Genomic DNA, 72,089 nt, shown 5'->3' on the forward strand with positions numbered 1-72,089 from the left:
TCTTGTTTTGAAAGTTTACAGCACTATTTAATGTAAAAAAAACTATTTAAAATACTTAAAATAATCTGTGTTTCAATATATTTACTAAAACATTGTATTTCTGTTTTTAAATGATGTGTTCCTGACAAGTCTTTGCCATTAAAGCTCTTGCTTATGCGTTTTTATAATATACTGTTTGTTAAAACAAAGTGGGTTCACAAACTGCTGATGTTAAATTGTTGTATGTTTAGATAAATCTCATCTCTTTTTCATTTTTTAAATGATCTATGAAATATAATTTGTGGTAGTAATTCGAAACGGTATCGGAGTCGTATGCGCCATTGATGGTTTTGTCGTGGACTTTGGTGTAGTTTTTTAAAAAAGCTTCGGAATCTGCGATGCTGTTTTAACCGATAATAATCGCCTGTGCTTGATTCTCCTTCGGGTCGTAGTTGTCGGTTTTAGTGTCGTCTTTGTTGTAGTTAATGTTGTCTTCGGTGGTGAAGTTATGGTTGATGTTGTGGTTGTTCTTTCATTTGTCGGTATTCGTTGTGTGGCCAATGTAGTCGTTGACTCTTTGGTAGGTGTTAAAGGAATCGATGAACTGGTGACAAATGGTTCACAAACGTAGTTGCATTTGACATGACAGGGTGAACCAAGATGTTGATTTTGCTTCGTCGTGGTAGTTGTTGGTTTTGTTACTATCCTTGTGTCAATTGTTGTTGATTTCGTTTGTGGTAAAGAAGCAGTTGATTTTGTAGTTTGTTGATCGTCTGTCGAAGTAAGTTGTGTGATCAGTGTAGTCTTTGACTCTATTCTAGTTGTTGGAGGTATAATTGAACTAGTGAAAAATGGTTCACAAACGATGCCGCACATCTTTATCTCGATGTCAGAGTTTGGTGGAAGATTACACGTCTGTAAACATACTGGCAAAGGGTGGTTCGATGGACAGCAAACGAAACGAAGCCGTTGTGTCAACGTATGTTGTGAACCTGAACACTTTGTACAGTCCCAAGGTAGCCAGCTACTCATGTTGCAGAAAAGCACAACTTCATCAAGGTGACCATATTTTATATGACAGGGCATTCCATGTAGTTGGGCTTGCTTTGGTATGGCAGTTGTTGGTTTCGTTGTCGCCCTTGTCATAGTTGCTGTTGTCAACGATGGTGGAGTAGTTGTGGATTTGGTTGTTGTTTGATATTTTGTTGAAGTTTGCTGCGTGGTCCGTGAAGTCGTTGACTCTATTGTTGTTTTTGAAGACATCGTTGAACTATTGAAAAATGGTTCACAAACGAAGCCGCACATCTTTGTCTCGCTGTCAGCGTTTGGTGGAAGACCACAATCTTGTAACAAGCTTTCAAAGGATGATTGGCTGGACAGCAAACTGCTCGGAGGCGTCTTGTCAAAGTATGCTGTGAACCTGAACACTTTGCACAATCCCAAGGTAGCCAGCTACTCACTTGGCAGTAAGGCACAACTTCATGAAGAGAACCATAATTTATATTGCAGGGCACTCCAGCTTGCACTTGGCTTTGTTGCAGAAGAAAGAGCCACAGTATAAATTTCATGTTCGATCGTTTGTTGCGTTAAAATTATATATTAACCACTTGCTGGTAACTCTTGTATTTCAACCCTAATTGTGACACTACAAGTGAGTTTGTCTTTAACAAAGAGACATCTTAAAGAGAGGTTGAAAGATTAGGCACGATCATTTTGATTCCTTTCAACCAAATTAAAGCCAAAGACGTGATGTTTTATTAATATTCAGGATTATCTTTTTAGGATTTTCTACGGTTGGATATTGACATTCTGTCTGATAAATGGTCAAACTGTAACAATCAGGCTTAAGTTTGTCCTTTGCTTTGTTTGTAGAATTTTAAAATAGGACTCGACTGAACTTTGTCCTGTTTATTTTTTTATTTCAATTTTCCTAGTTTAACGTAGCTTATTTAAAACAATACTCAAATGAGATAGATATAGATTAGAAAGAATAATACAAAATCGGAATAAATGAAATCATAACTAGAAAAATAAACGAAATATTTAACAAGGAAATAAAATAAATATTCAATCTATCATTTAACCAATTACTCAAATATGAACTGAACAAACAAAATAAAAAAAAAACGTTAATTAACTATCAGTTTAATGAAATTATACACATATCAATGATTAAAAATTGAAACAAAACAAACAAATACATTAAAGAAAACATAAAAAAGAAATGAATGAATGGATGGATGAATGGATTACACATTAAAAAGATAAATAAAATACTTATCGAATACACTTAATACGTCATTTGTGAGGTTGTGTACGCACATTTGAGGATTGAAATACCTTATAGATGATAATTCAGTAAACCACTAACTGTGTTTCAAAATCAAGTATTTGGATCTCTGCACTGTTTTTTTTTTTTATACGAGTGAATTGGATACTTGTGTTTAATATAAGAATCCATTTTGTCGCTTTTGGACTGTTAACAACTGGCAAATGACTTAATGGAATCACTGAGACATGTCTGAGAACAAGGATAAGACTGTGAGGTTTCTTTATACAACCTTAAGGTTAAATTATTTGACCAAAGTAACACAAGAAAGGTACTAAACAAACTTTTTTTCTTTATGCTACAGTCTGGCGGTAATAGAAAATAAGGGTTCCTACCATTTCAAAAATTATCAGTTAAATATTGGGTCGCATTAAAACGAAATCAGATTAAATCATTGATCATAAAGTTTGCTTTAACGCATGTGTTTGAATAAACGTGTTGCCAAACAAGTGCATTTGCAATTTGTAATATATGGAAACCAACAGTCAGAACATTCAGAGCATATCTACATCTAAAGTCGCATTTATAAATAATAAAGTTGTTTCTTTACAGAGTTTAAATATGCCATGTAAAATATATTTATAGTCCAATTTATGGCAAAATGGATTGAAGATAAATTTTGAATGTTCTCAAATTTGATTTCATTATCAAATATTCCAGAAAACCTGCATTTAACACCGTAGTTAAAGCATACTGAATTGCTTGATACATCTGGCTCTTGATTGACACTTGCTTTTAACGGAAGCAAACTTCCGCTCGTTGTTCATTTAAAATAAAAGATAAATCAAATATCATTTATTTTTTTAAGACATAAACCATTAGTCATGTTTATCGAAGTAAAAGCATTTTTCACTTTGTAATTAATCGAAACCAATTGTTAAATAAAACAAAACAAAAACACATGTAGTTTCGAAGACCCATACGATGCTCATATGGCATATTCTCCACCAGTCCACAATGTTTTATGCTTGATTTAATATTATCAAATTTAAACAGCAAAAATGCATACCAGATTTTGAAAGTAAACTTTGACAGGTGTTAATGCCAATATTTCTTAAAACACAGTTAACGGGTAGAGATCTAGATACAGCTTCAAAAAGGTTTCTGTTATTGAGAGAGTTTTAACATTTGAGTACTTCACTGTTGAATGATGCTCCAGGGTTACTAGATTAAGTCATCCCAGCACCCGGGCCAACTTTACCATACTAAAGATACAGTACGGTTATTAGTTCTCCATGCGGTATAAAAAACTATATTTCGTAAACGTTGCTTCTCTATCGGTCCATATAGTTCATTTAAATTCAAAAATTAAAATAACTGAAAACAAGAAGGCTATTGAACAATTCGTTTATTTCATTTATCAAGATGATATCATGCACACTCGAAAATCGGCCAGATGTGATCGACAATAACCCACCACGTAGGCCTACGTTGTGCGATAAGATCTTTTGATAATGAGTTTTGTATGATAAAGCATTTATTTATATTTATAGTTCATACTTAAACCATTTACAAGCGTGCTTACCCTGCAATAAAGTAAGCAAAATGTATAAAATCTAAGTCACCCAGTTGTTCGCATTCATAGGAATCATTCCAAGGTGCTGCGAAACTATTTCCTATGAAATAATACTAATTAATACTAGGCCAATATAACATGCTTACCAAGATATTCCTGTTTTCAAACGATGTCTTTCGAAATAAAATACAAAATAAGTTTTATACCTGTAGCAAGTATAGGCAGTTCAAACATCATGACTCTAAAATGCGCTGACGTTTCAAACGAGAGGGCCAAGATTGCCCTGTATCGCTTACCTGAGTAAAACTTTGTGCTGTAGACTTGTTGATAATGATTAGGCAATAACAGGGATTTGGCATCTTTGATGTATTATGCCCATTCACATTCTCACCAAATTTTGTGATGATTGGACAAATGCTTAAAAAGTTATTGATAGGACAAGAGCAATTTAAGGTATTTTTTAAGAAAAGCGCAATCTCTCTCTGGTAACTACAACAATTTTGCTAATTATCAAAAATGTTCATACAAAATCTGACCAATTTAAACCAAGGGTTTCATAAGTAACTGATCGGACTATATACTACTACTATATACTACATGGTGCCTGTATCCCCTTCCATACACCAATAGGTGGAACTAGTGTATGTCCAAGTGTTTTTTAAACAAGCGTGTAAAAACATGACACATATGATTCTTTTTAAAAGATACAATGGGCAATAACTCTTACAATAATTAGTTTGGATTAATATAACTCGTCTAAAAATATCACAATTTACTGTGAATAAGTTCATAAAGTTTGAAGTTGGTAACTTCAATGATTTTAAAACCATAAAATAACAATTAAATAAAACACATGACCCATATTCGAAATTGACTTAAAAATTATCAAAACAAACTTTTGACAAATTTATAGGAAATTTGGGCTGTAACCTCTAGATTGTTAACAAGGGTTTTCTATATTTGGGCTCTGTGACCTAGTGTTTGACCCCAGATGACCAATGTTCGAATTTGAGCTAGAAATCAACAAACAACCTTTCTGACAAATTTCCAGGATACTTGGGCTTAAAATGTTAACTCTAGAGTGTTATGACCTAGTTTGTTTACCTCAGATGACCCATACTAAAACTTGAGTCAACGAAACAACCTTTCTGGCAAATTTTCATAATGTTTGGACTGAAAAGTAACCTCTAGAGTGTAAACAAGATTTTTCTTTTTTTGGGTCATGTGACCTAGTTTTTCATCCCATATGACCCATATTCGAACTCGCCCGAATGAGTACTGGGACAAACATCCTGACTAAATTTCGTGACAATTGTGGCAAAAATGTAACCACTTAAGTGTTAACAAACTTGGTGTTGACGAACGACAGACGACGGACGGCGGACGACGGATATCCATCAATTCTTATAGCTCACCCTCAGCCTACGGCTAATGTGAGCTAAAAAAAAAGCTTCAGAACCTTATACAATGTTGAACATAGTTAAAAACAACAAGGTCATACTTCGGATTAAGGAAACAAAAGCCGGGAAACATCTTGTACAAATCTTGCAACTCATCTGTAAATTGTTGCACAATTGACATACGTGTTGTCGTACTGTCACAGAGTATGCGGATCGAAGCGGATCCATGCGACAATTATTCTCATAACATTGTTATGGTATGCCCTGTTACGAGTAACCTTGAGTTTAAGCATTTATTTAAAATGCTGTTAAATTGGGATAATTACTGTGGGAGCCATATACTATTTTCGATTAAATTAAATAAACGTTATTGTTTTTACATTGTATTTGAAGATTAAATCGTTAATGCCTCTCCATATATCGCACTTAGTGGCAGTTATTTTCATACTGATAATGACGCAATATATCACGTCATATCGTATACACTTATATCTAATCGTACTTAATCGTTCAAATTATTCAACAACTCAATAACTATACCGATGCCGTTCAGTTTTATATCAACCTTAACGCACATCAAGTAAATGGACCCATATAGTACAGACTTCTATCAACTCATACACATATAAAGTAGCTGGACCCATATGGTACATTTTCTTATAAACTCATAAAACAGAAAATGAACCAATTTCGTACAATCTCTTATAAACTCATTCAAACAAATAGTTACTGAGTTCATATCATAAATATTTTAATCTCCAGTAAACTCATGATATCACGCTAAAACTGGACCCATACGTATGTGAAAAACGACAGAAACAAGCTCAGTACCAAAACGTGTAAACATAAACCCGGCTTAATGGCACTGGGTAAACGCCAAAGACATAGAACACACACAAAATATTACAAACAAAAACATGGAAGAACAGCACAAAACTCCACAAACATTTCTAACAATGTCCTATAACCTTATGCAAGAACGCAGGAACTTGACCCATATCGAATAATCCCCTATAATCTCAAACAAACACGCAGATATTGGCCAAATATCGTACAATCTTATGTAAACTCATGCAAACACGCATAAACTGGACCAGTAGGTTACAATCTTCTGCAAAGGCATACAAACACGCAGAAACTGGACATATACTGTACAATCTCCTATACACCCACCAATCATGGACCAATATGGTACAATATCCTATAAACTCATGCCAGCACGCAATTGAACCCATATCGTACACTAGCTCTTAAACTCATTCAAACACGCATTAACCGGACATATACCGTACATTCTCCTATAAACTCATACAAGTGCGCAATAACGGGACATACATATTCGTTTGTCAATTTACCATTTTGCACGCTAGATAACATTGTTTTCTAGTCCTTCACTACCCACAACACCAGATATTGAGAGAAAGCTCAACCTGTCAACTTAACATGAAATAACGTTTGATAAAAGTCCGTATAGGTATCCTATAGGGTGATGGCATTTTTTAAATATATTTTTCAATGCGTCAGCAATTTTTTGACGCTTTTTCGACTTGGGCATTTGTGGCCTCGTAACTATTATTTAAAGACGTATTCTTTACAGATAATATTTATTATCTTTATCTAAATCATATGTTTGTTTTTTTGTTTCTTTTAATAGATAATTTAAAATAAGTTAAACATGATAATGCTTTCAAAATGTTGCATTAACTTATAGGCTATTGTGTGCGCTTTAAAGATTGTATTTAACACCACCCATTTATACGGTATGACAAAAGTGTTCGCATTTATCTCGAGTATTTCTGTGGCTATTTCTAGTGAGTTCCTTAAAGATGTGTAATGTGACTTGTTAGGAGAACTATCTCCAACGTATTATATGGAAAAAAATAATGTCATGATTTATATATTTTCCATCATTTATATGTATTTAATTAATAGAAACACATCTGCCATTTCCATCGAAATAATCTAAACGTAAGATTAATGAATATAAAAAATAACTATTATTTATCGTTGTGTTTTAATGTGTTATTGATTTGTTACTAAGTTCAAATTGATTCCAGTGAAGTGTATTATTGAATAAATGATTCCAAAGAGTAAAGTACTTATACTTAACTGCTAAATTAATATTACTACGCGATCTACATGCAGCGCAGACAAATGCAAAGCAATCTTATATTGTAACCGTCCACTTACATCGAGCTGTTTTTCGATGAAAAATGGCATAGATGTTCAGATTTTTGTTTAATTATGAATTTTCGCTAAATACGTAATCCACGAAGAGTCTTAAACCTATTACCATATGTATTTAAACAATACATTATTTAATGTTAGGAAATTTGAACATAATACCAATGATGTAAACAAATCAGAACAACCTTGGGATATATAATGCTAAAACATCAGGTCTATTATATATAATCACGATACAGAATGAGATCCTTCAAAGTACGGATTACCAGTAGTTCTCGCCATCCATGGACGCTATGTTTCTGCTTTTATGTGTTTTATAGTAGGTTCAAGATAAAAGGTAACACGTAATTTAAGAACGACAACTGTTTTCAGGTGAGAATTTCATAACATCTAGCTTCACACCTGGGGGGGGGGGGGGGGGGCAGAGTATAAATTGTTGTGCAGAAAAGCAATTACTTGTGTAATCTGTGTACAATTGTATCAGTAATATTTAAACAACGTCTGCATCATTATATTACAACGAAGACCGTTAGTTTCGATTAAAATGGATGACTTTTCAAACTTTAAAGAAAATGTTAAACATCTGTGCTCGCAATTACAATGAGTTCATCCATCGACTCGAAACATGCAGTGGATAATGAAATCCAACATAAGAAATCAACAATATGTACGTATGTTATGATACATATGATACACTTATAGTTTAATATAATGGCTAGTAAAGATGCGGTTGAAACTTGCGAGAGGTTTTATTTTCCCAGACTCATTTTTAGTTCGGATGTTTGAAATATTTTTTTATCCAAACGTGCATTATGACTTTGACGGATCAATGCCCATGAAACATAAATAAAATATAATCAAATTTTACGGTTAGATCTTTATACCGATGAGAAATCAAAACACGAACATAAAACAACAATGATTGTGATATATGACTCGCTTAAACAAGAATAAAAGGAGGTCAATAGAAATATGATTGGAATAAATGCTTAATCATGGCGTGATTATCTGTTGATTTTCATGAAATCAAACCTTGATCAGTAATATGCACAGGGGTATAGATGTCCGCCTCTTACCATATCGGTTATCTCTTTGATCCCTATTAGGGGTACTTTGTACCTTTCACAGATGACACACGTACTGGTTTTCTCAAAGGAAACTGATTAGAAGGTGATTTATATCAGCCTACACATGTCTTGATAATCAAGCTAAATAAATTAGTATATATGAACTTAACAATGATGCTAACACTATCCATTTATCAACACCAAAGTGACCTGATCCGATTTCTAGAGCCGACTGAGAGTGCGATTAAATAAGAGGTTTTTTTACCTAGTATTTCCCTATTTCAAATTGTATTTTAACAAGTATTGATAAAACTAAACAACGGTTAACATAAAAAAATGATATCAGACAATGCATGATTTTGGTTTTCACGCTTAAGATATTGTTGGTTCAATATTAATACTCTCATTATTACACGGTCTGTAAACATGGATGTCAACAAGCAGGTTGGGTCTGTTTGCCATTTGTCTGTTTTGTTACACAAATGAGATGTACACGCCAGAATCAGGTAATAGCACAGTGTCATGTAGTATGAACCAATATCCTAGCCCCGAGACATGTTTTAGGGACGAACATAGCTAACGGTTCGCACTACCCATCACAAACCATGTTTGCCTCAATTTTCATGCTGTTGGTCGCCGCAAATATTGGGCGTCGGAGCTTGTGAGTTAGACGTAATCCAAGGGTTTACAAACATTCGCAAAACAATACCCATCTTGAATTGGAATCGATTTTCATAAAGTTGTCATAAGTTACTTACCATGGAAGTAAAACTTGAAAAGAAATATATCAACCAAATATCAACGCTAATTATAATCGCAAATGAATTCTTGAAGCAGTACATATCTGAAATATATTATTCTAACGTATTTATTTGTGCTGGCGTCATATCATAACAAGTATCAGCAAGTATCAGGTTACCGACAACTTGATTATATTCCTTCATATCCTGAAGTATTTTAGATTTTCGCATGAAATAAAACTATCAATTCAAGTGATTCACGACCCCTAACATCATATACATCATAGAAGTACTTCTTGTGTACTTAACACTAAACAACATTAGAAATACGTTTCTTAATAGAAAAAAATGAAGTAAGTTGAATATAACCACGATGTATTCGATAAAGTTACGCAAATTCTGCATAGGAAAACAAAACTTGCGATGAAAACATAGACATATAGACCGAATAGCATGGTAAGCCTGTTTTCTAAACCACAAGCAATTGACTTGCGATATTTAACCATGCACATTCGCAGTCATATGAGTCGTCAATTCCGAAATGATGTTTTTTTCCTTACATACATGTAAGGAAAAAACACCAATTCGGAAATGATGTTCAAATGATGTCAGAAAACGAACAGGTAAGGCATATGATAAAAATGGATGTTGGTACTGAATCTTTATCCGAGAGTAAGTAATCGACTCTTGTAGATTATGTATAGATTCTGATGTTATTCGGCTACACATGTTCGTGTCAAACTTAACCTTCCGGATCAAAAAGTACTAAAAACCTATTAAGTATCACCGAGGGCTATATACTATTAAATGCTTTATTGTCTGATTTTACATTGTGAAATCACGCGTAAACGAGAGCGAGATTTGGAGGTGAGATTTGACCCTCAGGGGGGTATCCATCTTTGTTTACACTCGATGTGACAGCTAATGCGAATCGTTACGCTCAAATGAACTATTCTTTTTCTCAAAATTCTTTAAGCAATATTGTTTTGTAGTGGATAAGAGTATTAACATAGGTTTCATGCGGTGCACTTTTTGTTTTTTCCTCCAAAATGGGGAAAAAGGACTTTTGTTGTGCAGAAGGTTGTAGTCATGAACGATCTCGCGGGGCAACATGCAGTTTCTTTAGAATTCCAGAAGAACCAAAGTTAAGGACCCTTTGGCTAAATAAAATTTCAAGAGTAGAAAAAGTGAACAAAATGGAAAGATTGTCACAAAGTTATGGACACCGAGCAAATCTTCTAAATTATGCAGCTGTCATTTTGAGGAACCACCATAGGCCAAGTTCAGGAAGAAAAGGTTCCAAATTCCATCCATCTTTTCCCATCGTCCTGCCAGCAGTAAGCCCAGTAGAAAAGCTCCTAAGGAGAGACAAGTCAGTAACCAGAATGTGAAAAGAGCCCTGTACACAACAGTACCGATTGTAAGTCATATGTATTGTGATTGAAATGTAAATATGAAGATTAATAATCATCATTTTCTGTCTTAAAGCTGCACACTCACAGATGTACTGTTTTGAAACAAAGTGTTCTAATTGTTTTGGAATTGAGCCAATGTTGGTGCAAATGTCTGGACAAGATGATATGAGACTGCTGACAAAAGATCTGATCAGCTATGTTTTCATATTTACGACCGTAAATCGATGTTTCAAGGGTACCACATCAAAGCACTTAGAAAAAATAATTGACTGAATGATACTTGAACGTTTCATCTCTGTTGCAGTGCACTCCTGAAAGAATTCCGTGTGAGCAGGGTCCTGTCATAGATGATGCAGGCATTGTGGACCGGGATTCCTGTGCAGATGTGGTAGTGCCAGACACAGCAGATATAATCACAGAGGTTAATTCTTACAAAATTAAGCTAAAAAAAAACCATTGTACTAGACACAAATACTGAAGAAATACAACCTTAGGCGTAACTGCCTAAGTATTTATTTCAAATTATATACAAGTAGTCTAAGGCACAAAATATAGGTGGATGCAAAAAATAATGAAACACAAATAAAAAAAGATATCATTGATATCCAATGAGTTATACATAATAATACATTAAAAGAATAAATATGCAGCAATCTATAATGTGCCCCTTAAAGAGCAGTACTCAGTATTGTACTTAACATGCACTGCATTCATGACATGTAAATGATTTGTTCACTTTAAACTCTAAACATATACTGATCAAATGAACAGTTGTACTACACTTTGATGGTTTAAATCTTGGTCAGTGACAAATTTAAAGCTGAACCATATACATTTACATATTCCATGAAAATTATAAAAGTATTATCTTGAATTACCTTGCTATTATTGAAAATGTTTCAGGCAGTGCAGTTGGCGGGTCATGACTACCTCAACACTGAGGAAGATAAGGAGTCCTTCAAGCTACTAGAAAGCAATAAAGACTTGGCCGGTGTCATCCAAGAAAGAGAAAGACTACAGACATGTGAATATGACCTGAAAAAACTGAAGGCTTTTGGACAAGTATTAGAGGTGAATGAATTGAGAAACAATGACAAGCTGTTCCGCTATTGCACAGGACTTAAAGTTGAGGTCTTTGATTCACTGTACAAATAGTTGGAGCCAAAAGCAAAAGTTCTTAAGTACCCACAAGGCGAAAGGACAAAAGCATACAAAAATCATGCCGAAAACTACAAGCGAAAGCCAGGAAAAGCCAGACAAACATCCCTTGAGCAAGAGATGTTCTTCACTCTAGTTAAATTAAAACTTGGTTTGCAGACTATGGACTGTTCAATGCGGTTTGGCATGTCCACTGCAAGATGCAGTGTTATTTTCACTGCATGGGTGACATTATTATCTCAGGAACTAGAAAAAAATATGCAAGATGCCACCAACCACAGAATGTGACAACATGTACAACGCGAAGTGTTTTAATGAGTTCAAGAACTTGAGAGTAATTGTAGACTGTACAGAACTGTTCTCTGAAACCCCTTCATCTGTTGGTGCTCACAAACGATTTCATTCAAACACCACTCAACTGTTAAGTTCCTTGTAGACATGAATACATATATGAGTGCTATAACGTACATTTCTGTGATGCATGGTGGTAGATCAAGGGACAAGTTCATAACTGTAGGGGCTGATGACCTACTTTTTAGCTTAAATCCAGGAGAAAAGGTTATGGCAGACCGTGGCTTCACTATCCAGGATTGCCTTCCCTCAGGTGTTAAACTGGTAATACCGTCATTTAAACATAAGGACAAATCACAGTTTAAAAAGGATGAACTACATAAGAACAAGAAGATCTCTGAAGCCCGGGTTCATATCGAAAAAGCAATTCGAAGAATTAAACAATTCAATATCCTCAGACAAGAAGTGAAACTGTCTCAGGTGGATGTGTTTGATCCCATTTTCAAGGCTTGTGGGCATCTGGTTAATTTCCAGGACCCTTTCTTGAAAGTTAAAGATGAGAGATACGGATTATGTTTATAATGTTTATAATACTTTTGATAGAATGGTTGAAGTCATCAGGCGATGTTCTTTACTTTAGATCCAATCTGAAATAGTGTTCCAAGTGCTATATGTATGGTGTAAATGCTCAAATTACTACATTTTGTATGTTGGAAATGCTCAAAGTACTATATTTTGTATGTTTGAATGCTCAAAGAACTATATGTATGCTGTTAATGCTCAGCTTTTTTGTCAGACTTTTAAAAGTGTACCATGTCACACATTAATCTCATCAAATATTGTAAAAAAAAAAAGTAATCACTTGCTTGAGATTCAGTTTGAAACAGTGCTTAAAGTACTATGCCATTTATTATTTGATATGTGCTGTTCTATTGTTACTTATAGTGAACCATGCCAAATATTGATCTCACATGCAATTGATGCAATAGTCATATTTTTGTAAATGACTTTCTAATGTGGAAAATGTTGATCATTTCAAACCTTTTTTCATAAACCGGTAAGACTACATGTAATTATATATGGTCAATAATTCCACCACCAGTACCAAAAAGTGCAATTGTTTGGACTGTGACTACATGCACATGTGATAAGATATATTAATTCACATCAGTTACATTTTAATGGTTGATATTAACTTCAACAATTAGAGGCATATTTATGTTTACTTTTGTTTTAATATTTCAAATTTTATTAATATCCCTGTATAATTCCATCCACGTTGATTGTCCTAGGTCTTTATCAATATGCACACATATGCCTTAATTGCAGACCATAATGCATTATTGATAAACTGATGAACCTTTTTGCTGTTTCATACACCATTAAATTTCAAAAATATTTGTTTTTCTTGTACATTAGATCCATTTGAAGGCCAGGTACATTGTAGTTTATTTATTTACTGAAGTTTTTAATACATGTGTTGAAATGAGTTTATGACTTTAACTAATATGAGTGATTATGACTTTTGCCGTGGCACATTTCCATAGACATTGGTAAAATACCAAGTTCTACCAGTCCTAGTTCAAATGTCCATAAGATTTCCCAATAAAAACTGTAAGTGTAAGATGGTGGCCTTTGACCCCTCAATATTGTGACTATTACTTGTGCAATAGTCAAATGGTAAATGTTTGCAATATAATTATGGCTTCTACAAAGTTTATGAATTATTTTATTAATAGTCAAGACAAAAATAAAATGGAAATATAATGACAAGTGTGAAACAAAATTGAAGCACATTTTTCAGAATGAAACTGTCAGTCTCTGTACACTACTACACTTAAAAACGTATGTCATCTTATAATGTCATCCATTTCTTAAATGAAAAGATGTGGTCACTATTGCAATCACATGACAATGTCACAGTTGCAAACACATGGAGGGCAGTACCAAGTTGGTTCCATATCCAGTTCTGGATCTGTAGAGAAATTTACACATTTCCAATGGAACCATTTCCCACACTTGCATGGGCATTCACAGTTTATGCTGGCTTCATTGTCATTGCATACAATTTCTTCCAGGATCTGGCCACATTTGCCACAGGGAAAGCGCCTAGTGCGTTCACTGATTGCTGACTGGACATTGTTGCGGCCTGCTTGAATGTCACATAGTGGATTTTTGGTTGCCATTTTCACATACACATAATCTATGCAAAAATCCAATAGGGCATCCGCCATGTTTTGCCAATACGGATCATCAAACTCAACCTTTATCACCACAATGTTAGTCCCATCAAATACAACTAAGTCGCACTTGTGTATTCCAGTGACGCCAATCTGTCCCTGGATTTGGTCATAGTATGTATTTCCTGTGGTCTTTAATTTTAGGATTCCATTTTCATCTTTAGTGATGAAGTCTAAACTGTCTATCTTCCTAGACTTGTCCACGAATGTGAAGGGGCATTTGATTTCCACCAGCCGTTTGCCATGGCAAGCACATTTAAAAATCCTGTCTGGCGAGGCTCCCAGATACTCAAATGACTTGCAAATGTGAAGTCCACATGTGCAACAGTTAACATGGTCTGTTGTCATCTTGTCTACATATAGAGATGCTGCATGTGGCTCTTGTCTGTTCCCATACCTCGTTGCCTTGTTACCTTTGAAGTTGGACCCATTAATCAGCATGTCCACAAGATTATCTGTCGCACTGTTTTCGCCTTTCTTCAGCACTTTTTTCGAGTGACTAATTAAAAGCAGTTATTATTCCTTGCCTATACCTAAGCCAGTGTGCTGATTCTTTTTGCTTTCCCGTAATGACCTCGATTGATTTTTTTCCTTATTTGTATATGTCACCAGATCACTAGTTGATGCCAGTTTTAGTTTGTCTTTAAGTGTTATTGGGATGTTTTCAGTCTTGACTGAAATGTCTCTAGTTGGTACCAACACAGGATTGTCATCAGATACAACGCCTGGTAGAAATGTGGGACCTTTCGGTATAGCACGTCTATCTCCATCATTTGCTTTGTACTTCTGTGTTATGGCTGGTGCTACTGCTTGCACCCAGGGAAGATTAGGGCATTGCAAGCTCAATGTGTGATGCAGAAGTGTGAGACTGTCAAAGTCTACTGTGCGAACTGCGGGAAGAAGAGGTTCATAGTCTGTTACATTGAACTTTTTTCCTGTCTAAATTTTCCTGGGACATTATTTTTAAAAACAACGTCTTTAATTGGTTTGGGATCAATTTTAGGTCCTTTGGGAACAGTCCACCGATACAGTTTTTCTGTAAGTCCTTCATTATCTGGTAGATCGCGAGGTCCTCTTGCCACAAAATCTTCAACACCGAAGAGCTGACCAGCTATGTGACTGCATGTCTCACCCAATCCAGCAATACATGTACAAGCTGCTCCCACAGGTGCACCATTGTCATTCAATACAACTGTCACAGAGTTATTGTGTACCACTAGTATCCCCAGATGGATTCGCAAGGCACTGAACCGCACAGAAGTGGTCAATATTGTCTAAACCATTGAACATATAACCACTGATGTGGCCTGATTCCCATAAGTCATATGCTCTCAAGGCCTTGTAGGAACGGAGTGTCTCGTCGGTGTACTTCTCGAACGCTCCAGCGGTGACTGTTGCTGCGATGTCATGAAAGGCTGACATATACCTCTTAATACTCTCCAGAGTCACATGCGGGACTCGACGAATGTCCTTAACCCATCCTTCGCGTAAGGACTGGATCTCTTTCATGGTGTGTAAGAAATAATCACTGTCACCTCCATCAGCTAGCTTATAATAAAGCTAGCTGTTGTTCTATCAATTAATCATAAATTGTCAAACAATCTACTTATGAAAAGTATGCATCATTCAACAATTACAAATCAAACAATGCCTGATTGACAGTAAACAGATGGACGCTGGATCAATGTTACAATAATAATATACTATGCCATGTGCACAGAATTCTGGTCAAAACTGGAATTGTACCTAAACAACAAAGTTCACACTTAATCAGGCTGCCTCAGAAACTTCTACAGAAATTGGCCATGATTAGTTACTAAAATAGTTTGATGAATATGAATGACAAACATAATTTCGATACATATTCGAATAATTCGGTTGACTTCGTAAGAAAAATTCCCCACCCACTTTTTCAGTAAGCGGATAGTTTGTTTACAAATATAACGCAATATAAACTAAATATATAAATATATGATGCTTAAAATATGAACTAAGGTGCTTACATTTAATTCCTTTTCATCGTTTTCTCGTTTTCTTTTCTTTGACATGTTGTATTGGTTTTGTTTTTCACTTGCAAATTCGATTGTTTACCTAAGCGTGTAATGGGGAATATGCGCGCGCACCCCCTGACGTAGGTACGTCGAGGTAATGAGAAAAGTGTAAAAAGGGTCAATAAAAGCTGTTTATTTCGGGTTGTGGTTTAAGCGTATGAGCAATATCAATCGTGATTATTTGTAATTACGGGGAAATTATAAATTGAACCCGAATGCGTCATATCATTTATCTAGATTGTTTTAATCTAAATTCAGATCTTTCATGATGCTTCCCATGTTAAGTATCACTCTTTAGTTAGAATTATAAAGAGGAGTGAATGAAAATGTCGGCGAAACATACATTAAACTTAGAAAAGTCACCGGTCTTGTTACATTGGAAGCGAACTTTAGTTTGGTCCACATTTAAACTTTACTTTATCCTAAAAAATGAAGACCTTGTATGAATAATTTGAAAAGAGCTGAAAATGTCGGATTTCTGTCACCGGAATAAGTATATTGAGGAATCAAGTTGACCTTAAGAATAAGACGATATGTCAGATACATTGCTGCCTGTATGCATAGCATGTTTTATTTTCTAATAATTAACATATCGTGACCTTGGACAAGTAGTGGATGACTTGGATTAACTCTCATGAATATGTCTTACGAAAAACGAAGACATAACGGCAATGAACAAATGGTTGAAACTTAGGTTTTAGTTATTTAATTTTTGCTCAATAATCCTGTGCACAGTTATTGACAAACACGTGCATTCTGAAGTAATGTTTTTCGCCATGTCCTGATAAAACATATGAATATGAACACATCATATATTATACATGAAAAAGTTATTGATATATTTAGTCTAAGGAAAACGCATACTATATTTCCTGTTTAACACGTTTAAAGGTTTTGGCTAAGTTCAATTTTGTTAATACCATTATGTTTTATGAGTTTCTGAAATATGATTGCATGATGAACTGAACAGTATATGCATTTTATGTATAGAATGAACTGATTGATTTAATTTAACGAAGTTATATGTTTACATCTAAAGCATAAACATTAATTTTAATAATTCAATACATTGTGTAGTTTCTGTTTATTATAGTAATCGTTTTATCTGTGTGCATACTCATATAGTTTTATTTCAAAAATTACAGTTCAGTTTAAGAACGTTTTTTATTGATTGGAATAAAACACACAATTATCGAGAGGGAAGTTTAAGAATCGCAACTTTCTCGTCACCTCTATGATACACTTTTGAACAAATTCAACATCAACATAATCAATAAGCCTAGGTTGAAAACAGAGTAATACCTATGCTGGTTTGTGTCGATACATATGACTAAAGGTAGGATGACGATTTGCAGTGAAAGTAGGATGCCGATTTGAAGTGATAGTAGAATTCGTATGCCGTTTGAAATTCTATAGCATTTTCTTCGTTGCTTTAATTGGATAATTATTATGGTCTGGTCAAGTGAATTATACAAAAGATCTCATTTATGGCGACATGGACAAATTCTCAACATACTACATCATATCGAAAAGTTAATACTTAATTACAAATTAAACACAAAGCCCAATTCTTTCAATTCAAATCAGTCATAAATTGTAAAACAAAACATCGATATGGGTTAAAATGAACCGTTTTAATTAAACCGAGCTTGCCTTTTTATACCCATAATGTAAATCGTTCATCCTTCCGAAGGTTTTTTTCCAGAATGCATTTTTCTCCTGAAATGGTCCCTTAGCGGAACTGGTTTGTAGTTGACATTGATGTATTGAACTCGGATTGTATAAATTTAATCCCAGCTCATCTGTTTTCTGTTTTGTAATTTACTGTTATTTTTATGGATTTGTTTCTTAATTAAGAACCTAATACTAGTCAGAGAGCACATTTTAAAGACAGCTAAACACATTTGGCTAGGCTAGCTGTCGGATAGGCTTTGTTGTTGTGCTGAAGACGTTCCTTTTTTGGAAATTTATTTGAAACAGTATGATAGAAGACCTTTGGGCCTTATTTCGTTTTTAGACGTACGCATCGAACAGTCCCATACTCAATAGAATCAAATGATGTGCTTTGAAAATCCTGTTAAATAGTTTGTGACATTTAATAAGACCTAAGTAGGGTTTGAAATTAGATTTAAAATTTCAAAACCGATATATATATATATATATATATATATATATATATATATATATATATATATATATATATATTGCAAGCAATTACTAAAAAGTATGTTTGCTTTGACGAGTTGTAATATAATTCAACACAGCTGTGAATTTAGCTGTTTAGAAGCGCAACAGTACAGGAAAGTACACTCGCGACTGACACGAGCAGTATACTAGAAGGAAAATCGTCAGACGTTGTGTTAGGTTTATTACGCATAAATCAGATGGCGACTGTCTAATTACCCCCCAGTCAATATCTGGACGCACGTATCCCCATCAAGTATGATACAAAATCATAACAAAATGCTATGTATGGACAAAACAGGACTCGGTTTAATGGATGGATCTTGATAAAAAGCTGTATACAGATCTGTTATAATCCAGACGTCCTTTACTACTACTAAGTGACTTTCCTTCTTCAATTATTTACTTTGGCTGGGAACAAAAATATAATACAGCCGTCACATTAAGTCGTATTGTGTATGTTATCAAGCTTTGAATACTTGTCAACTTTAGTCGCTAAGAACATTGAATAAATTATGAACTTGTTGACTGGATGCATGTCGTTCCAAATCAGTATTTAAAAACAAACAATTGTCTCAGAATCATGGCGATTATCCGCTAATTCGTCTGCCTAATTGGATAATGTAGTCATCGGAAGATGGCATTAAAACAAAACATTGCTTGTCTTAGAATTACCGTTGGGTTTTTGAAATTAAATTACCAGGTTGCGGAAATCGTCATTAGATAGTGGGCAAGGTTAATTTTACGTAATTTCGACAACTAAAAGTCAATTGCACAGGTTGATAAAATAAATGTTTGCCTTTTTGTCCGACGTTTGCCTTTTAAACAGGGTGTTAACTTAAATGTTGGTATACGGGGCCTGTATAACTGTCCAATACATATTATAAAACAAAGTTGGCCTACTGATTAATGTCTAGATTTAACAGTTTAGAAACATCATGATTTGTCTGTGTGGTATTTTACATAAAATTATGATACATATTATACAAAGTTTGGTGGAGACTGGATAGAAAATGCTCAAACTAATTTCAACCACTTGGTAATAAGAGGGCCATAAGCCAGGTTTGGTAAGGAATGTTTACGTAAAGCCGAGGTGAACGAGTGGACAACTGCATGTACGCCGCTTGTATCACACGCCACCATAGGTGAAGTTGTTCTGTAGTTCATACACTGGTATGCTTTATGCTAATTTTCGATTGTGACAAAAACTGTTGGCTCATAAGATCACTCTCGAGTCCGTTTCATGGGCAGATAACAGTTTTATGTCCTGTTTTGAGGCGCCATGAGAACGCCACCCCTTGAAGGGATCGAACCCGTAACCTTAGGGGAGAGAGGCGTTCACACTATATTATAAATAATGTTATCATAGGTATTTTTTGATGTCGTAATTCAGAGTGCATATTAATTAGATCAAATAGTTACCAATATGTTCTTAATACGAATAGATATGCGGTATTTATGATTTTCTTTTCCTCTAAACTTCCGAGCAGAGGATCTTTAGTAACTAAATATTATGTCTCAGACAATGCAAAGCTGTTTCTGGTTTAGCGGTCTTCCGACATCTAATATAATTATGATACTAAGAATTATGGTTTACGGGGAGAGATTCCGTTTGGCATAAACATTGATAATCTAATAACATCAATGATTATGGGAATTAAGGATGCTTGTATTTCTATTTGTGTTGCAAACAAACATCATTAACCGCTGATGGGGGCAAAATTCATCAATGTGTCGCATAGCAACTCGCTGAAAAGACGCAAAACAATTTCAGAAATGCTTGACTTAATGTTATTCGTGCCGTTCCTTTTTCTTCTTTGCTCTATCATTATATGGTAATAAAGTTTTCCCGTTTAAAGTACTTATCGGGTGTGATGTTAAACTCAAACTTAGTTGTTTGTTACTTGGTCGGTTGAGAAATAAAATGGTCAAGTTCTTTTTATAGTGTTTGCTATTACACTACCTTACTAGTGAGCTTGGTTGTCAATTTAGCTTAGTGAGTGTAAAATCAAAGTCACATATGCATTAATAGTTAAAAAAGTAGATCCTTTTGCAATATGACGTTATAAATACATACTACAAATAGCTTCTTTCAATTGTTGAATGGCAGCAGTCAACATGACAAAGTTAATTAATGATTATACATTATAACAAAATCGCCTCAGATGGTGGTTGGACCTCAGATAACACATTGGTCCATATAATCATTTGGTTGACTGTAATCTTACAAACAGAAAGCATTAAACATACACAAATAACATTCGCATCAGAATAAAGAATATCAGGAAATGATGGAGCTACCAAGAGTTTATTCATAAAGTTTTGTATCCAATATTATACCATACAATCTTTTTTACACAAGTTTCGTTACATAATCAATGACGATACAAATAAGCAGCCGATATAAAAATAGAAATAAAAATCATTTAAATATGTGACACACCGGTGTTAAAAAGCATGTCTTAATGTGACTACTAACCATCCGCCGAAATATTTTCATTTCTGCTGCATAACATCGCAATCCCATTTTAAAATCAAATTTCATGGTTGCCTCCGCACACTTTGCTTTGTGCAGCATCCGGTATTTCTATTATTATAACAGAAACAAATATATCATGATTATTTAGATAACATTCAAAGTGCAGATGTAATGCGCTTTACATTTGATGACATGATAACCAACGTTTTTTTTTTTTTTAAATTTCAAAGATAATGCACACGGAGTATCTGATTGGTATTGTATAACGTTTGTTTTTCTTAAGAACATATAGCATTCCATTAGACATATGTTTATTGTCTTATCCATTACAAGCCAGACTGCAGTTGAAATGTTAATGTTTTCAAATTTCATTTGTTTATCAGGCCTTCGAAATCATGCATTAAACAACCTATTTTTAAGACCTTTTTATTGCTCGATAAAATATCTCAATGATATTACATGCAAATGAGAGATATCATGCATGTTTGTAAGCAGATGTGCACATTATTGTTTTATCCACGGTAACGCTGAAGATAAAACGGCACTGCTCGTGTGTTTCATGTCTATTAAGAGAAACATGCATTGGACAGTCAGATGAAGGGCATCTGCGTATTTGTTCTGGCATCACGCGTACCATGTTTTTAACGCATATTTTGATAGGATTTTAAGATTAAGTCAATGATTATAGGTTTTGCACGCCCCCGAAGTCAATAACGAATAAAACTGTACTCGACGTTTTTCATCGATCGACAAAGCAGTAAATAAATACAAAATTGATATTTTAATAATGATAAAGATTTCTGCCTATATCAAGTAAATGTCAAGTAAGTGGATTTTTTACTGTTTAATTAAAATAAATCTTCTTTTCCCATTGAAAGTAGAAGAAAGAGTTGTTCTTCGTATATGCTGATGCATGTGGTTCTGATTGTATTAAAAGACAATGCTAGCTAAAAGAGAAACATTATTAGTCAAACAGCATTTGAAGCCGCAAGAACATGCAGACACAAAGAGAGTAAAACATGATCGACAAAAAATAAAAGATATTAAATTTTCTTGATTTCAGTGTAAAATTGTATTAAAAAATATAGATTTTCTATGATCACGAGTGAAATAAAATACGATCTTATACTAAAATCAACAAACTTTCTTTTTCTTTCTGCTTTCTTTCGGAGTTTTATTGATATTTTAATCGATGTTTCTAAATACCGTGTTTATGCTACACTGCTACCCGTGGGATGCCCTCACGCAAAGATTTGATAGCTGATTACGTTGCTGTTATTTCTATTTCCGGCGCGTGGAAAAATAGTTCTCAAAGATTTGTTACAGTTTATTATTGACTTTTTTCAATTTAAACATGTAATATGATCATTCACCTGTGAACTTTTACAAATGCATTTATGTTCCAAATAATAACAGGTAATGCCGAAAGTATTTGTTTTAAATTGAACAGGGCATAAATACATGACAAAAATCACGCTGGTTCCCAATTGCTGTATGCAAATGCGAAATGAACGAACGTGTAAACAAAAACAAAAGTAAATAAACAAAAGATGTAATATAGTTTTAGAGTTTGTTTTATGATAAATGGGTATTCAGTTATCACTCACTGTCAGATATCAGTCTGAGTTGCTTGAAGACGGGTCGTTTTTCGAAATAAAAAGTAAAGACCACGCATGGTTGTTGGCAATGTTTGACAAGTTGGTAATATAAGCTACATAAAGTTTAAATATATATTTGGAAGATGATATCACATTTCATTGATATAATTCCATATTTCATCGAAAAGCATGAAAGAAACACGTATGATCATAGGTTGAAAATGATTAATTAAAATATGAGTAATTTTAAAACAAGTCTAAACAAATAATTGCAGGATTGTATATAGTTCAAACAAGAACAGTATTTCCATCCCCCATATAAATCAACCTAGTAATATAAATATTCTTTAATTATAGGTTTTTATACAGCGAACTTATTCCAAGGATTGGACAATTGGTTTTATTTGTCATAACTTGACTTTGATGGATTGAAAATGGCCAGCTTTTGGGTTGTTCATTTTGTTGATATTTATCAGATTTCACATAGGTTTTGTCTAACTGAAGACATTGTTATTGTTTTATTTTTTCTTGTATTCGGTATACACATGAAAAATGTATTTTAAAGGTATGCAGTCAGAAACATTTTTATTTCTTTAACAGGCTAAGCATGGGGATTCTTAATAAACGTATTTTGATGTAAAAATTTGATAAAATTAAAAATCAAAACAATCATAAAAAGGTTGAAAACAGGGTGATAGCAATTAATTAATAATTGTGTCAATACATACCATATGGCAAAAGGCAGGATGACAATTTACAGTGAAAGTAGGATGCCGATTTGAAGTGATTGTAGATTTCGTATGCCGTTTGAAATTTAATGGCAATTTCTTCAAGTAAATTATACAGAAAATCTCATTTATGGCAACATGCCCCTCAACATACTACAGCATCTAGAAAAGTAAATACTTAAATGTAGGATAGTGGTTTTGTAAATACAAAAAAAAATATTACTAATGAAACACAAAATCCATTTCTTTAAATTCAAAACAGTTAAAAATTGTAAAACAAGACATCGATATGCGTGAAAATGAACAGTTTTAATCAAGCCGAGCTTGCTTTCTAATAACCATAATGTAAATAGTTCAACCGTCCTAGGGTCTTTTTTCCAGAACGCATTTCTCTCCTTGAACGATCCCTTAGCGGTATTGGTTGGTAGTTGACATTGATGTATTGAACTCGGATTGTATTAATTTAATCCCAGCTCATTTGTTTTCTGTTCAGTCATTTAATGTTATTTTCATGGATTTGTTTCTTAATTAAGAAACTAATACTAGTTAGAGAGCACATTTAAAGCACAATATAACATATTTTGCTAGGGATATATATGTCGGAGAACCTTTGTTGTTGTGCTGAAGACGTTCCTTTTTCTGGAAATGTATTTGTGACGGTATAATAGACGACCTTTACACCATATTTCGTTGTAGATGTATGCATATGCATTAAGTAACTTACTTGAAAGCGTTTTTCAAAGGTTGTGTTTTGTAAATCCTGTTATATACTTTGTGCCATTTAATAAGCCCTAAGTAGGGTTTGAGATTAGATTCATAATTTCAAAACCGGTATATATTGCCAGAAATTACTGAAAGGAACGGTTGCTTTGACGCATTTTAATATAATTTAACACAGCTGTGAATTTGTTGTTTAGAAGCGCAACAGTACAGGGTAAGTATACTCGCGACTGACTCTAGCAGTATAGAAGGAAAATCGTAAGACGTTGTGTTATGTTAATTACGTAAAATCAGATGGCGACTATCTAACTTGCTTCCCCTGTCAATATCTGGACGATCGTATTCCCATCAAGTATGAAACACTATCATAACATATGTGATGTTTGGACAAAAAAGGATTTGGTTAAATGGATGGATCTTGATAAAAAGCTGTATACTGATCTATTATAATCCAGACGTCCTTTATTGCTTCTAAGTGGCTTTCCCTACTTTAATTTGTTACTTAGGCTGGAAACAAGAAAGTACAGCTGTCACATTAAGTAGTAGTGTGTATAGAATGAAGCTCCAAATAATTGTCAAATCAACATGTTTTTTCTGTCGCTAAGAATATTGAATAAATTATGAACTCTTTGACTGGATGCATGTCGTTCCAGAATATTATTTAGAAGAAACAATTTTCTCAACATAATGGCGACTATTCGCTAATTCTGCATAATTGGACAAATTTGGTTTTATCCACTTGGTAATAAATGAGACATGAGGCAAGTGTGGTAAGGAATGTATACGGAATACCGAGGTGAGTGAGCGGACAACTGTATGTACGCCGCCTGCATTAGCGTCCACCATATGTGATCCAAAATTGATTCCCTAGTTCATACTCTGGTATGTTATATGCTCATTTATTCTAGCAATATTGTGGGAAGATGTCAAAGCTTATAAGGGCACTCTTGTGTCAGTTTCCTGACCAGTACCGTTTCCTTTTTGAGAGGCCATGAAAAGGTACCCCTGGTGGGGTCCCACAACTTCTTAGGTGAGAGGAGTTCGCACACTATAATTAATCATGTAATTATATGTATTACTTTGATGTCATAATGCAGAAAGCATATTTATTATATCATAGAATTTTAAATATCTAGTTATGAATTAATAATACCGTACTCCACATGTTTCATTCCCTCTGATACTCCTATCATAATGTCTATAGTCTCTAAATATGATGTCTCAGACAGTGCAAAGCCGCTTCTGATTTAGCAATCTCCCTACATCTATTATAATAATGATATTCGGAATAATATTTTATGGGGAGAAATTCCCTTCGGCATAAACATTGATAATCTAATAACATCAAAGATAATGGGAATTACGGATGCTTGTATTGCTATTTATGTTGCAAACAAACATCATTAACCGCTGATGGAAGTAAAATTTACCAATGTTTCGCATAGCAACATGTTGAAAATACGCAACAAAATTGCAGAAATGCCAGACTTAATGTTATGCTTGCAGTCCCTTTTCTCTTCTTTCCTCCCTTATTATATTGTAACAAAGTTTTCACGTTTAACATTTGTGAGCTTTTGTACCCAGGCAATGTTCTGTTTCTCATCATCTGCTCCGCTGATGCTGAAAGTTCTTATCGTGTGTGCTGTTAAACTTGAGTTGTTTGCAACTCGTGCTTGGTTGAGAAATTAAATGGTCAACCTATCTTATATTGTGTGCTATTAACACTACCTTACTAGTTGCCAACTTTTGCTTGTTGGTCAACATAGCTTAATCAGTGTAAATTCAAAGTCAGTTAACAGTTAATAAAAAGAATATATCTTTTTACAATATGTCGTCATAAATTAAAATCATAATACAAAAAGCTTCTGTCAAGAGGGTAACGGCAGCAGTCAACATTAAAAATTTAATAAATGTTAATTAATCATTACGAAATCGCTTCAGATGTTTGGTGGACCTCGGATAACATTTCGGTCCATATAATTCTTCGGGGGCTGATTGACCTGTCCTAAATTACCGTATGCCAAACAGCGGGGTGTCATATTTCTCGAATATAATTAAAGAAACACAAATATAAGGGAATGTTGCTTCAGCATGATGTAGGACGATGACGACTCATTGTCGTTTGAATTGCAATTAAATGAACATACCAGTTTATAGATAGTCGGAAATGTGAGATACTATTTGACGAGTTTGCAAATAGTCATGGAAATACGAGGCATCCTGACAAACATCCAAGGCAATTATCTTGGCTTGTTTTGCTTTCGGTCCAGCAGAGTAGTAAAGAACTGCTGACCATGTTGACAATGTTAGATAAATTTGACTTTCGTATCTAGGAAACATGTATTCTGTTGAAATTACCTTAAGAGTTTATTTCACTAACAAGTTAAGTGTCTATCACACAATTAAGCACTTTCTTACTTAATTAAGTGCAGTTTTCTTAAGTTATGTTGTGCCGAAAGCACATTAGTTCTTGTCAGATACATTTGCATTTAAATATAAAAAGTTATAGCACATATATAGATCGGACGTAAGGGTAAAAAATAAACATAAATCACGTGACATATTTTGCTTCTTAAGAAATTGTGTTTACAAAATTGTTTGAAATATACTAGTTTGCCAAATAAAGCCGTTAAATGATAATGATGCTAGAAAAACATAAGTTATATAGGCTGTCTTAAAGTATTGTCTACCTCGATTTTGTATAATAAAAGTACACAAAAACGTATTATGTCGATGAAACATTCATCAATTTCTGATTTGTTGAGAAAAAAACAAAAACGTACACATTCTTGCAATATTGAAATGTACATAAATGTCTTTTATTGGTATATCTGCGACAGACATCGACATTAAACTGATCTTACAGAGAAAATCCGACTTTTATAGAATAACATTTGAACATAGAACAATCCAATAAACATACATTTATAATACGAAGGAGATAACAGGGACAATTTCAAAGAACTTCGGTCTGGTTTAAATGCCAGAATGACAGTAATCTCACATACTGAAATCAATCAACATAGACAAATAGCATTCGCATAAGAATATAAAATATCTGGAAAATATAGAGTTATCAATAAGCGATACTAATAGTTTATTCATAATTGTGAGGTAGCCAATTTGACTACAAACAGTTTCCACACGCTTTGTTCCATGCCACAAGTCAAATAAGAAAACAAACAGTCGAGCAGCTAACAATAAAACAAAACACTTTCCTTTCTATTAGTACCACACCGGTGGTTTAAAGTAGGTCTTAGTGTGAAAACTGACCATCAGCCAAACATTTATTTAAAACGCACAAATTAATTAATGACCGTTTGTGTCATTGTATAGTGTAATAATTCCATGTTTTGTTAATATAAACAAAAATCATTTTTTATTTTGCCTTAAGTATAATTGAAGCTTCTTGAGACATTGCTTTAGTTTGATAAAATATTAAGTGATTTCACTTTTTTTTTTAAATCCAAATAGGACGGTGTGAAAGTCTACTATTGTCTGAAATATTTGATGGGCAGGCTCAGGTCACCTCGCAGCCTGATGTATAGCTCATTATTTTTGTATATAGATATCGTTTACATTCATCCCTGTTTAACTGGAAATAAAAAATTCTCCCGAAGAACAATAAATTCTCACCGCTTAATCAGGTACTCCACTCACGTTTGACTTATATTTAGCTGACCCGTTCCGTGTAGTTAAAGGAACTGTACACCAGATTGGCATCAAAAAACTTTTTTTCTGTAACGAATCTCAGGACAATTATCTAATAGAATGTGTTACGCTTTGATATCATAATTGTAAAAAAGTACCAAAATGTAAAAAAAAAAAAAATTGTGTCGGAGACCGGGTTCGAACCGTGTCGCCAAAATTGCAGTCCAGCGTCGTATCCACTGAGCTACAAGGGCTTACTCTAATTGGGTGACATAACTAAGCTATACACATACCTCGGTAATATCACATGATAACACCAACTAGCCAATCACGCATAAGGAATAAATTCTAACTGCAGCCAATTGTATAAACAGATTTACCCATGGTATTATTTTACCGGAGGTTTCTGGTAAATTGGCGGTAGGCAATTGTATTAATCAAAATTTAGATTTTACCTAGCTATTTACCGCGGTAATATTTACCCTCCCCCAAGAGGTGGGTAAATTGATTTACCGTCTCAATTTCCAGAATCAAGATGGCCGACCAGACATAAACAAACGCTCGATTCACGACTCATTTTGTCGATTTTAAAGACAAATTAAAACTCCGTGCTTAGAAAACTGTTCCATTACATCCATACCAATAGAAGACAGGAATACAGAGGTAAGAAATCGCCAATAACCACTGTGTGAACAAATTAATGCATTATAAATAGTCCAACGAACAAATTTCATGTACAAAAACAGTGACGCAAGAAATCTGAAGTTTAAGAATGTATTTACCTTGTATTGCGTTTACATAATTACAAAATCTTTCAAAATTCAATGCAATGGTTCGAGACCAACACTTGATTGCTGGACTCGACCTTACTTGTATCCGTCTTTGCACATATTTTGAGTGTTTTGCACATAAATATTTTCAGTCAAATTGAACCGCCTGTAAACATTGAACAATAAATGACAGCTATGACGTTATTTTCTATAACAAAACCTCAGTCTATAGCATATTTCTACATTTTTTTTTATATAGAGGCATACAATGGGTTCATAACCAAATACTGTAGAGTGCCTTGATAACATAAAAGTTTGCTGTACCAGTATATTTGATCAAAACAACAGCTGTGGTATGACAACATATCCAAGTATGATTTTTGGAGTTTGTTAAAATGTATGCTGGGATTACCACGTTTATGTTCAATTGTACACAACCATTTCATAATTGTGATATTGAATATAAATAATCATTTTAGACGTTTCATCAGCGAAAGCCAGCTCTAGCAAGTGTGATGATAGAACATATAACAGGCACATGATTAAAGACAACAAGAGCAGTGAGGTAAAAATAAGAAAAACAATCTTCTGTTAATTATCAGTATAGTTTCATTTAAGTGAAAGCAAAATATCAATTGGTTTGTTTACTGTGAAAGCCATCATCACCGACTCTCTTGTTAACTTACCTTTCAAATTTATAGAAACATTGGACTCTAGGGAACGCCGTCACCCCCCCCCCCTCCAAAAAAAGGGCATATTTCCATATCTGCGCCCAATTTCACAGACAACATATAATTTTAATGATTATAAAATAATTTTACTTATCTTTAGATTGCTACCAGTGGAGGACCAAGGTTATATGACAAATGTGCCGTCAAGAAAACATCACAAAATGAACTTCATGGAGCCGCTAGTGTATTATATGATGTTTAAGATTGCTTATTCTGGTTATTGGTATCTACATAAGAATTGACTTTGATTTTGAATTTAAGACCATTTATAGTTTAATGAAAATAGAAAATAAATGTTACACTCCTTGTATATTGACTTTATGCTCCTGTAAAATGGAAATATGGTGACTATATTAGTAATGCACCAGTCAATTGTAACCACGCCTCCCCCCCCCCTAGGTCCGGGGGTATACCGGGGATAGCCGGGGATATGGGAAGTGCCGGGTGAATGCGGTGGTTTTGCCATCGCTTTAAATATAGCGGGGAATGGGCCTTACCTAGGGTCACTAGGGTGCGGGGAATGGGCCTTACCTAGGGTCACTAGGGTGCGGGGAATGGGCCTTACCTAGGGTCACTAGGGTGCGGGGAATGGACATTACCTAGGGTCACTAGGGTGCGGGGAATGGGCCTTACCTAGGGTCACTAGGGTGCGGGGAATGGGCCTTACCTAGGGTCACTAGGGTGCGGGGAATGGCCTTATCTAGGGTCACTAGGGTGCGGGGAATGGGCCTTACCTAGGGTCTCTGGGGTTCGGGGGCATCTGGCAGGGATTTCACCATTTGTTCATCCCTTCAGGGCGGGGATTTTAGCCGGTGTTGGCTGGACCGAAAGTCAAAGACCCCGCTATCCCCGGGGGGGGGGGCGTGGTTACAACTGACTGGTGCATAAGTACTTCTAACACTTAAATTTGACATCCACAATGGGACAGCTTAGCTTTTAAATATTTTAAAATATTATTAAATAGTGCTGACAATAACTGAAGAGATCATGTTTCATTCTATTTTAAACAGAAACAATGATGACATGAAAAAGTAGACACTAAAATTAATTTCATTAAGTAATTATACATGATAGCATTTTTAGTGCCAAGTTGAGGTTACTGCACGCCTATGGGTAGGAACATAATTATACAAGCATATTTATATGTTACAAACAAGATCAAAGAAAAAGATTCAAGATCATTTGGTCATTAATAATAAACATAACTGATATATGATACAAATGACGCATGTAGTTTAACAATCTTATGAATTTGCAAAGTGGTTGAATGCAGCATTTAATCAATGGAATTCTTCAAGAAATGACACTTCACATAGGAGATATAGAAAAGATCAAGTTAACTTATAATATGTGTTTGTATTAACATTATAGAATCAGTGGTGTTTGCTTACATATATTCTTAATTTCAGCAATAACTAAGTTTAAAATATAACAATGGACCCCCAGCTTTAATTAACAAATAGTTACATGGAATACTGAAACAATGGTACATAAAAGATCAAAGATATTAATTATTGATCACTTTAAAGGGAATCAATTCTATGATAATCATTGCATCATTTCTATGACAAGTTGAAACTGACTATAAATTCATTAGCTGTCAGCGTGAGAAAAACGGACGATGCCATTAAATTTTATTCAAAGATATTTTTTTTTGTATTTTGTGTAAGCAAGTATAATTTCTTGCCAGTTAATTTCTGTTTTTAAATTATTCAGATATATTGTGTCATTATGACTTGCATAACATTGCAATAATGTTCGCATTTTTCTGCAGTATTCGTTGACCGTTTTGTATCAAGTAAAAAGTAATACCCCTGAATTCAGAATAAACCTACCCCTTGAAGTGTTACCATGTACCTTGTTTGACCGATTTGATGAATTTTGTCATTAAACCTGCCTTTTAGATTTTTTTCATAAATTTGGAATGTGGACGTTCTTTTTTTATAAAAAAGATACCTTCAATCTGACAGCTGTGCGGGAAAATGACGTCTCTCTGTTGCATTATGGGACATTTTGGTAAAATTTACCCTGGTAAATTTACCGCCTTGGTAATTTCTTTTATACATCGTATTTACTGCCATGGTAATATTACCACGGTATTTACCGGTGGATTTACTTACCGAGGTAATTATTAACAATTCTTTATACAATTGGCTGCTGGTAGACATACCCAGTAATCTTTTTTTAATGGAAAAATACGAAATAACTGATAAACTGAAATAAATGGTAAACTATGTGGTACTTCAGTTAATAAGTTTCAATTCATTGTACACATCGATGCCAAGTTTATGTCAGTTTTCGACAATTTTCTTTTTTTTTGCTATTTTATCATACGGAGTTTAGCCCCTTTAAGTTGTAATCAAATGACTGTAAATCCATCAGAAGTCATTTCTCTCAATTGAGTGAAATGTGTAAAACACGCACAGGTCATATGATGAAATAACTATTATAATACGATACTTTTTTGAAACATTCATTCCCTGAACGTACGCAACCATGATATATATTGTCTTAATGGATTGAATTAATGGGTATTTTTAACTACGTCGCCCATAGTGAATAAAATGTTCTTCATTCACTATACGATTACAACCATTCCATATAAGGCTATCTTAGATGAATGCAAATTCGATCCATGGCTTTTAGTTTATGTGATATTTTGAATTTCAGTGTTCATTCATTATTACATATGAAACTCTACAGTGATTTTCAAACTATCATTTTAGTTTTAACCTGGGAATCATTTATTTGTGTCTCATTATGCCGATTTATTCTAACGTAACGTATGTTTATTCTCCATTAGATTTCTGTCAAAACCACTATGAAATCCATTTACCGTCTGTGCAATCAACTTTAAATCAAGGCAATGTTTCTATTGAGAGATGGTTTCAACAAGATGCTTTTTCTATGGTAAGGTAGATATAACGGCGTTTATTATTGCTCTATTTTGGTCTCCCGAAATCAACGCATTCATTTATGATTCATAAAAATGTACTTCATCCACAAAGCTCTTCTCGCGAAATTAATTATTGTATGTCGTATAAAAATTATCAGAAACCAGAAATACAAGATTTCATATGATCTAGTAAAACTAAACACAAAAAAGTGTTATGCGAACATCCCCATAATTTGATAATTCAGCGATGAAAATATCGTATCAAGTTCAATGCAAAAAACTAATACGCATTAATAAAATGTGTAATTATTGATAGTTTTATATGTAAATATTCAAGAAAAGTGTTTATTTAAAGCATGGTCACACTACCGTATGCATTAACCTTATGTTTTATGTCGGTATTGTCTGTAAGCATCTCTTTGAAATCGGAATGCTAGAATATCAATACAAAAAGCAAAGTTCAATCGATATATCAAACACTCTACTTCACTGTGCAAGTTTATGTTTTACTTTAATTGCACGTTCCAAAATGAGAACATTTAAACAAATGAGTGCACTGCCTGCTAGAGAAGTTAATCACAGTAACGTGCAACGTTGGATAAACGACGCACACATGGCATGACGAAATATTTATAGAAGATGTGATAGATGATGCCATAGATTTTAACAGCTCGTACAATTATCAACATCCTTTTTTCCCTCTTTTCGAGGGATGTCGTGATAACAGAGTTTGACTTGATGGATTGCTCTGTCTTATGCGTACACTGGAACCGACGGAATACAAAACATTTTACAACTGCCCATTGAATTCTACTATTGATGTTTTGTGCGAGAATTATTGCATACATAATAATTATATTCTTTGATGTAAGTTTGTATGTTTTCGTTTTTTGTAAATGTCCCTAGTATATTAATTTACACTATTCTGCTGTTATCACAGTATATCTGATTCAAAATAAATTACACATTCATCCTCAATTGCACCATATAAACCAAGAGCGAAATACAAACAAAAAATTGAAATCATTTATTTTCGTTTCAGATACATGAAGTCGTTATCCCATTTAAACATCAAATACCATGGTTGCCTCCGAACATTTGTTTGGTATTTATGTATCAACTCCACATTTGCTTGTGCAGCATACGGTATTCCACTTCTTATACCAGAAACACATATGTCTTGATTTTTAGATAACATTCAAGGTGCAGATGTAATGCGCTTTTCATTTGATGACATGATATCCAACTTTTTCGTTTAATTTCAAAGATAATAAATACGGGGTATCTGGTTGATATTGTATAACGTTGTTTTTTTTCTCAAGAACATAAAGCATTCCATTAGACATATGTTTATTGTCTAATCCATTACAAGTCAGACTGAAATTGAAATGTTAATGATTTCAAATTTCATTTGTTTATCAGCCCTTCGAAATCATGCATTAAACAGCCTATTTTAAGACCCTTTTTATTGCTTGATAAAATCTCTTAATGTTAGTACATGTTATTGAGAGAAATCATGCTTGCTTTTAAGCAGATGTGCACATTATTGTTTTATCCACAGTAACACGAACGCTGAAGATTGAACGGCAATGTTCGTGTGGTTCATGTCTAATAAGAGAAATACCTCAACATACATTAAAACAGTAAGATGTAGAGGCATCTGCTTATCTTGTGCATATTTGTTTTGGCAGCATGCGTACTAAGGTTTGAAAGCATATGTTGATTTTAGTTTTTTTAAAGATAAAGTCAAGGTTATAGATTTTGCACGCCCCAGACGCCATTAACGACTTAGGCTTTACTCATTCTTTTTTTCATCGTAAGTTAAGAAGTAAACAGCATTAAAAATTTAACAATGTTTAAGATATCTGTCTTTGTCGGGAAATTAACAATTATGTGCATTTTTGACTGTTTAATTAAAAGAAAAGAATCCTTTTCCAATTGTAAGAATACAAAAGAGTTCTCCATATATGCTGATTCATTTAGTTCTGATTGTATTAAAATACAATGCATGCTAAAACAAATAATTATTAATCAAAAAGCATTTGAAACTGTGTTTTATTTCATAAGTGTCATAGAAAAAATATATATTTTATGATCACGAGTGAAAGAAAATGAGATCTTCCACTGAAATAAACAATTTTTTTCTGTCTCTTTTAAACATATTTGGTATTTTCGTTACTTTTTTCTACAAAATGGACCAAAATAACGTATACTGTATGAAAATTCGGATATGTCGAACGTGTAAATTAAAACAAATGTTTATAGATATTGAATTTGAAACAGTTCTCTAAGTTTTAGAGTTTGTTTCATGATACATGGGTACTCAGTTACCATTCACTTTTACTGATCAGTCTGGAAAACCACGCATGGTTGGTGATAATGTTTAAAACGGATTTGGTCAAAGAATCATACCAGTTAAGTATACTGTGAATATTCCGGGCAGTTGGTACTACAAGCTACAAACAGTTAAAAGATATATTTGATAGATGATATAACATCGAATTTATGTTCGAGAAGTTGTTTTCGCCTGTTTTCTATGACCACAAAATTTTATTCTTTTACTGTTTAAATTCAATATTTCATCGAACAACATATAAGAAACAAGTATGACTATAGAGTGAAAATGATTTATTAAAACATGAACAATTTGCAGAATAAATTATAGTTCAATCAAGAACAGTATTTACTTCCTCGATATAAACATACTATTTACTTATTTACTCAGAGGTTTTCATTTAGCGAAATCATTCCAATGAATGGAAGATCTTTTATATTTGTCTTTGCTTGACATTATAATGATTGATGAATTGAAATGGCCTGTTTTTGTCTAGTTCATTTATTTCGTTTATTATCCTATTTTCACACGAGATATTGTCTAAAGACTGTCGACATTATTATTATTTTTCAAGTTGCATGTTCATGTTCGGTATAAATTTAAAAATGTATTTTGAAGGTATGCAGTCAGAGATATTGTCGTCGTTTTTTTAAAAGAGACTACTATGGCTCATTTTCGAAGGAAAAGTAAATTCAGAATTGCGCACGGTGATCATATTCGCGGCCAATTCGAATTATAGAAAGAAGGTCGTTCGTTGTTCTATTACATTGACGCATTTAGAAATAAGATAACGTTTTATTTTCCGGGACCCGTTAAATTAAGATCAGAGGTGGGGTCGTAACTTTCTATGCGTAACTCACTTTTAGGTGTAACTGTGTTTCAGCGCAAGTATCATGAAGACGTTTATTGAAATGATTCTGCTTGTAGCTTAACTGGTGTATCTAAGCACTGTAAAGCAGCGTAAGTTTTACGACAAGTCTTATTGAAACGGACGCAGTCTGCCTGATCAAAATCTAGCAACATCATACTCCTTGTCAAGTATGCGGTTCGAACCCGGTCTCCGACTCGATTTTTTTTACATTTTGGTATTTTTTTTAATTATGATATCAAAGAGTCAAACATTTTATAAAATAATTGTCCTGAGATTCGTTACAGAAAAAAACGTTTTGATGCCAATCTAGGGTACAGTTCCTTTAAAAGGCAACACTTACAATTTAGATGTCCGTACAGAATGGATATATGTTTTCAAAGACTATGACATATGATTCGCTCTGACAATAACGAATTCCCTTCTTTGAAGAATATTCAGTTAATTGTTTAATTTAATTACAACATTTATATAGCAAGTTTATTTAAACACCATTTTATGGGCCATTTCTTTATCAGTAAATAAGTGTTTTATTCCCACAAATAACTACGAAAAAGAATGTTTTATGTACATGTGGAGTTATCTGACCCGATGTCGATGGTAAATACGCTCAACAAAGTACGTGTGTTATATGTTGTATAATTGTATATAGCAGCAAACCTCGATTATCTGTCTAATAAACATGATTTCCTATAGTCACGTTGTAATAAACGGGGAGTGATATAAACTGAATGACGATACTTACACAATTGGACACACGTTGTTCAAGAATATTACTTTGAAACGAACACGTTTCTAAGAACCATTGCGGTAATTCGCTTCTACGGCTGCTTCGTTGGTTAATGTAACCATTTCATACTCAGCCTGATGGCTTTAGTTAATTCAAGATCGTACATTTTACTTGAATTTAATAATAAAACCATACATGACATTGTCTCAGATTTATTTGTGCGTTTTTATTTGATTGAAATGATATTGTGACAACATTATATCTCGGCTTAAACTATTTTGCAAACCACAACATCTACTGACAAAACAATCCCATAGGAAACATAAACTAACTATATTTTGTTTAATAACTGCTTATAAATAATAACCTGATAGGTGAATAAATCATTTCCCGTATGTCTGATGCAGACGTTTATTCGTGATATAAAGTTTTCTTGAAAATGGAGTTCTTAAGACATTTTAATATACTTGAGTTTTGAAACATTGAAATAATGGAAGGAATTATCGTTTGTAAAAACAATTCATTTGAAAAAAATAGTATTTGCTGTTGTGAGAAAGAAGACAAACAAGGTCATAATGAGGCCAAGCATTACTGATCTGGCAATGGGCCAAAATCATACATGCACACATGAAGGGCATCAATTCTAAGTCACTGTCTTGCTTTCAAATGTATGCCCACAATCTCTTACCACTATCTTTTAAGATTGGAATACATTTGCTCAATTGACAGGTTGCTGAATTTATCTGTATGGAGCTGACAATCGCAATGTTAAATATTTTCTCCAAAGGGTCTTAGCCCGGGTTTGAATGAAAAAGGTTCTTTTTTCTGAAACCTATGCTTGTAAACAGGAATTTAACTTAAATTTTTGAAAGCTAGGAATGTCCCGGTAGCTTTCATTACATCATTGTTTATGAAAGACTAACTTTGATAATATTTCTTTTACTCCAGCATTGTGCAAAATTGATAGGAAATGCTCAAACTAAGAGAGGACAATGCCAAGGTTGGTTTGGTAAAAAATGCCTTAGTTAGATAGCGGGCAACTAAACTCCGCAACACACACCGAGCCGATCTCCGCCCGCCATGGATGATTCAACAAAACGTCCCACATTTCGTTCAGGATTTTTAAAATGATATTTATTTAAATGTATTTCGCTTATGTCTTAATGAAGATCGCATAGCTTGAAGAATAAAGAGTTCGGAGCCGATATACCATCAAGGGTGAGTGTGGTCTAGTGTCCGCCTCTCACCCAAGAGGTTGTGGGTTCGATCCCAATCACTGGTACTCGCGGCCTCTAAAATGGACATAGTATTGGTTTTTACCCAGAAAACGGCCTCGAGAGTGATCCTATAAGCTATCAGCTTTCGTCCCAGTCGAGCTAAAAGGAATAAGTATAAACTAATTATCAATAAAAATTATGTACTCTACAATTCTTCTTTCCTCTGCTATTTGTAGCAAAATATAAACTTACCAAACATGTTGTTTAAGTATGTACGTGTATATCAAAGCTCAAGCAATGCAGGCGGCATTTGATTAATCTCCCAACTTCAATTACAATTATTGTCCTCGGAATTTTATTTTACGGCGCAAAATTAAGTTCGGCATAAACATTCATAATCTAATACAATCATAGATTATGGGATAAAATGGTGCCGGTTTTTGTGTTTTTGTGGTTATCAATCATATATAACTTAAAACAGGCACACGAAATTGGGTTTGGAAAAATTATCTAACGTTATATGCTCAGTTTTTCTTCTTCCTTTTGGTATAAATAAGGTAACGAAGTCATCTTGTTTAAAAAAAATGAGTTATTTTACCCAACGCTCAATTTGTCCACGTTTATTCCGATGAGAAAGGTCGTGGTTATGCACTCTTATCATGTGTGCTGCTTAATCCTCACTTAACCATTTGTTCAACTTATACTCCATTAAGAATGATTATGGTTACCCCTTTTATAATATGTGCCGATCACTTTACCATGATTTGCTCATTTCTCAATTAAGATAATTCCGTGTATTATTAAAGTAACATATTTAATTAAAGCTGCACTCTCACAGATATACCATTTTGACAACTTTTTTATTTTTTGTCTTGGAAAGAGCAAATGTTTGCGTAAATATCTGCAAACCAATGATATACGATTGCTGACAAAAAATCAGATCGCAGATTTTTATATTTAAGTTCAAAAAGTGATGTTTTATGCATTTTTCTTAAACCGTTAGTAACGGTTTAAGCCATAAAACATTAATTTTCGAACGGAAATATGAAAGTCTACAATCTAATTTTTTGTCAGCAATCGTATATCATCGGTTTGCAGATATTTGCGCGAAAATTTGCTCTTTTCAAGACAAAAAATAAAAAGTTGTAAAAATGGTATATCTGTGAGAGTGCAGCTTTAAAGTAGAGATTAATGCTATAAAAACTTAGAAATACGGTTCCTAATTAGATTGGATTCTTTCAAAAGTGCAACGGCAGTTGTCAACATTTAAATGTTGCATTTGAATTCCACTTGAATAAACTAACCAATATAAGGATAGGCTGATATGTGAGATACTATGACGACCTAGCCGATATTCTTAAAACAACGATGCGTTATCATTATAAGGACGTCATGATAAGCACAGATACAAGATACAGCGGTCATATAATGTATCATTGTATATAGCATGAAACTTCGAATATCTGTCAAATAACCATATTTTCCCTTCGTCACGTTGTAAGAAACGTGGAATGATATTAGCTGTAATACGATATTAACACAGATAGAAACACGTTGTTCGACAGAAGTACTAAAAGACAAATTACTTTTCTGAACCTTTTCGTTTATTTATTAACTCGGCTTTGTTGGTTAATAAAGTCATTTCATACTGATATAAAAATAATTAATTCAAGATTCTACACTTAATTTGTATTTTCCGACATAAAATAGATCAGACATGGCGCTGTCTCAGATCTGCAAGTTCCTTCTGATTGGATTCGAATGGCATTGTGACAACATAATATCTCGGCAAAAATTGTTTTGCAGACCGCAACACCAACTGACAAAACACCAACATAGGAAACGTAAACTAACAAAGTTTATAACAGCTGCTTCAATCCAACAAGCTGGATATGAATTTAAATGCAGACATTTTGTTTTAAGATCCTTTGAATTGAAACTACTTAAAAGTCCTTATAACTGGAGTGTTGACTCATTAAAATGATGTGATCAATCTGTGTTGGTTTAAACTTCATTTCACTAAATGCTGTTAGCCACAGAACAACAGTTAGAAAACATTCATATTGCTGCTTTAGGATTTATTGCGGAACAGGGTGGTATTCATTTATCAACTTAAGTCGATATAATGGTCATACATCATCTTACTTCATTCACAACATAGGTCCGTTATCTGTATCACGCAATACGATTACCTTCATCAATTTTAGGTCTAAGTAACATCAATATTGAATACCACCGTAGAGCTATGACAGTATAACAGAGAGAAATAACAGGCCCTCAGTTATCTTCATTTTAAAAAGACTTAGTTTAAACTTATTTTATTTTACAACGATTGTGAAACAAGCTATTGCAACTTATATTTATCACTCTTGTTGGCACGATGTTGCGCGAGAGTGTGGTCTTGTGTTGTGAGAGAGACCGGAGTACCCGGAGAAAACCCACTTGTCCGGCTTGGTGACCACTAAACAAACTAACATGCGCCCAGGCCGGGAATCGAACCCGTGTCGCCTTGGTGAGAAGCGAGTGTGCTAACCACTGCGCTAACCGGACAACCAACACTTACACTACAAAGACTTACTCGTAAGTCAACAACATGGTCGTGTAGGTTGGACAATCACCGATCTGCCCATTGGCTAAACTCATACATGCACGTACAATGGGCAATAAGTCTGAGTGTCTTTGGGGAACCGGCAGTTATCAATGTTTAACCTTTATGCCTGCTTATTGTATCAAGCACAAATGATGGAATAAAATGATCCATTTACGAGTTGTTAAACTCGTCTGACTGGAGCAGACAAGGTCAATATTTAATAGTTTTGACAAAAAGAGTCTAAGCCCAGGTTTGAATTAAATCAAGAGTTTTCTTTTCTGAAACCTTTGTCTGTACTTTCATGCTTGATTCCTAGACTTGTCGCTGTGGGTTGATTTATGGTATTTCTATCATAGTCTATGCTTGGCAAAAGATTTTACTCAATATTTATAAAGAATGGATAGGAAATACGCAAATTGAGAGAGGAAAATGCCAGTTTAGTTCAATTTCATAACGGCCATAAAGCCTTGTTTGGTAAGAATTTATATAAGAAATGTCAAATATAGACAGCAGAAAACCTCGTGTACGCTGTCTGACACAGCGCCAACCGTCTGTGATCACACAGAACGTACAACATTTCACAATTTTATTGAAAATATTTATGTGTTGTACCAGGCTTTTGCAGAGCATTTAATTCTAAACGACTACAAAGCTATTTGATGACTATCATATCCCAAGCTTGTAAGTAATCAAGACCAAATATGTTTGTAACTGGGCATTTAATTGAAAAAAGCCATAAAATATATTTATGCATTCAGTTGTACGAACAATATGGTACTCATTGATTACCTAACTGGCGGCAAAAAACCGCCAGCCAGATACATACACAGTATAAAATAAGTATGTAAACGGAGACATTATACTAAAACAAAACGCCGACGTTAAAGTTGAGATAATATATTATTATTCAAAACAAGCATGTATGGCAAATGCAAACAGGCTGCAAATAGAGTAAAAGTTGTAGAATCTCCCTATGATATTCATGCTAAATTGTGCTGGAAGGGAGGCGGTGGAAATTAAAAATGTATTAGTTTCACGCGATGTTTATTCGCGGAAGACATAGAAACAATGATGAATGATATTCACTGGCTGGTTATAGCACGTGATGTCAGTCAGGCAATTTGACTTGCTAGCGCTGTCTGATAAATATAGACAGATACTTTCAGCCCGCCGACAACACGACAAATAACCAAACCAATGAAATCGTACACCTAGCAAACTACATAAATACTTGTATGTACCAAAACATTTTATTTATGCGTTTCATTAATATCTTGATGCAGCTTGAATAATAACAACAATAAAGATAAAAATAAGTAGATAGGAATAAAATTAGAAATAGGCAAACTTAACAAAACATGACGTGTCTGTAAATCTCTGGGCTACAACCATATCAATGTTGCTTCTGATTTAAAGGTCTCCCACTTTCTTAAATATTTAGAAATTCTCTAATAATTTCAAAGCTTATGGGAATTAAAATGCCGGTATATGTATGTGAATTGCAAATAAATATCATTATCTCAAAAACAGTCTCACAAAATTAGATTTTGGAGACATGAGCTGATGGATGCCACATATTGAATGCATCCAGTAGCAACAAGCTGACTAGAAGAAATACAATACCAAAAATTTGGCAGGCTCATCGTTATTCTTGCGGTGTTTGTGTAATCTTCCTCATATGAAAATACGATTAGAAAAGCATCTTGTTAAATGTCTGTGAGCTGTTTTACCACAACCATATCCAATTTGCCGACATATTGTCATGACAATGGTCATGATTACCGCCTCTTGTCTTGTGTGCTGTTAAATCCTAACTCAGCGGTTTGTCAACGACTTCCCGCCCAGAAAGATCATACCTTACCAGTTTACCAACATTTGCGTCTTGCTCAGCTTAGCTCATTCCGCGTAAAATCAAAGCTTTTTATTAACATTTTGGTGAAATAATGGCTAAAGATAATTCGAATAAAACCTCCTAAATGGTTGACCATGGATAACGCCTTAGCCAAAATACACATTCAGGACACAGTGACCAGTCCTTGCAATGCTATACGCCCTTCACTTGTGTGTAATATTTCTTGAAAATCAAAAAAACAACTCAAATATTTAAGTAAGATAAAGAAATGTGATTTAGGCGTGACTAGAATGATGACGTCGCCATATCGCTCAGTTAATTTGCAACTGTTTGTATAAACCAATGCATTTGCAATTTAATTGTATGAAGTGACAATAGTTAGTATGATCGGAAATGTGAGATATTATGAGACGACTTTGCGAATAAGTATCCAGGGCGTGATAAGTGTCAATGACGTCAAGTTTTATGTTATGTTTTGTGTTTGTTACTACAGAGTAGTAACTAACTGCTGATCGTTTGGACAATGGTATATTGTTTTAACTGTGATACTTATGGAAATTGTGTCTTGTTGAAATTACATTCGTGGTTTACGTTGCCCTTCACATAAACGTTTACTGTTGACTACACAAACATGAATTATTCATACTTCATTTAATTATGTTCTCTAAAGTTGTTTTGTGCAGAATGCTTTACTTTAGTACTTGATAGAAACACATGCATTTTATTATTGAAAGCTTAAATACATTTATAGATCAGCCGTCAGGCGTCAAAGTTAAAAATGAATGTACCTTTTTACAGACAATATAAGATTCTTGTGATTATAACAGTTTGCCAAATACTCAATCTGTTATATGATTTAGATTATAAAAATAATTAAATACGCTGCAGGATCTCATTTCTGTATTACTTATTTACAGAAATTTTTTTTTCTGTATGAAGCATTCTTAAATTTTCAACTTGTTAAAAAAAGAGCAAAATTGTCAATCCTTTTCGCGAAAACATAAGCACTCTTGCAAAATTGCGAAGTGCATACGTATCTGATACTGGTATATCTGCGACAGACATCGGCATACAACTAATTATGTAATTGAAACTCGACTTTTATAACAAACAATAGAACGATGCACTATCCAATAAAACTTCATTTATATTACGATGGAGACTACAGTGACAAATCTAAACCACTTTGGTCTTATTTAAACTTACAGAATGGCTGTAATAGCCCATACAGACAGCATAAAACATACGCAGATATGATATATGTTAAAACTGAATACTGATGGGATCACAGATAAACAAAACAAAGAGATTCGTCATAACAGAGGAGAAACCAAGATATAAACGTGGAGGTGTACGAACTTTTCGCTCATTGCTACATGATAGTAATTAATAAGGAAACAAATAAGAAATTAAACAATCGCAAAGCTAACACTTTAACAAGATTTTTCTATCCGAGGTTGTCTTGGTGTACGACATCTATTAAATACTCTTAAGGAGGAGGCTTGAGTTGCTAGCCCTCTCATGTATAACTCCTTATTTTTATGTCGACATAGTTGATATGCATCAATTCAAATGGAAGTACAAAATATCTCCCACATCTTGGCAATAAAAAATCCGAGTAGTTTGAAAATTCTTTACCATTTTATTTTGAAGAGTACCGATTCCCAAACTCACTTTTTTATGTAATATTTTTACTGATTACCGAGTGGGTGTTTTTAAACTACGTCGCCTGAATAAAAACCCGATAAAATTGAATTTCTCACACAATTATAGAAGAAAATAATTTTTGAATGATTAATTCAGGTTCAGCCATATTCAAACAGAAGTTTGACTTTTATTATATGCTTTCCGTTGGTTTAAGGGATTAATCAGTGAAGTAAAAAGGATATTTTATATTTTCTCTGTTATGAAATTTAAGATAATTCTCACGTCTTTCTTTAATAGTTACATTCTTTTGCGCTTCCTTAGATGCGCGCATTTTAGGTCATTACATATGTATGACAATTGCACTCATATTCCGATGAACTCACTATCATCGAAATACGTTTGATAATCAAATAACGGCATTTGTTATGGTATAATAACGTTTTATTGATGTAACATTTATACGAAGACGATGAGTCATGCGACGTGATGGTCGATTGCTGTTTTAAACAGCCGAATTTCTATTATCTTGGGAGCGCTATTTTTCAGCATTGTAATTGCATTGCTTTTTGGGTTAATGTAGTCATTTCATACTAATATAAATATAATTAAATACTGACCATACATTGTATTTGTATTTCCATTAGACATAAGTAATAACAAATAGTTTTTGTCTTAGCGATGCTAGTGAAGTTTAACAAGAGAAAATGAACAAGGTCAATTTAATGTTATTTCGTCCACTAAAGACTCTTTTTCCAAATCTAAATCAATATTTGTTGTATCCAAAACTTGTGTTTATGAATTGGGTTTATTCATTAATTTTTGACTATTGGGCTAATCTAATTCCAATACATATCATACCAAAGTTATGTTAAGATAAGAAAGAAATGCAGAAATTAAACACATCGGTTTCAGATTTGTATGATGTAAGAACAAAGGAGCCTTACGACAGGTTTGAAGTTGAAAACATAAGATAGTTAAAGATTAGAGAGTGGATAACTTCGTGTACACCAACTGCCCCCTCACCACCCCCACTCCCTTGAAAGAATATATCAATAATTAAAATGTAACTAAATGTATTTCATTGATGTGTTAATGCAAACTGAATAATTGGTATATCATAGAGTAATAAATATGTCATCAGGAATTGAATTGCTGCACTCTCTAATACCCTTCCCTCTGATCCTCCTAGCATAACATTGTTGTTGTGATTTAACAAAACATGTTTTTTATTTCTGTAAACATCAAGTCTCATGCAATGCAAAGCTGCTTCAGATTTTACAGTATTCTTACTTCTAAGAAAATTATGATTCCTGGGATTATATTTTACGGCGATGAATTTCGTTCGGCTTATCATTGATAATCTTGGAATATAAAAGCTTAGGTAAACTATTCCAAAACGAACAATAGCAAACACAGTCGAAAGTGGTTGAAGCCAAATGCGTAGATGAATCAAATAACAACTATAACATGTAGACGCCAGACAATAGCCTGGACTAGACACGTTTTGTCTCGTGCCTTTCATTCAGAATAGGTTACAAATGTACGTCGTTTGATGAGTGTGATCCCATGTAAAGTACCCTACCAATGTTCAGTGCGCCATTGTCTGCTCAGTTCATCAAAGTCATAGATACCACATACTAATAGTGTGGCTATTGTACTCTACCCATGTCCATTTTGTTAACATCTACTCCGTATATTTTTTATGCTAGCTTCATGTTTATATTGTAATATACTACCCTATATCCAGTTTGTTAACTTCTGTTCCGAAATGTCTTAGTTTCAAAATGTTTTTGTTGTGGGGTTTTTTACCTTACCCATGAACGGTTTGAAAACATGTTTCGTTGATAATTATCCATTGTATTAAATGCTGTTTAATCCGATCTCATCAGTAAGGCAACTTCTACCCCGTTTGGAAAGGGCATGATTAGCTATATTTATGTATCCCAACTTTTAAATACCACTTTGCCAGTTTTTCAACTTTTGCTTGGTGTTCAATTTAGCTTATCCTTGGCAAAGTTGTTCAGACATATTAACTTTTAGTTAAAAACGTGTCATCGTATTCTTATAAAACATTATATATGCAATTCATTATGATAAAGGATTTCTTTAAAAAAAGGCAAAGAAATCAGACAACATGATTATGTTTATAATTGTGAATTTTCTACTCGAACAAAGGAAGGGCCTTAGATAACGTCTCGATCCTTTACACATTCGGGGACTGAATGGACGGTTCTTAGAATGCCATATTACTTAACTGGTATATTACCTGACCCCTAGCTGTGTGTTATATGTCTTCAATATAAACACTATTTAGCAAAATAACAGAATGTGGACTTAGTATTTGATCGTCGTCGCAATGTGCCAACCTTTGTTTTATTCAGCTCATTTGAATTTCACACGATTGAACTGTGCAAAGTAGAGATGGTTTGAAATGGGAGACAGTATGTCACTTCTCTGTCAACATTCATTAAAACTCAAGTGTGTTATGATACGTGTGTTGGCATGTTTACTTTTGCTGCCACACAAACATATCATATAATTTGATAAATATAGAAAAGGGACAGCAATAGATAGGATGTCAGTTGTGAATAAATATGTTCTTATGTCTATGAAATAGTAGTTTTCCGTTTAAATTCATTCAAGAGATAAACAAAACTATATGTGCTTATGTGCCGCATGAACATGTTTCCTGCGTTTGTTTTTATTAACTAAGGTGCGGAAAATAGGTTTCAAAATCCGAATATTTCCTTAAAACAATCCTGTTACCTCTAGGCAATCTTCAAACATTGCCAGATACATACATGTGAAATACTGGTATATCTGCGTCAAACCTTGTCATTTCTCTGATATGCTAATAAATCCGGCTCTATTGACAAAGAAATTCCACCATACACCATTAAGGATATTAATCAAGTAAGGAATACTGATAACAAGAGCTGTCACAGTATGAGACGAATGCCCCCGAATGTGACATTGACCTATGAACAAGGTCAGTACATGAAAAGTTGATCTTGCCTTTACGTGTCAAATACATATGGCAAGCTATTTAAAATTGCCTCTGAACATAAAAAATACCACCCATACTGCTATGTCCTTATATTCAGCATTCCATTGTGAATAAACACTTAGTGTATATTTCACCTTAGAGGTAGGGACATGGGTCTTATACGTTACACGTCGTCTTAAAAAATGTACGTCAAACACATGTGGCAAGTTATTTTAAAATATGTCCATACAAGAGAAAGTTACAACCCGGCCCTGACAAACGTTACTCTGTGTCCCTATATGCAGCAGTCCATTGTGAATAAACACTAAGTGTGACCTGGAACTAAGAGATAGGGACATGGGTCTTGCACGCGACATGTCGTCTTGGTATGTCGAACACATGTGGCAAGTCATTTTAAAATCTGTCCATACAAGAGAAAGAAACAGCCCGGACACGAAAACCTATACTCTATGTCCTTATATATGCAGCATTCCATTGTGAATAAACACCTAAGTGTGACCTTGACCTTAGAGGTAGGGACACGGATCTTGCACGCGACACGTCGTCTTGGTATGTGGAACACATGTGGCAACTTTTTTTTAAAATCTGTTCATACAAGGGAAAGTTACAGCCCGGGCACGAGTTATTGAGCCGGACACACGGACGAACGGACGGACGAAAGGACAGACGGACGGACGGTGCAATTTTAATATGCCCACCTTCGAGGGCAAAATAATTAAATGGTAACTACAAGAAAACGCCCTGCAACAAAACATCCTACGTTGATTTTATTCGAATGACCTTTTTTACCTAAAGTTAAGCTTGATAGGATACTCCCCTTTATAATTAATGATCATTACTGCTTATTCCCCGACTGTGTTGTTGCCTAACATCTTACTTAATTACTAACCAATAACGACTGTTTGATATTTGTTTAATGTTTGTTGTTTTTTAGCGTAATGGTTGTCCTAAATTGATATTCTGGCCTTGTTCTTGTACCTTTAAAGGTATTCTTGGTACATTTTAGGCTACTTCGCTGTATATTATATATTATATTATATTATATATATTATGGGAGATTTTTAACGACGAAACCAATATTCAAACTAAATTGTACTTTCAACAATATGAAAACAAGTGTTCCCACCATTGGTTTTCAGCTAAGTGCGAACAATGTTTCTATTTTATTGGACAGCTCTACATATTAACCTATTTTTGATATTATTGCCAAGAGATTGCTGCTGGGCCCATGTCATGAATCTACCGTACCGAGTTATAAAAATGACAACGATCCTTTGCGGTTTATTATCAGTCTTCATAACTCGTATTCAAACAGACAGTAGGCTGATAACATTTGATATTTCCATCATCTTCAGGATTGAATGATAGAGCATGACAATTTCTTAGTGGCAATAGTATTCAGAATTATTTATATAATAAATTTAGAAACCTTTTCTCTGTCAAATTTATTACTAACTCTTTTTTCTATTAGAAAATCACTTTGCATGTCAAACTGCCATTAAATCTCACTGTCCACCTGTAAATCATAGAAATAATTATTTTGCATTCCATAATGACGATTTTTTTTATGAAATATCGTTATTTATTTGTCATTAAGCTCCTGTCAAAAATCACTCCCGAATCCAGTTTCTGTGTATGCAATCAGACGGCGATCAATTAATGTTGTTAATGCGGTGGGTTTAACTATCTCCTGTTTCTATACAGATACACCTAAATTAAGCAAAGTATTGCATTCTGTATATTATGGCACCTGTTTTGCCTAATCCTTACTACGTTTAATTTCGAAGGGTATCTTATTTACATAGACGACAGAATGCAATATAATATATAACGTTCTGCATTAGAAACAAACTTCAACACTAGTCAGCACTTTTGTGCTTAATATAGAAAAAATATGCTGGTGTATAGTTGTATTTGATACCCACAGAAGAGCCGTCTGCCTTGTTCCGTACTTGTAACTAATTTGTCGTCAATCACATGCCATTTTAGATATTGCTTACAAGTTTGTCAGTTTGAGTTCCCTCATTGCAAAGGTCAATATCTAAATGGCTTCCTTTGTCACAGAAATCATGCCATAACTTGGTTCTTAGCCTCATAAAACGGGTTAAAATGTCTTAATCTTAATTGATATAAACTAAGGGCTTGAATAACTCGTTGGCTCCGCACTGTCGTTAATTATTTAGAGTTTAAATCATATAATAATTTATTTACAGCTAAATATGAGATGTTGACTCGGTCACTGTCGACAAAATTTATATCAATATATCCAGTGAACAAGTCGACATTCTTATGACACTGTGCCGTTTTATTACTCGACAAGTTGACCAAAAGCATCTCGACAAAACAACATTATCAAATCACACGTATTAACAATATACGATTCAATACATGTGTCCTAAGGTCAGCGAAGAAAAGCTAGTTATGAGATTGATTAAACTATATATTAGGGGTTACCTAGCAATAAAGCAATATTTATGTCAAATGGATTTTTAATTTGATATCTTAATAATCTTGACGAAATATTATTATCGGATGTTATCAAAAGAAATAACACAAATAATCTTATTTGATTAATAGAAAAAGGTAGATAGAACGGCTTTTATTATTGTTATCTTTGATTTCTGAGAATCAAAGCATTCATTCATACATAAAAATGTACTTAATTAGCAAAACTATTATCTCGGGGAATTTCAGTAATTGTATGTCAAATTAAAAATTACCAGACACAAAGTTATGAATAAAATCAACATTCAAATGATAACATGAATAATGAAAACAATACTACGCAAATAACACAAACCAATGATTTGTTTATTTAGAGGTGAAAACCTCAACGATTTATCTCAATATGATTAAAATGATGCTTAATGATTTTTGTGTAGATATGTTTTACCTTGGTTAGTAAATATATGTCTAATTATAATGTTTATGTGAAGTTAGATCATACTACCTTAACTATAAATCATAAGTTTCAATGTCCCTAATATTTTATGCATCTCTTTGAAATTGGAATGAAAGCATATCTCACAATGTAAGCTGCAAAACTGCAATGTTGTACCGCTGTATCAGAGACCTAGCTTTGGATTTACATTTTTGGCATCTAAACTTGCCCGTTGCAAATACGGACAAAACAGTAAATTAATCGTTATTTGGTTCAAGGTACATGACATCGCAATCCGATTTTAATATCAACAATCAATTCTGCTTTGACACCGTTTAGTTGTATTTGGGTAATCCCTTGCATCATTATTGATTTCCCTGCTCTGCTATTCCTTCACTTCTATACGAAACACATCTTTCACGAATTGAGGAAATTTAAAGTGCAATTGTAATGCGTTTGTTTGTTTTTTACATGATAACTAACATTTTATATTCTCATAAAGATCAAAAATTAGAACCTGATTGAAATTGAAACAAAACATTTTCAGAACAGAATGCATACTATTAAACATATGTTTATCGTCAAATACATTTCGAACCAGAATGAAGTTGAACTGTTAATATTTTCAATTTTTGTTCGATTATCTTATCCTTTTGATCATGCATTAAACAGATGAATTTAAACCAATTCTTTGTTTGATACGGGGTCTGCATGATTTCAATTGTAAATGTTTGAATAAAAAAAGAAACCCTGATTGCTTTTAAGCAAATGTGCACATATAGGTCAGTATGAAAGACTATGCACCTGCAATTTGTTCGACATTTCACTTCATTTTACAAGTGTAATGGCATTCACGTACTGTAAAACATTGTCTGACAGATAGTAACTGAAGTAACACTAGCAGAACGTTGATCAGTTTATTAATGCACATTCCCATGCTATGAACCCCAAAACACAACACTTAACCATTTCAGTTTCCATATGGCTTCTTGGGTATTCATCACCTCAGTTCTTGTTTAAGTTATACATGTTTTGGACTTTTTCATTTAATAAGTTTATTCTGATTTTATGTTTAAACGATTGGTTTGTTTAAAAAAGGTATACATTTGAAGTATCCTGAAGAAATGCAATCTGACATATTGCATATATTTTGTTTCTAATAGAGGAATGTTAGTGCTTCTGAAGGGCAATATTCCGCGGACAAATCAGCTCATTAATCCCGATTAAAATAAAAGCAAACGCTTATGTTTTTGTTTTAAAGCTGCACTCTCACAGATTGAACGTTTTGACAATTCTTTTTATTTTTGTCATGGAACGAGCCATTTTTTATATTTAAGTTCAAAAATTGATGTTTTATGCATTAATAACATTATTTTTCGAACGGAAATATAAAAATCTGCGATCTGATCTTTTGTCAGCAGTCTTTCATCACTGGTAAGCTGATATATACGCAAAAACTGGCTCATTCCGAGACAAAAACAGTTGTCAAAACGGCAAATCTCTGAAAGTACAGCTTTAAAGCACGTATTGTTTTTGGGCATAACATCCGTTTCAGAAGATAATAAAATGTTATCATCAATACCTTATCCATGTTCATGCAACTGTTAATTGAAATTTTAACAACTTAAGTTCTAGTACTTTTTTTCTTTGTGTTAAAATGTGTCTGATAAAATTATTTGTTTCCCCGTATTTCTGATGTTTCGTTTTCCATTCCTGTAATATTTATCCCATTTTCATCATTTGACTAGCCTTAAGTAGCATTTGAGCTTAGACGTTAAGTTTCGTAACTGAATGTATTGCGTTTAGCTACTGGTAATGATGTTTTCATTCACTCGGAGCTTTGTTATGCATTTCAACAAATCACTGGATGTCTTCTCTGTAAACTACAATAGAACTACTCTTGTACGTTGTTGCGCAATGGTCTGAAATATATCCATTGATTCCAAGAGATTCAAAGAGGACACAGCTGTGACAGTGTTATTCAGAATTAAATGCGAAAACTGTGGCTTGTTGTCGCTAAAGTTGTACAAGTGGTTTGTACTTTATTACATAGTATTCTACCGAGACTATCAAACTATCATTATAGTGTTGACTTTTCACTTGGGATTCGAAGTTATTGTTTATTTATGCTGCGAATTGACAAATAAATCAGTAGTAATGCTTGTTTTATTCTTTTTTATGTGTCTGTGAAAAGCAAGCCTAAAGGAATTTACTGGGTGTGTAATCAGACCTAGATCAAGACAATGTCTATTATATGGAGGTTGGTGCAACAAGTTGAACAAATTGATATCCTTTCAAGCATGGATCAAGGAAAGAGTTATTTTTCTGTGTATTGTGAAATCAACAATTGCTGGAGAAAAAAAAACCTATGATGGAGTTTAAATTTATAAAGTTCACCTGTAGTAACCGTCTACCTCAACTTTGTATTTTAAACTTAATTTGTCGACAACTTGATTCCATTTCAATCATTCCTTAAAAGTTCGTAAATTCAAGTTTGCTGTTATCCAGAAAATTCATCTGTCAAAGACATAACGTAAATAGTTTGCTCCAGACCTTTAAGTCCCATAAATTCAGGACATGTTAGTAAAAATCTTAAAAACTAAGATATAAGTGTATTCTTGATTTGCTCGCTTTTTCGTTAATTTTTCAGAGTTATTATTATATCATTTCCGTTTTTGTTAAGAACACCTACCTAAAAATATGCAGTTAACAATTGAACAAGTTGTCATACTAATGACACTGTGTTGTGTCGTGACTTGTCAATTTGACCAAGAGTACATGATCAACTCATCAGTATATACGATAAACGTTTCCATCCATATGTCCCCAATTATGTAAACATGTAATTTGTTAAGGTTATCTTGAGTTTAACAAATATCTGAGAATAATGATTTTTCAATAAGATACAAAGTCTCTTTACAAAATATTATCATCTGAAGTTATATCAAAGGAAATCACACATGTTTGTTAGAGCAGGATATAACTATATATTTTATAAAGTAGTTTTCTAGGAATCAACATATTCATGAATATATCTTAACGAAAGTAATACAATCTCAATGATTTCATTGGTTAGGTTTGTGAGTGGTCGTTAATGTGTCTATTTGAAGAAAGATAAAAATGACTTATGAATAAGCCTTATTCAATAAAGTTTTAATGCAACTCTTTAAAATCGGAATTCTAGCAAATCCTATCAGTATAAGCACTTCAATGTTGCACCGCTGAATCAGACACTTCATTTTCACTTGACAATAAATACAATGAATACTTGGCTGTATTCTACTTCAACAATGCCTTGCATAAAGAAAATATTTGAACGAGGGATGCAGTACTTACTAAATAACTAAAATTATTGGTGAAACGTTTAATAAACGACGCACACATGGTGTGACATTTTTTCTTATTGAAACTCTTTTAGAAGATATCATTCGTTTAACAGCTCGTAAACAGTTCATACATTTATCATGATAGTCTTTTCGGGTCAAATCGAGATATCAGACACTGCCATGATGGATTGCCCCTGTATTGTGTTAAAGCCATAGGATATTTCACTAGCAGCGAGGCACATGGAATTTGTACGTATTATTGGTACAGGAACTAGTGTATACATATCTTGCTTTATATAAGCATCGTGTGTTGTTTGTTTACCACTAAATTACTCTAGTATATTCATTTGCACTACTTTGCTTGAAATCTTAGTTAATCTGGATGCATCCCGAATTGCACCACATCAACCAATGTAAAAACATTGACAAACAATCTCAATTGTTTTTGTTTCTTGTTTCAGCATAACATCGCAATCCCATTAAAACATCAACTACCGAGTTCGCTTCGACGCATATGTCTGCAATTAATCATCACCTTACATCACAATCGCTTGTGAATCCCATTATCTCCTGCAAGCTGAAAACACATAATTTATGATATGATAAAATTAAAAAATTTAGTTGTAATGCGCTTTGACATTTTGATAGAAGATAACCAACATTTTTATATTTCAAAGAAGATTCTCAAAGAGAACTGAATAACGTTTTCCCCAGAACATCAAGCATACCATTAATCATAAATTTATAATGTGCGAACTCCATTTCGAAAAAAACAACAATTGAAATGTTAATGTTATTAAGTTCAGTTGGATCTTATATTTTTTTCTGATATTTTGATAATTGCCAAGGGAACGTGCATGTACACCAATACCACTGGGAACGAATCATAGGCTGCACTCGAAAATTTTCGCCAAAATTCAGACGTGTCAATGGATATAAAATAAAGTGTATCATAATGTTCAAGACATATACCACTGTTGTTTTTAAAACGAGCCAATGCGTTTGTTGTTGTTGTTGTTGTTTTATTGTTGTTTTTGTTATAAAACTTACCGATTTAAAAATAAAATAAAGTCATTACAACATAATTATTCGAAAGTCCAGTCTGTAGGAGGAGAAATGAGTTTTTCGTCTGTGCAAGCCCATGCCATTCTGTTTAAAATACATTACTGTACAAGGTCAATCAACGGTCATTTAAAAATGAACAATTCATAGTCGAATGACATTTAAAAATGCAAGAGCATATAGATTAAAATAATGTACTCTTCAGGTCCCGATCTCTTTGATTTCTTTAACATAAAACATATGAAACAAAACCTCAAACAATGCAAAGATGCTTCCGCTTTAAATTTCTATCTTCTGATACAGTTATCTAAGTTTTGATTTACAGGCAGAAATTCCGTTTAGCAGAAAAATTGATAATGTAACAATACCAACGCCTATTTGGATTAATGACGCTATTAGGTGTGTATTTGTTGCAATCAACAACATCAACAAGAACAAGTTGTCACAAAATGGAATTTTGAAGTCATTAGCTCGCGGCGCACAGATTGATCATCGAACAAATAGGCACAGAATCAAAACAAATGCACCGACTTCAATGCTCAGAGTTAACAACTTCAGAGCTTCAACTTGGATGAGATAACAAACAACACAGAGAGATAACATTTATAATAAAATATAGTTACTTTCGTACGTAATCTATCAGAGAAACAAAGAATGTATTCACCATCGGGGGGAGCCGAAATGTATAAAAAGAACGTTGCACATATATTTATTAATGACACACAGAAAATATGACGAAACGAAATTTAAAAAAGCAGGCCCAACACTGAATGTAAATGCATCTGTGTTAAGTCAGAATTCCAGGGTTTTCCGCATCTCTGCAATGTAAAGTGTAATTTTACACAGATTTATCAAGTACACTACTTATATTTGACAGGATTGTTTCTGTGTTCTAGTATTATTGTTATTCAACGCAGTAAATATGTAATAAAATGGCTGTTAGTCCATTAAAAATAATTACAATTTAGTAAAATATGTCGAAATGAGACGCACGAGTCATCTGATAAAAAGCGCACAATTTACACGTGCTTATATTTATGAAGTACCTATACCATTCGCATATGTTAAAACTACATTTTTTTACACTTAGAGAAAATAAAATCCCTCACCCAGGTCACTTCTATAGCTTAAATAATGTCTCCCTTATGATTGGACAAAAGGAATTTTACTTTTCAAACACGTGCGCAAAGAGATTTTTGACTTATAAAGTTTAAATAGGTTTTATTGTTTACAACTATCCCTTTGTTGATTTGCATTATGTCGAATATTTCTTACACTGGCTTGTTATTCTTTATATGAGAAGACCATTTAAAATCCATTTAATGGATATGTCATCAAAATTTCAAAGCAAAGTTGATATTGCAATATATATCAATACATACAAACATAAAATGAACAAAATTACTTGTTTCTGTGTATTGCAAGTTATTGGCAAAAACGGTGTAATCATGACTGTTATTGATTTGTTTATGGACAACGGATAACAACATAAAAACGATTGTTTTTTTCGGGAGGCTGAATTTGGTATCGGCATAGATCCGATAGGGTTCTTGACAGTGCATATTTCAGCTGTGTTTCTTCTGTTGCCAACACATACTTTAAGTCGATGCTGGCGTGTATCACAAACATCTAATATTCTTATCTAATGTTTACGTTTAAAAAGATAAAATTAAGAGCAATCAATAGCTAGGCATAATGTATTTTTGATTACACAAATAGTCCATCAGGTGGAACTAGTAAGACCATCTGAAGTTTCATAAAAAAAAAATCACACAAACTTATTTAAGTATGATTGATTGAGCAGGGTTGAGAGAACGGTCTTAATTATTGTTACGTCTTGATTTCCACGAATCAACTTATTCATTCATAATTGTATGTTTACTGTTATCGACGAATATCAGTTAAGTTTATGACATATACAAAATTACCAGAAATAAAGTCATGTATGATATCAAGCTGTAATTAAATAAATTAAAACTGTTATGTGAAATATATACGTCATTGATTTTCTAATTTGTAGGTGACGTTCTCATCGTTTATATCCACGTATTATAATAGAATGATAAAATAATTATTCTACAAGGATGAATAATAGTTACACTGCAGACAAATTTAGATCAAAGGAGATCATATCATGTTTTAATAGTTTGCACTTGTTCTACGTAATAACAGGATAACTGACAAAATAATGCGTATTTTCCTCTATTAATCCCTTTCGAAAGAATTTTGTTTTACGACGAGATCTTCATGAATCTAAAGAATTGGATGAGCTCAACCAGATTATTTTACGAGGCAAACATAAATTAATTAACCAAGGCATTTTTAATCTTATCTAAATCATAGTCTTATATTGAGACAATTGAATATGTCCTATCTTAATTGCTTGAACCTAGTTTTCTGACGCTAAGAAAATAATCAAATATTTATGACTCATTTCGTTTTAATATTAATATGAAAAGCTTCAGAAACAAGCTCTGTAGCCAACTCCTGTGAGTGATCTTTCTTGGATGAATATATCAAAATCGTTAAACTGCTCCTAAAACCTTTCTATAACTCATTGCTAATAAGCGTAAGAAAGAACATCTTACGAATAGTCTGATGTTGACAAAAGGGAAGTTAATACACAATAAGCAAAACAGTTGTGAGTCGAAAGTCCAATGAAGCCTTTTGAATACACTTGTTGTTTGTAAACATTCTAGCATTGATATGGTCAGAATGTTGATGCGTTTTCATGGAATTTGTATTTTGTTCAAAGATCTGTGTAATTAGTATTGAATATAACACATTTGATATAAAAGCTTGAATTACAAATTGAACTAAGATTTTCGCATATATCATTTAAGATAATGTGTGTCAGAATTAAGCAGAACATCTAAATAAACCTCAATAAATGTCATGATATTTGTTCCACAACAATTTTCCAATCAAGTCATAAAAGCAAAACAATATCTGCATGAGAATGACAGTCATTATTTTTTATCAAATATTTAAATATTTAATTTCTGGCCAACCAATTTCTCATTTCCACTCGTCCTAGTGACCTAGTTGCAGATTATCTGAACGCAAGGTCTGTTGATCTGACAAAGCTACCAAGTTACCTTAAAGCATCACTCTAAGAGATTGACCGATTTGACAACTTTTTCATTTTCTGTCTTAGAATCAGCTGTTTTTGGAATTAGTTTTTTTTAAACAGTCATATAGGATAACACAAAAAAGAACAGTTCTCAAACGTTTGGAAAACAGCCGTTATATTCAATTTTCTTAAAGCGCTAGTAACGAGTTAATAAATCAATTTCGAACGTAAATATTAAAAACTGGGAACTAATCTTTTTATCAGCAATCATATATCACCTGTTTTTATAAATTTACGAAATAAAATGCTCATTTCAAGACAAAAAAAAGTTAAAGTTGTGAAAACGGTCAATCTGTGAGAGTGCAGCTTCAAATGAGAAACGTGTCGCCTATGGGAAACATAAACCTTTTGCTACTGAGCTTGTTTCTGTAGCTTTTTGCATAAATATTGTTTTCACAACATTGGATTCATAATCGACTGTGTATCGTTTTTAAGATTTGTAGACGATACATACAAGACACACAGCAAATATTGTTAACAAAACAAATATTAATTTCCCCAGGCACCGTAAGTAAAATACGTATGGTTTTCAACCAGGCCACTTACCTGTCTAATCCTTTGAGAATGGTCATGGCCACCAATTTGTATCTTATGTGTTGTTTAACTAGTTGGTGCTTATTTATTATCCCATTTAGCTAATTCCGTGAACAATCAAAATAACATATTTTCTTATTGTTAAGAAAAAGGGTTTCTTCACATCGATATATCACATTATTAAAATAATTGATAATTAAAGTTGAAAATTTCAACAATGCAATGGCAGCAGTCAACATTTATAAGAGTTCATAAAGTATGGACCATACACAAATGTATAGCAAAATAAGACAATGTCAAACTATCATTTTGGTTCGAAATAATTATTTATTTTTGCTGTATAATGACTAATACTTGTGACGTAACGTCGGTTATCTTTCATCTAAGTTTCTGTCAAAAGACACCCTAAATCCCATTATTGAGTGAGCAATCAGACCTCGATTAAAACAAATTGTAAAATTGCAAGGTTGGTTCAACTTTGTTCTATTTCTATCCATACAGACATGAACTGAGCATTGAAATGCTGTTGTTTTTCTGTGTATTGCGGATGTTTTTGGCAATTGTTGTAACTATTTATCTATCTAAGGATCGAGTTTATGCAGGTAACAGGTTACAATAAAATTATACATTACCTTTAATCAGGAACATGATAAGCTTCAATTCCGTCCTGTATATTTCTTCCATAATTTATAGAGATTGCAGTTTTAAAGCTAACAATGAACTACTTATAATAAGACAGAACTTTGAATTTTACACCTTCATAGTGTCATTCTGTTTGAGGAAGCGGCTGTTGTAGTGACATATTATTGAAAGCTTAAGGTGTCTGCAATTAAAGTCAAATACTATCATAATAGACCACTTCTTTGTCTTCTTACCACTGGGTTGTTCTATTGAATGTCAAATAATATAATTAAATATCACTTTTAGGTCTTTTTATCACTGGGTTTGTTGATATTACGATATGGCTTCAACTAGATCATATTGTATTGATATATTTATTGTTTTATCGCTGAAGTACGTTGTAACAACGAATATATCAAAACACGAGATTAGCTTCAATTGATCTCTGACCTATGTTTTATTGTACTTAAATTCAGCTTAATTGTTTCTGCTGTAGAAACATACTATTATTCGATAATTGAGACTATCACAAATATGTATTGGCGAAATAAGTTAAATTATATAATACATTTATAAGTACTTGCGTTTAAACCGTCAAATTAGTTTCATCCTTCAAACTTTTTGTCGAAACGATGCATTTTCAGATATTGCTTACAAGCTTTACAGGTTAAAGTGGGCTGTAATCAATGGTTCATCACAGACACAGGTATTACCTTCTGATTTGGTTTCATACCTTCTGAACGCATAATTTAAGAACATGAAAGGTCATTCTTATGACACTAATGTCGTCGTATTACTCATCAAGTTGACCTAGTAGGACAAGTCGTCAGGACCACATGATCAACTCGTCAGTATATATGATATACATGTGTCTTTAGTTCTGTGAAAAATGAATACACTGGTTGAGCATAATATATTTTTTATTATTAGATAAGACGTAAATCACGTCGTAATATTATCATCTGAAGATATTTTAAAGGAAATTACACAATCAATTTCAGCATGATCGATAGAGCTGTGCAAAAAAACGGGGTTAATTTTTGTTACCATCTGGTTTGCAAACTTTAACGAATCCATTAATTCCTGAAAAAGGACGTATTTCGCAATGCTCTTTTCGTCGATATCCTGTAATTGTATGATAACTAATTAATATTCAGAAACAACGTCATGGTGAATACTAACTTGATATATATAGTTTTATTTTAAAAACAATTTGCAGAAATGAATATAGGTGAAACGCGGACAGTATTTACTTTCCCGAAATAAACTTAATATCTGAATTCTTAACTAAGATTGAATTTATCGAAAGTATTCCAAAGAATGGAAATTTGGTAAGGATCGTCATTTGTTCAAAATGTCATGCTTTTGTCTTGTTTATTTATTGCGTTTATCTTTGTCGTTTGTTAACACCGGCGTATTCGAATTGAAGAAAGTATTATTTAGAAAAATGGTATACAACTAAATGAGAAATGTATTGATGGAATGCAGTCACTTATTTTGGTGTCGTCTTTAGCAGAGCAAGAATGACGATTCTTTAAGGACATTTCCTGATAAAGAATTATCTCATAATCACATATGATAATAGAAAACCAAACACGCTTTGGTTTCAGTTCCAACGCACGTAACACTTTACGCATTACTTTCGTTATAGTTTAACATTCAATTTTTTTCAACGAAAAAAATACCATTAATCTATTATGCATTAATAAATAAAAGCAAATTTAAAAACATAAGATCCATTGTATGTTTTATGTTTGTGTTAAACTGTATGTGGTAGAATACGGTGTTTTCCCAGTTTTTCAATTTATATTTTCTTAATACTGCAAAATGCTTTGTGTCATATAACATGCTTTAAGAGGAATTAAAAAATTAAATATGAATTTTGAAATTTCGAGACAAATGTCAATTGTTAGTAGAGACTGGAAAGCATACTTGTATTGTAACATTATAAGAAAAATGACACAACGCTGGATATGAACATAACAATAAAACGCCACGATGCATTGAACTGATATTTATGGCCGGCACTAGATGTAAAGAAAAGATCATCGTTATTCCAATGAAGATATTGGACACAATTCGTTCAAAATTAATACTTCGAATCAAACAATCTTCTCAGAATCATTGCGAATATTCTTTAATTTTGCACTCTGCTGCTTTGTTGGATAATGAACTTATTTCATACGTTTGGAATATGAATATGATTTACTGAATATCATACATTATATTTGTATTTCCATAAGATATAGATAAACACAAGCAGGCATGGTATTTTCTCAGCGGTGTAAGAAAACTATGACAAAAGAGAGAGAAAAAAAGTCAAGTTTACGTATCATCATCAACTAAAGGCTCGTTTCGCAGGTTTTAATTCAATCAATGTTTGTTGTTTCCATAAATTGTGTGTCCTAATTAAAAGGGTTTATATTTGAATGTTCGACTAATGAGGTACCCCGATGCAAATACATATCATATCCAAGTTATGTTAAGATCGGAAAGAAAATGCAGAAATTAACGAAGACAGATTCGGATCGGTAAAATGCGATAATTATAGGGCCATGCGGCAGGTTTGGAAGAGAAAATATAATATTTTCAAGGTAAGAGAGCGGATTTCTCCGTGTAAACTGACTGCCCCCAAAGTTAAAAAATACCTATATTATTAAGAATGTAATTATGTGTATTTCATTGATGTCTTATTGCAAACTGCATCATTGGTAGATCATAGAGTTATAAATCTGTATTAACGAATTAAAATTCTGCACTCTCTAATACCCTTCCCTCTGATCCTCCTAGCATGACATTGTAGTGGTGATTTAACAAAACATGTTGTTCATGTCTTTAAACATCACGTCTCATACAATGCAAAGCTGCTTTTGATTTAACAGTGTTATAACTTCTAATATAATTATGATTCTCGGAATTATATTTTAAGGGGAGGAATGTTGTTCGGCATGAACATTGATAATCTAATAACATTGAGCTTATGGGAATAAATAAAAAACGAAACATCAACAAAACAAAGTCGCACTAAATGAGATGTCATGAGCAAGTGGAAGCCAAATGCGTAAATGCATTGAATAACAAACAATTCGTACACGTACACGCCAGACAATAGCCAAGACTCAGATACAGTGTAATCTGAGTTTTGATTTGTGTCTTTCATTAATAAAAGGTTACAATTTACTTCGTTTAATATTTGTGATCCCTACCATGTACAGTGTACCAATGTCTGCTCATTTAAGAAAGGTCCAAGATACCACATACGTATAATGTTTGCTGGTTTACCTACCAATGTCCATTTTGCTGACGTCTGCCCCGTAGAGAAAGTATACAGTAGCTACATGTTTATATTGTAAGCTGTTTACACCACCCAATGTCAAGTCTGGCAACTGTTGCTACGTTATGAAATGTAAACGTTATCAAATGGCTGTGTTGTGGGGTTTTAATCTTACTCATGTCCAGTTTGAAAACAACTGATCTGCAATGAAATAACAATTATATTGCGTACACTTAAATTCCATCTCATCAGCTGTTCAACTTTCCCGTTTAGAAAGGTCATGGTTACCTCTGTTTATGAATATCGAACTGTTAAAGACCACTTTACCAGTTTACCAAATTTTGTTTGGTATTTAGCTTATCCCTTGCAAAATCATTGAAATCTCTAAACTTATAGTTAAAACGTGTCTCCTGATTGTAATAAAACAGTATGTTTGCAATTCATTATTATAACTGATGTTGTTAAATGCGAATATATTACTCGAACATTGGATCTATCTTAGATACGTCTCGGTTTATATAAACCATCGGTGGCTGAATGGCCGGTTTTTATAATGCCATATAACCCAACACTTTATTTTAACTGACCCTCAGTAATGTGTAATATTTCTTTGATATAAACACTAAGCGGCCCTACCATGACCAAATTGACCGTCGTAACAATGTGGTTAAGTTAATTTGACACCACCGGCTAATTCAAATTATTTTAAGTTCAATTAATTGAGCTTTGCAATGTTGGGGTGATAGGGAGTTGGGGATATTTTGTACATTTTAAGTACACGATTTTATGATAAGTGTCCGGTCATGTTTACGTTTGTACTAAAAAGGAGGTTATCGACTGCTAATTTATTGGTCCAGATGTGGCTCGTCGGAAATAGCTTTAGTGAGTTGATCTTCACATATAATTTAACTGCTGACCACACAAACATGCATTATATGTTCGTCATTTGTACGTTATGTTGCGTCGACAGCCTAAAATTAGTACTTGGCAGTTACACATATAACTAGATATTTGAAGACAACGAACAACTCACGTTTGGATATCAGGTGTCATTAAATACAAATGAATTCGTTTCGTAAAGATTTCAAAATACTTCTATGAAATAGTAGTTTGCCATTTAAACTATTTATACAATAGGAAAGATAAATTATAAGTGTTTATGGGCTGCATGGACATAATTCATGCGTTATCTTTTGGATAACTTAAGTGCCGAAAATATGTTTCAAAACATTGCGATAAAAACGGTAAATCCGTTTCGCGGTTACATGGGCACTCATCCAACATTGCTAAGTATATAAATGTATAATACTGTTATATCTGCGGCATGCATTGCCATTACACTGATCTGTCAGTAGAATCCGGCCCTATAGACAACAAAAATGCAACAATGCACCATAATTGCATTTGAATTCAATAAGAACTAGGAAATGCTGAAAATGGTAACTGCAAGAAAACGCCCACCAACAGAACATCCTACTCTAATCTTTGTCGAAAGGTTTATTTGACCTTAGGTTTATTTATGATATTTATAAACATATATTTCGCTTGAATGAATGCTCTCGTTTTGAAGTAATGATCATCTCTATTTAAAACCGATTTTCTTGTTGCCTTACGACTTACTTATTCGGGGTATTTTTTTCTGGCCGTACCAATGTTGTTACCGATGACGATAGTTTGATAGCTGTTATATGTCGGTTGTCTTGATGTGTTATGGTTCTCTGTTATTGTACCTTCAAACTGGAACTTGGTTAGATATAATGATCATCAGAAAAAGTTAAAGCAATGGATTTTACGCTGCCTCATTTATAACCTTTACTTTTCATATCGAAGTCGTTAGCATTCATCTCTGTTTAAAGGAAATCAGTATATCTACCGCATAAGTGCAATTCAAATTCAAATTTTGCACAACTACAATACTTGAACTGGATGGCATATTTGTCTGTATTAAATTCTTATGACCGTTACACGTAGTTAAGGTGGAAATTAATGGCTTTCAGACCATAAATAGTATGTGAAATATGTCAAACAGACACGCATAAGTCGTCTGATGTCATGTCTGATGTAAAAGATTGAATAATAAATGCTTTTTATATATATATTCCCAAATGCATAATAAATTATTATAGATTATTTTGAAATTTCAATTATATTTTATCGACATTTGAACATGCTAAGTGGACGCCATCACTGTCGATAAAATTAATATCAATAAATTCGTTCAACATATCGACATGCTTGTGACACCGTGCCGGTTTAATTACTCGCCAAGTTGACCAGAAACATGTAGACAAAACGACATGATCAACTTACAAGTATAATACGATATATGCTTCCAAACATGCGTTCTCCGTTATGAAAAGAGAAGAATGGAGGGATGGTTTTGAGGTTAAAACAATAATAACGGGTTACCTTGCAATAACGCAATAGCTATATCACATGACTTTTTCATTTGATAGCTAGAAAATTTCGTCGAAATGTTATTATCGGGAGTCATCAAAAGAAATAGCACTAATTATGATTGTTAGATCAAGGTATCAACGACGTTAATTATTGTTACCTTTTGATTTGAAGGAATCAAAGCATTCATTCATACATGAAATATAATAAATAAGCAAAGCATTCTCGGCAAATTTCAGTAATTTTATGTCATAACCGAAATTTCCAGAAACAAAGTCAGGTATAAAAATCACGTTCAATTAAACAACAACAAATTTTGCTTCGATACCGTTTGTTTGTATTTATGTAACCGCTTGCATCGTAATGGCTTCGCATGCTCTGCTTTTCCTCGACTACTACCAGAAACACATATTTCACGATTAGACGATATTTAAAGTTCAGTTGCAATGCGTGTTTTAATAACATGTTTTTACTTGATAACCAAAATTTAATATTTTCATGAAGAACCCAAATAAAAACCCGATTGATATTGAATAATGTTGTTTCTGTTTTAGAACGTCATGTAAACTATTAAATATATGCTTTTTATCAAACGCATTTCAAACCAGGGGATGAAGATGAACTGTTCATGTTTCATGTTTTATTTGATTATCTTATCTTCTTGATCATGCATTCAACAGATGACTTTAAGACAATTTCATTTTTTTATACTGTCTCTGAATGAATTTAAATGTTAACGTTTGAATATTGAAAAAAGTCATGATTTCTTTGAAGCAAACAATCCTGGTATCAATTTGAACAAGAGCGCCGCTGAGCAAACGGCAGCACTTTTTCTGTCTAAAGAAGAAATAACTATTTAATTCAGATACATATGATTTGCTTCACATGTGCATTTCCTCTCTGGCAATATGTATGCCAAGTTGTATTTGCACATATAGAACGTTTTATGGGTATGATCAAGGTTAGATTTTTGCACACAGACGCCGCAGAAATTTACTCTAAGGCTGCACTCGACATTATGCTCATGTAAAAACAGAGTTAAACAGCGTATGAAACTGTTAGAGATACATAAAGAGAAGTAAAAAAAAGTTCGCCGATTATACACGTATGACATTATAGTACGAAATGGTGTTCAAAATTGATACTCTATAACAGGTTATAGAAATATGCAGAATGAATTAAAGTTCAAACAAGAACATTATTTATTTTCCCGAAATAAGCAACACAATAGTCAAATTTATTTGATTGATAGAACTTGGCACCAAAAATGAGCGAGCAACTGGGATTGTCACTGAATAGTTCATTGTACGAGGTGCAGTCAAAAAGTTCCCGGTCTGGTTAAATATTGCACAATTTTGTCGACTGACTATATGGCTATTATGATTATTATATGACGATACTTGTCTCACTTCAATTCTAGCAACATTATAACATTTTGTTAGCAAAAAATAACATAGCATCCATATTTTAATAGAAAGTATGTTTATTGTAGAATATAACCTACGTTACAGATCACTTCGAATTATTAACGATTACCAAAATGTCTTCATGATTATTAACGCTAGATATGCATATTTTGCCGCAGTTTTATCGTGTAAATTTACATGACGTCACATCAGCGTCATTTCAACAAACGCGTTTAACAAACATCATCGCTTATTTTATATTTAATTCACGCGCATTTTTTGAAGCAAAGGAAGCAATTGCTGATGTTAAAATGTCAACATCATCTGAACGAACGGAGCAACGGACAGTCATTTAATACTGTGCGAGAGCGGAAATGACACCAACGGACACATGGACATTTATAGAATCGATCGACGATATAGCGGATAGTGTTGAATTTCCTCAGCGCTGGAAACAAAAGGTTGTCGATTCTGAAGTCGTTTCATTACCACGGATGATACCTTGGAACACTTTTATGACCCTGAACAAAGAGGGAGTCTATGGTATGGAAATCACGATCTTAGCCTCCTTTTAAGAAAGCGAGGATATTATTATCATCAAAGAAAATAATGTACATTTTCTTAATAGACAGCCAGGGAATGCTCCTGCATCTTGAAGTACCTAGCGCCCAGATAGTCAATAATGATTACTATCAACAAGTAGCTAACATCATGTAAATTATGATCACAAACAATATAATGAAATAAAATAGTTATTTCTAATTGATTCTAGGTATTTCGTATCATATGATTTGGGTTCATATTGATTATTGTGACATTTTGGTTGTGAAGCGACATCTCACGAATGCATTGAGAAAGAAACGTCCGGACTGTGAAATTGAATATTTGATCTTTCATCAAGAAAATGCTTTTGCAAATTTAAAATAAAAAAAATGCTGGGTTCAAAGTTAACCAAAAATACATGATCGACTCGTCTGTATATACTACATTATTTTAAATGTTTTATGGGCATCTTTGAAAACATTAGCTGAGAATAATGAATTTTTATTCAGGTAAGAAAGCTCCTTAGAAAATATTATTATCTGAAGATATATCAAAGGAAATAACACTGATTGATGGGGCAGGATATAGAAAAGTGTGATACCTTGTGATTTTCAGGAAACAACGCATTCATTCTTAAAAGAAAGTAATAAAACGGCAACGATGTTCATTAGACAAAGTTTGGTTTGTACACGTATATGAAAGTGTTTATTTAAGGCACGATTACACTGCCTTATGAGCCAGCCTTATTTTCCATGTTGATATCGTTTGTATGCATCTCTTTTAAATCAGAATTCTAACAAATCTTACAAATCTAAGCGAAATAATCTTGCTCCGCTGTATCAGACACCTCACTTCCATTTGACAATAAATATGTCAGTATGACATTAACTTGCATGATGCGAATAGATAAAAGTTGAGTGCAGCAATTGCTAAATAATTTACAGTTTGATGAAACGTTTGATAAAAGCACACATAGTATGATGGAATAATAATTGAAACTGTTACAGAAAATGCCATAAATTTAAACAGATCATACACTTATCAACATGATAGTTTTTTCAGAGGAAATCGAGATATCATAGTATGTACGACATAATGGATTTCCTCTGTATCGTGTTCTAGCAATCATACGAGTGCGAAGCAATATTTTGCAAATCCATTCAAACTTTCTGTTACATGGAATGTGTACACATTTTTGTGCAAGAACTATTGTATACTCGTACATATCCTGTTTTACATAAGTATAATAATATTAGTAGCAATGGGATTATGTTACAAAACTTTTTCAGCGTCCTGTTATATGGAGTGTGTATACGTAATCTCTTAGTATGCAGTAACTAATTGTTTGCATATGCTGTTTGATATAAGTCTGATATATGTATGTTTATTACTAGTTAACTATAGTATATTAATTAAGACTATTTTGCTTAAAATCTTTGTTAATTTAGATACGTATTGAGATGTAACACGTATTCCAAGGTAGAGAAATAGACGAACAATCTAAATCGTTATTTTGTTTCAGATACATTACATTGCAATCCCCTTAAAACATCAACTATCAAGTTTGCTTTATTTGTATTTAATTATAAACTCGCAAAAACCTTCTATAGTTTTTCGCATAAATATTGCATTACAATTGCTTGTGCATCCCCCGTCATTCCTCTTGTAAAACCTGAGACGCATATTGTATGATAAGATGAAAGTTAAAATGCAGTTGAAATGCGATTTTACATTTTATTACATGCTTATCAACTTTTTATATTTCCAAGAAGATCCACAAAGGAAACCAGATTGATTATGGACAATGTTTTTCCCCAGAACATCAAGCATACCAATAAACATATGTTTATTGCCACATCCATATTTAACCAGATTGAAGTGGAACTGTAGGTTAATAATTTAAGTTTAATCGATTTCATTTGGATCGTGAAGGGTATATTTGAGTACACACCGACGCCGCTGGATATTTTGTGTCGAACACCAGATGCGTTAGAAACAATCAAATCAATGTTCTAGATATGAACCACTGTTTATCACAAGGTAATGCGTTTTGGGGGTGTTAAATTCAAAAAATAAATAAATGAATGAGTGAGTTATTCGTTTGTGCTGGTCCATGAAGTTGTATTTAAAGTACAATTCAATGCAAGTTATGCTAATACTAATTTAAAATTAAACAATTAATAGTCGAACAATAATTAAAGATGCAAGAGCATAGCATGTAGACAGGAAGGAGGGCAGAGCAGTAAAGGACGAGCAAATAAACATGTTTGACAAAATAGTGAGAAATGATGTTACAAAATATGTGTTCGTATAGAAGATTCAGGAATTAAACCAATTCAGTTATCAAAAAATACCTAGTGGTTCTCACTGAAAGAAATATCAGATTACATGTAGATAGATTTGTCATGATTTGACATCGGTTGACTCAACATGGCAGGTGTTGTTCTCCTTCATTTATTTTTTAGATTTAGATCTTATGTTCACAGAGGTCTGTTCACGTGCTGCTTCAAATTTAAGCTTTCTTAAAAAAGGATTCAACAATTTGCAGAAAGGATTATAGTTCGATCAAGAACAATATATCCCTCCCCCGATAATCTTCTAACTTATTTTATTAGTGATTCGCAGTTATCAGAATCATTCCAAGAAATTATGGTCATATTTTGACATCGAATTGGTGAATGGAACATGACGCCGTAAATAATTTGGCTACTGGGCTTGTCTTTGTAGACTTCTTTGTATAGTTAAACCCCCTTATCTATGGGCAATAAATGAGTTACCAATGTCCTTTTCCGTCCAGTTATTTTCCGTTAAAGCTTCGCGTGTAAGTATTGCACATAAACAGATGAAACTGGTCGGCAATGGTGCATTTTCGAATTCTGTGAAATTTCACTTTACCTTACAATAGTGGTGTATTGATTAGGAAAACATTGGTCTAAAAAATATGTATGTAAAAATATCTGGCAAATGATTCATCTCCAATTTCTTTCATATTTTACTATGTATAAACAGAGTTATGTCCCTTTAGTGAAAAATAATGGTATGAACAATATTGAGTCACACGTATCTCCAAAAGTAGTGTACATAAACCCATGAAACTTCATAGGAATGCTACTCAGCATTAGCAATTGTACAAATTTGTGTGTGACATTCACTTTTGCGAACAAATGTTTTGGTTAATGACTTTTGGTTAATGGTCTGAAATATATTGTCTAGCATGTAGCTCCACAATGATAACACCTACCATCATTTAACTTTGTGTGAATGTTGGTCGGCATTGGGAATTACCTGCAATTTCTGTCAGATTTCACGTCGTTTATAAACAGTTATTGCTCTGGACTTTGTAAAAAATTGCCTTGAGAGTAGTTCGTGTCGCTGTAGTTCCAAACGCATGGCACGTACACACATGCAGCTCCAAATGTCAATTGGGAAATTGTGCTCCTGCAATTTATGTGATATTTCACTTTGATTAACAAGTGTTTTGGCTAAAGCTGATGTAAACCATAGTCTTTGAAATATTAGAGCAAAAAGGTAATGTCTTATAATACACATACCCATTTTGTTAACTCCAAAACACACCGTTTAACAATTCCTGTGTACAAGCTACGTCCAGGAGTATTCATCACTTCAGTCATAGTTTAATTGTTTATGTTTTGGACCTCTTTTTATAATACGTTGATTTTGATCATATGATGACACAAACTTTCTTAAATTAAAAAAGTAAGTTTCCATTTTGAATATATATTTGAGGTTTCCTAAAGGTATGCAGTCCGACATATTTGATATGTTCGACCAAAGGCAGCTTAACGATCATTTTCCCGGGAAAAATAAACTCATTATCCCTGATATGAAAAATATGTACAGCATTATATTCAACTTTTAAAGCACGTGCCTTTTGTTATCATTGAATAACCAAAGGTTATCTGCAAAATACCGAAAATGAATCCATGTTCATGCAACTAATAATTACCAATTTAACAATTTGAGTTTTTTAGTACTGTTCATATTGTATTTAACCCGTCTTTCTGATTTTATGTTTTCCAATACTTCGAACTATTTGACTTGTTTTAAGTGGGATTTAAGATAAGATTTAAAATTTCTGGAAACTGGAAATTACAAGTAAATCAGACAAGGGATTGAGCTACGCAATTTAGATGTCGACCGATATTTCTTGCTAAAATCCGGACACAATCTAGCCTAATCTTATTCCCATCTAGTCTGATCCACTATCCTTACATTATGACATGTTTGGACTATCCATGAGATGCTAGAATTAATCGTCTTGATAAAAATATGCATTTCAAACCATTATGATCCGTTATGGCTTCGTCTGTCTAATCCTTGGAATAGTTGTATTTTGACATGCAGTTTTGCGAAAAACAGTTATTACCTAATAATACGGAATACTTATGTGAAAAACTACAGAAACAAGCTCATTAGCAAAGAGTTTAAACATAAACCCAGTTTAATGGCACTGGGTAAACGCCTATTGGAAGCCTATTGGGATAAGTGACGCTTGTATTTTGGCAATCGACAATATCAACAAAACTTGGTCTCACAACATTTTCTTTGGAAGTTATAAGCTCGCAAAGGCCAATTTGACCAGATACTGATCATATACCACATAAAGGCAAATCAAATGCATCAGCTAACAGGCTTAGAGAAAATAATATATTGTGTTCCTTGCTCCATTTTTTGTGAATACTTAAGTTTTATTATAGTTAAGAAAAAGTGTACTGGTTAGCGACCCCTTTTTGGCCGGAAATCGAGGTTTTTCCTATGTTACTTTTGACACAAGATAGCTATTACGATAAAACTTTACACTCAGACAGGTTAGCTCTTCCGACAAAAACTGTGTAATTTGTCTTTTAGAAAAGCTAGGGATTCCGAATATTCCCACGTGCAAAGTACCCCTATACTTTCGCTGAAATAAGCACCCTACTGTACCAATTATTCGCCCACCCCATAAATTCGCTGTTCTTACGATGTTTTTCATAAATTTCTCTCTAAAATATATCTTCAAACAATTTTATGTTATTTGACCGGTCTAGCGACTGTTTAAAACGACAATTGATCAATAAATATAATATGTTAACTCTTACATACTGTTTATGTATGTTTAAAATGATACAACACTTACTCGGTAATCCTTCTCTTTGCATAAAATTAAAAAAAAACTACAGGGATATCCTTCTTGAAACATTACCTACAATGTATGCATATTTATAGACTTCCGAAGAGGGACAACGCATGTCCGTACAAGAATGTAATGATTAATTCAAATTTGAGTCATTCCCTTAGACGAAAAAAATCGGCGATTACTTAACCGTTTTCAGGTTTTACCACTTGCTTTTTCAAAAATTGAACTTAAAATACAACAATTTAGGGTATTTGTATAATTTAACACCGGTTTTATACTTTATAAAGACAAAGAAATAATGTCGTCTGATAGCCCAAGGTATAAGAAAAAATTAAAAATCCTTACAGGGCCTCATGCAAATGAGCGCGCGCGGGATGACGTCATCCCCGCGTGCAACTTACAAGGTCAGAAGTGTAAACAATGTTTATTTTGGTCGAATTCCACATACTACTTACATTTGAACGCAGAAAACAGCTGATATCTGTCAAAACAGATTCCGCAATGAAACGCCAGACTGATTTGTGTAAAATATTTCGTTTTGACTGGTTTTAACTGGGTGGGCGAAAAAGTGGTACGGGCGAATAATAGGTCGCTAACCAGTATTATATTAATACAACACAGTTGATACAATCCATAATAAGAAAAGTTTGTCAATCACCTCTGTTTAGCAACGACAACTAACATTAATTAAATACCAATACTAATACCAATCCAATCCAATAAAATAACAGGTATAATACATTGGAAACTATAGGGACAGACACATTGTATATCAATCCAATAATTGTGCTTATAATACACTTGAAACTACACGGACAATCGCCTATCAGACATTTCAACCAATTACGTGTATAGAACAACAAGAGCCGTCGTAAGACAGCGCGCTCGACTACGCCGCTTTGACTTAGAATACAATAAGGATGTTATAATACCAAGTTTGGTCTCTTTATGTCAAACCTAACTAAAATTATTCGATACATAAGGTGACTTTGATGCTGCTCTCCCACCAGCCCGCCCAAACAACGACGCAAGTCATTCAAATAACTTGATTTCCCATTATGAAAATGTGGTTTAGAATATACAAATATGCCTTTCAAAGGAAAGTAAAAAAAAATAATAATAATAATTAAAAAAAAAGCATTCATATTAAAACATAGTAAGTTCCGTTACCGATCAGCGAATCAAAGAATGTCTTCATCATCGGGGAAACGCTATGATGTAAACATAGATCGTGATACATCTTTATCAATGCCACATAGAATTAATGACGAAACGAATAAGAGAACAACCAGGACCAACATTGAACTAAAATGCGTTTCTGTTCGCTCTGAATTCCAGAATCCCCCGCATCCCTGTAATAGCAAATGCAATTTCACACCTCTTACAATACTAACGTTTG

General features: G+C 33.4%; 1 pseudogene; it reads left to right on the forward strand.

Annotated features, from left to right (window-relative positions):
- Positions 1-830: 830 nt before the first annotated feature.
- Positions 831-12,664, forward strand: LOC128210666 (uncharacterized; annotated as a pseudogene).
- Positions 12,665-72,089: the final 59,425 nt, after the last annotated feature.

The sequence above is a fragment of the Mya arenaria genome, chromosome 12, assembly GCF_026914265.1.
Source record: "Mya arenaria isolate MELC-2E11 chromosome 12, ASM2691426v1".
NCBI classification, from domain to species: Eukaryota; Metazoa; Mollusca; class Bivalvia; order Myida; family Myidae; genus Mya; species Mya arenaria.